General features: G+C 32.3%; 4 protein-coding genes across 12 annotated transcripts in view; 2 read left to right on the top strand and 2 right to left on the bottom strand.

Moving 5' to 3' along the window:
- Positions 1-19,763: 19,763 nt before the first annotated feature.
- Positions 19,764-23,524, bottom strand: LOC118051056 (indole-3-pyruvate monooxygenase YUCCA6). Its single transcript, XM_035061582.2, has 4 exons — positions 22,355-23,524; positions 21,229-21,477; positions 20,587-20,709; positions 19,764-20,429 (listed from the first exon to the last, which is right to left on the bottom strand). Exons 1-4 carry the CDS (start codon positions 23,039-23,041, stop codon positions 20,244-20,246), a joined length of 1,245 nt encoding a protein of 414 aa, XP_034917473.1. The 5' UTR covers positions 23,042-23,524; the 3' UTR covers positions 19,764-20,243.
- Positions 23,525-34,183: 10,659 nt separating this feature from the next.
- Positions 34,184-36,049, top strand: LOC118051058 (BURP domain protein RD22). The gene is made up of 3 exons (XM_035061589.2): positions 34,184-34,394; positions 34,530-34,635; positions 34,788-36,049. Exons 1-3 carry the CDS (start codon positions 34,356-34,358, stop codon positions 35,846-35,848), a joined length of 1,206 nt encoding a protein of 401 aa, XP_034917480.1. The 5' UTR covers positions 34,184-34,355; the 3' UTR covers positions 35,849-36,049.
- Positions 36,050-38,292: 2,243 nt separating this feature from the next.
- Positions 38,293-57,854, bottom strand: LOC118051057 (helicase and polymerase-containing protein TEBICHI). 6 transcript variants are annotated; one of them, XM_035061584.2, is made up of 31 exons: positions 57,645-57,853; positions 56,998-57,425; positions 56,660-56,894; positions 55,744-56,562; positions 54,499-54,563; positions 54,194-54,299; positions 53,876-54,076; positions 53,046-53,243; positions 52,592-52,753; positions 52,267-52,503; positions 51,765-51,977; positions 51,267-51,617; positions 50,901-51,053; positions 50,110-50,334; positions 49,520-49,738; positions 49,266-49,383; positions 46,957-48,158; positions 46,598-46,795; positions 45,902-46,161; positions 44,218-44,407; positions 43,992-44,099; positions 43,351-43,703; positions 42,784-42,892; positions 42,560-42,700; positions 42,235-42,331; positions 41,972-42,147; positions 41,655-41,877; positions 41,455-41,565; positions 39,170-39,314; positions 38,882-38,990; positions 38,293-38,362 (listed from the first exon to the last, which is right to left on the bottom strand). In XM_035061584.2, exons 1-26 carry the CDS (start codon positions 57,678-57,680, stop codon positions 42,047-42,049), a joined length of 6,525 nt encoding a protein of 2,174 aa, XP_034917475.1. In that variant the 5' UTR covers positions 57,681-57,853; the 3' UTR covers positions 38,293-38,362; positions 38,882-38,990; positions 39,170-39,314; positions 41,455-41,565; positions 41,655-41,877; positions 41,972-42,046. The 6 variants fall into 6 exon arrangements, with proteins under 6 accessions (XP_034917475.1, XP_034917479.1, XP_034917476.1 ...); XM_035061588.2 differs by lacking the exon at positions 38,882-38,990 and having other exon boundaries at positions 46,957-48,155; positions 57,645-57,854; XM_035061585.2 differs by lacking the exon at positions 38,882-38,990 and having other exon boundaries at positions 41,655-41,887.
- Positions 57,855-70,106: 12,252 nt separating this feature from the next.
- LOC118051059 (protein ANTI-SILENCING 1) overlaps positions 70,107-72,089 on the top strand; it is a 7,724-nt gene continuing 5,741 nt past the window's right edge. For 3 of the 4 annotated variants that reach the window (XR_012168718.1, XM_073406443.1, XM_073406441.1), the window contains exons 1-2: positions 70,107-70,446; positions 71,320-71,720. Coding sequence is in view for 3 of the 4 variants with exons in the window: in XM_073406443.1 (XP_073262544.1) it covers positions 71,376-71,720 (345 nt within the window). In the remaining variant the exon portion in view is untranslated. Of the gene's footprint in view, positions 70,447-71,013; positions 71,072-71,319; positions 71,721-72,089 lie in introns of all 4 variants that reach the window. The other variant, XM_073406442.1, reaches the window with a different exon arrangement.

The raw sequence follows: 72,089 nt of genomic DNA, 5'->3' as shown, positions 1-72,089 counted from the left end.
ATAGCATCAATCATTCAAAAACTAGAAAGTATCCCTACCCAATACTCACAAAGATTCTAAAAGGAAGGGAAAAAGAGAGAAAAGGTGAGCAAGTGGCTAGGAATATTTTCTCCTTTTACATACAAGATAAAAAACTATCCCACAAACTTGGGCAAAACGTACGTATAATCAATAATCAAATGAAAGAAAGCAAGTTCATAGCTACAAAATATGATAAAGATTGGGAGAAAGAGACATTAAAATTTGATTATCAAGGTGAGAAGGGATTGGACCAGAAATTAACCCCCTTTCCTTTCTTGTGTTTTCATCATGAAAGGAGGAGTATGATCATGGACTTGCAAGAACACATTTCACCTCGGAATCTACATACTCATGTGAGAATGAGAGACTGAATTTGATCAATTGTTAAGTAAAGAAGAACGGTCGTGGTCTTGCGGTCCCAGATTTTAGAAAGAAAGAGGATTGCAATCACATTTGAACGAGGGATTGATGCACTGAGTTAGTGACATGATCTGCTATTGCATCGAGAGCTCAGAGTCAGTACTGTGTCTCTCTCATGTATTTGAACGAAGGATTGATGCACTGAGTTAGTGACACGATCTGCTATTGCATCGAGAGCTCAGAGTCAGCACTGTGTCACTCTCATGTATATGCACGCCTTTGCTTGTCTTGCCCCTTTCAGGCACTTGTACTATTAAAGATCTCCCATCAACTCAGGAGTTCTGTGGGTCTAGGAACCTCCAGGCTTGCTAATGGCTTTGGCGTAGGGCGCCCAATCTGAAAAAGAAGAAGAAGAAAAAGTTAGCATATGTTAAACGAATAGCATATTGCATGTTGATTCTCTGGGTAACACTTTCTCGAGTTTTGTTTTTTTTGTTTTTTCAAGCTCTTTACAGCATCCCTCAAGATAACAAGTAACTTACCATTCTAATTCAACGCGTAGAAGAATAGACCGCACTATAACACTCCATTGAAGGAAAAAACAAAGCTCTTTATCACGTGCTAACGTATCTTGTACATTTAGATGTTCAGTCATTAATTATGATATTTAAAAGCGATAAAAAAAATCCTTCAACAAATTAAAATCTCCTACTTTTATCCATTCATTTTTGTGAGCTTTATATAACCTTTTTTTTTTTGGATTCATGTGGGGTGTTTGAGCTAGCTTCCGTGCGTCACGATTAATCCCTACGGGTCCTGAAAGTAACGACTAGGTAAGCCTCCAGTGACCATCAATATTAGTAATTACATGACTTGAACCTGAAACCACAGGAAAAACAAATCTTTTAGTCTCAAACTCTCACTACTGGGCTACCTATTAGATGGTTGCTTTGTATTAACTTGTATACAACTTAGGTGATTTACTTTTGCTATGGTAATCTACCATATGTATACCCTTGTTCACTTGATATATGCTTTGAACATTTGATTTTTATGATAATCTAACAGGAGGAAATCGATAGTAGAGTTTCCTTTACATTTAAGAACATGATAGTACAATAAATATACAAATCACAGCAGCCCCTCTAGAATAACAGTAAAAATACTTAGAAAAGGATTATTAAGAACATGAGTGTTACGTGTTTTCTCTATGACTTCTAGTTATAAATGACTTAATAGGAAGTCATATTTTCTTCTTGCAGGTGAGGCCAAAAACTAATTTTTATATGATTGTATATTTTAATTTTTGATTTGTTCTCATCGTTTCCTTTTAGGTACCATGTATATAATAAAAAAAGTCCAAATCCAACAAAAACTATACTACTTGATCAAGTAGTAGCTTCTCTTAGAGAATAATATAAATCATATCTTGGGATCTTACCTAAAATCTTAAATTTTTTGGCCGAATTGTTTATTTGAAATGGTATCAAAGTCTTGATGACCAAGCGATCACGAGCTTGAATCTCACTATCTCTATTTATTTAATAAAAATTAAGCACAAGATAGTGTGAGCATGTGCAAGTTTTAAGTCCAAACTTGACGGGGTGTGTTAGAGAATAATATAAATCATATCTTGGGATCTTACCTAAGATTTTAAGTTATTGGGTTAAATTGATTTTTTGACAATTTTAGTGATCGTGTCATACATCTAGGTAATGATTATAAGGATGCATATAATGTAGAAATTATTAACCAAAGCTCAACCATTGGGGATAACATAACAAACATCCCTTCAGCCATCTCTTATTTAATAGAGTAAATTTCAGGCAAATGGATAGTAGAATGGAAGGGCAACCTCTCTATAAAATTAATATTTTATCTCATGATGTTATTTATTTGAATTGAGTTATTTTAAGTTTTAAAATTACATGAAAATAGCTTTCTTAAATTGATTTTCAAGTTTACCAATATTGAAGCTACTTGTTCCATCACCTTTAAGGGGAAACGATCATTCGAAGAGCTAATTATTTCAATGGAATCAACTTCATAACCATCCTAAATGGATGTATATAATAGATGTCTTGGGGGAAAGTTTTAAGGTTAGATAAATAATCTTTAATTTGAGTTACTAGTTTTTTTAAAATTAAAAATTAATTAATGTATACAATTAATTAAGGAAAACATTTTGGTTGGACAAGACCAACAAGGTGCTTGTCACGAGAGAGTGAGAAAAACCACAATGCAACTAGGTAATTTTAAATCAATTATTATTATATTATTGCAAACTTTTACTCTTTTATTTCCTTACCTAATTTATGTTTAACACATATATATACCAGGTTGTGTGATTTTTTATACGATACCTTTAAAATAAGCAATTCATAAGGTTGAGTTAGCTGGTATAAAGAACTAAAAAAGCCATAAACTAAGACATGTCACATAGCATAGTTAGGCTTTACATAAATAATTTGTGGTTTTATAAAGTATTACATATCACTCACGATTCAATATACAAAATAGAAATAAAGAAGGTCATAGTTCGATGAGCAAACACATTAAAGAAACAATTATGTTTATCAACCATGTCAAGAGTCTAATAAGAGCTTGTTGTTATATATTTTGTTATTTCTTGAACTTTTAATTAAATGATTATTTATGAGACTTTTAATAAACTATTTAATTTGTAGTAAAAACAATATGGGCAAGAACTGACTCTAATAAAATTATATAAGAAAACTCATATAAAGTAAGAGGATAAAGGGAAAAAAAAAACATTTTTTTTTGTCAATACAAGAGCGAAAGCATTCTTCGTAAGTGTTTTGATAGTTATCATTTTTTTTTAAAGTTGTTTATTTGTATCAATAATATGAAATGTAATTGAATTTAAGATTTTTTTTTATGAAAGAGATATAACACCAACATGGTTATGAAATTTGGAGAAGACACTTCCTCCTCATAATCCTTAACTGTGGTTGGATGTTTTTGCAAGTGATGAACCTGATAGAAATTAAGTTTATGATTTGCCCACAACATCTGTTTGAGAACTGATAACTGGCTATACTATTTCAATTGTAGGCACACAACATTCCGACCTAAGCTATATTTCCCAAGACATTTATGAGATTACCTAAGAAAGGGCTCAAGAACAAATGGTTGTTGAGAGAAGAATATGAGAGTGAAACTCCTATAAGAAAATATGATGTATCGGGCTCAACAAAGTGCATATATGGTTGTACCTTTTCCTCTTGGACCTTCTAGTTAAATATTTTTTTCTTCTCTTTCACCTCTACCTTCTCCAACACCTCTAATATAATGTATTGAGTATAAATACTTTATAATGTTGATTTGATTGTATTTTAATTAGGATTTTAATTGTTTCCCACTAGAATTTTAATGAGCTGTTCATACCTCCTTTTGTTTTAAAATTGTTTCCATATGGAATTTTGTTTGTGTTATTATTGTGAATTATTTATATGAATTTACTACTTAAATCTTCCGGTTATGAAAACTCATAAGTTTGCGTAATCCATTTAGCATTATTCATTTCAAAATTTATATAAGTCAATTTTTTAAGATGCTTTTCTGTTGTGGTTATGGAATTGTGAGCAAGAAATTTTTTGGATCATAGTAGACAAAACAAAAAAAAAATGAAATCTTTGACTAAATCATTGATGAAAATGCTATTCCATCGACGTTTTCGTTGAGATTTCCACTAGAAATTTTGCACCATTCTAGAAAGTTTTGTAGAACTTACAAAATGTGTAGCAATATACCAATTGAATAACTGATGAAAATTTATGTCGGGACAATAAATGGTGATAAAATTTTCAACAAAATAGAAAGCCTGATGAAATATTTCCAACAATAATATCTTGTCGCCGATTCCTATTTTCATAGCAAGACTTCTATTTCAATCTTTTCCATCATCAATAAGAAAAAAAAAATCAATTTTCACATCACAAGCTTGGAATTCCCTAAGGAATTGCTCAATTAGAGGTTATAAACAAGGGTGAAATCATTTTAGCTATCGTTCACATCTTCATGGATGAATTAATTAGAGATAGCTACATCTCCAAATATTACAATAGGATTAAACATAATACTATTTATCTTCTTATTTTTTTGTTTTATCTTGTAAGCATATACATTTTTGAAAGAAATTTTGTCTAGCTATCACTAAAGAAAAAGACATATATGTATAGGATAGATATAATTACATGTAGGAATAAATAATGATGTATTCATACGTCTATATAATAGAAAAGATGAAGATTATAGGATAAAAAAACATATCTCTCTATATTTTTTATTTCAAAAAAATATATACAAATTGTTTGAATTTTTGTCATTAAATATATTTCTTATTAGCATAAGAACTAAATACAACAAATGGGATGGCACAACTCTCTATCTTATCTTCTCCTCATCTAGAATTGTGGGATTGCAACTACATTGTCGTGATAGACATTCCAAGGAATAACGATGATCATCATTGCATTGAAACCAATCATGGATCTATGCTGTCTGATAGATGACTATTTCATTGACTAAATAACTCCCCACCATCTGATTTGATACTGACCCCTGCCACTCAATCATAAAAGCCTGGAAAATGGTCCAAATCAAATCGTTAGGGCACAATCAATTTTTTTTGTTGGACCACAGGAACAATATTGAAAGGATTTATGATTGGATCAAATTGGATGGTCCAGATCGATCAGTGACCATGTGCACCTTGTGCACGTACCTGGGCTAGGAGAGAAAAAATTGTGAAAATTTATATGCCTAGCATGAGCTTGTGGTTCTCGATGATATAATATGGACAGTACCATGGCTGGACCGCTCCTACCTTAGGGATTTTAATGACTTGGAATGGAAAGTGTAGTTGCTTTAAAATATATTGCTTTTGATTTGATATATATACCAAATATAGTAGGTTGGTTTTCCAAGACCTAACACTAAACTCCTTTCTCCTTCACGAAATTTCTAATGAAGTTATTTAAGACCATCACCCCCCACTTACAAAAAAAAAAGAAAAAGTCCAAGGATAACTCTTGTAATGTTAGAGCTTCTTATACCGTAATTTGTTTTTGTGTTTTAAAAATATATTTAACATGGAATAAAAACATTAAAGTGTTTTTCTTAATGTTTCTTGATGATTTTGATATGTTGATGTCAAAAATAAAATTTTATTATATTTTCAAATAAAAAATACTCTTAAAAGACATCTCGCACCACGTTGCAAAACACACAATAATCTTATAAAGTATTTGTTTATATCTCACTATCAAGCTGCAGCTAGATGTAATTCATTGATTTTTCTTTCATTTAAATTAAGTTTGGCTAGTTTTTCATCCAAACATTAATTACGAATCATAGTGATTCATGTTGGTTGGTCTGAACATTTTTTTAAAAGAATTATAGATACAAACCTGTAGCCCACAATCAGAGATTAAACTATTAGAAGGTTAGTTATTAGCTAGCAGTTATCGAGACATAAAAGCCATCACCATGACCAAATTAATTGACAATCTCTGCCAACTTGAGAGGTATTCTTATTATTGTTTTTGAGATAAATCAATTTTTAAGTTTAAATACTTTAGGAAAAAAAAAAGGGATTTGAATTCAATAAATTAAACTGATCTACTTTTTCTATGAATAACCGAAGGTAACTAGTGACCTCATAGATCCGAAGTAATAGCTAATTAGCTTTTTTTTTTTACTATTCATTAATATAAATTAGCTTACACGTATCTCGATTAATTATACAAATTTTAAAATTAACTACCTTATGTTAATTAGCTTCTTTTACAAACATTGGCACACCCATACATTAGAAAACAATTAATCTACTGATTGAATTAAAAATAGAGATGAAATTTTGCGCAATTACAAAAGTTACAAATGTCTCATAAATTAACATGTAATGTTTATTTTTTTAAAAGATATTTAGGTCCATCATTAACAAAAACTAGTCAAAGAGAGAAAAACATTATTCATTATAAGAGGATTAATTGATCATTGTAATAGTATAATGATCATTTTACATTTAAAAAAAAAAAAATTGATAAACAAACTATTAAGAGTAATACGGTCTTTCCACAAGGTTGATTAGTCATTATCAGATTGATCATAAATAAATAAGTCTTTTTACATTTTAAAAGTACACTGAAATGATCAAATCACCCTTAAAAGCACATTTTTGTTCAACTGGTGTCCATAAGCTTTTTGTATTTTCATTTTAGATTTTAGTTATAATTAAGTTGAATAAAGGAAATTTTGGTATTTTAAAAAATATAAAATATAATTAAAAAACAAAAAAATAGTTGCACAAGCCAATGGGCTCGTTGCTCTACTGTATTCAAGCGACGCTTCCAATGGATTGGCAGCCGAAAATGGCATTCATTGATGTTTTTGAAATCTTCTCAACGGACCCTTCCTCATTAGGTGTGTGCGTGTAGCGTACTGACCTCTTGTTAGGTTCTGATAATTTTTTTCTTCTTCTTCTTTTCTCTCTCCACCTTAATTCTACAATTGGCCCTTCAAATTTTTTAGAGCAGCCTTTCATTTGTTTTTCCTTCAAATTTCTTACATGTTTTTTTTTATTGCTATTTATTTTATTTAAAATATTTTATAAAAAAATAAGGATATTTTTTTCAATATCATCCTCGAATTTTTTCATATCTCAAATTTGATCCCTATTCTTTTGACTGCTATTTATTTTATTTGAGATGATTTTTATTTTTTTAATGATTTTATCCTCCTTTATTTTTTTTTCTTATCAGATTTGATCATCATTCTTTTGATTTCTTAGGGATTTTTTTATTGAATTTTTTTTTCCAGTTTCATCTTTTAACATTAAATTAGTCAGGAATTAAGCCTTTTAATTGAACTTAGACCTAAGATTACACGAGTTGCAAGTTTAAAAAAAATTAGCCCAAGTTTAGAAAATTCACTTGGATTTACTTGGTTTTTTTTTCTTTTTTTGAAGCTCAAGTTTTTTTCAATTTCACCTTTCAACTCTCATTTAAATATTGGATATTGGGGTTTTTTTTATTTGATATTTATAGGATTTGTTTTGCTAGTTTTGAAAAGGACTTGGGTTATCTTGGATTTTTTTATTTGTTTTTCTTTATTAAATTTAACTCTCTTTTTTAAAGAGATTTTGTTTTTGTTTTTGTTTTTGAATTAAATTCACCACTAGAAAATTGATTTACACCGACATAATATTCCATCACTATAAAATCTATGTTTTTATAGGTACAAATATCATCAACAAATTTAATAGAGGAAATGTCTTGTTGGCTAGTGTACTCTTGTTAGGTATTTCAAATCCGAAACAATATATTAGTACCAAAGATAAAAATAGGCAACAACCAATCTCTATTGATCTATCCGTCAGTTACTATAATCGACATATCACTGATAGATAAACTATAATTCATCATATATCATGTCTAACAACTCATTAGTCTAGATAAAAACAAGTTAACAAACTCTATGTAATTTTCCTAGGAAACCAACGAAATCATTGATAATTTTGTTTATGTCTGTCAATGGTTTAGTAACTTGTTTTTTTTTTTTTTTTTTAATGTTATGAAACAATTTGACATTAAATAACATTAAACAAAAAATTAAAATTGAAGAACATATTTAATATTATTAATTTATTTGTAAAAATCAATTATAACTATTTATATACATTAATAAGCAGTTGTAGATGGAGGGGGAGGGCAAGGGGAAGGGGTATAGTATTGAAACTCGGCCGGCCCGGCAGATCAACCCAGGACCTGGCCAAACCGGGGCTGGAACTGGGCCAGGTTGAAGAAAAAATAGGGGAAGGAAAAACCCGGTGAGACCTAACAACCCGGTTGACCTGGCAAGACCCAATCAAGACTCAGTTGCAAACCTTTGACTTTTATTTATTTTTATTTAACTAAAAAAAATGTCGTTTTGATTTTTTTAAAAAAAATATTAACCTGGCCGATCCGATGACCCGGTCAAAACCAAGTGACTTGGTTAAAACCCAGAACACGGGCCTTAGACCGGGCCGAGTTTTAAAACTATGAGAAGGAGAAAGGGGAGGAAAATCTCATGGAGATTCATAAGGGGAAGGATAATGATTGAACAAGTATGCCATCATCTCCTCCCATTGCTCCTTTCTTTGTTCTTTATACTTTCCCTTTATTTTGGCCCCCGAAACACTATTTTGTTGTTTAACCAACTCCTCAACAATTGGTGATGGCTATATTGGGTCAGATTATATGGCGCCTATAGTCAAGACACTACTATTTGATCGTATATCTCTTAGAGATACCATAAACTTTATTCCTATTTGGTGTGACTAGTTGCTCCATCCTCCAACCATAACTGTAGATCGTATTTCGGATAAGTTTAATGGTCATCTTCATGTTTGGAATGAATGTCAGTGTTATATTGTTCCTACATATAAAAAAGCCAAAGATATGGATAAAAAAAATTTAGTCCAAACAATATACAAAAGGTTTCAAAGTTTACTTATAATAAACGCCTTAGCTCGGCTGTCCATGAGTTGTTTCATCCATATTTGCCAATTCTCCCTCCGTATATGTGTTTTCATTTTTAACTTTATTAGAGCTGGCTCTCACTCAAGCTATGTCGTATGCAAAATAAATCATTAGTTAAACATTATCACAAATAATAACTAATATTTTAAGAAAAATACTTAAAAAGAAAACAAGTTTTTACTAAGTGCTTTGCATGGTTAGTAAAAGAAAACAACTCATCATTATGCTTGCTAATGTAATCATGAGTCTCTTTATTTTTGTTCAAGGACCCACTTCATGACCGCTTCTTGAAACCCTTCGACGCCAAGAACACTAGATAATTATCCTTGTATAACTAGATAGTTCTTCTCTTAGCGTACTTGTGTTCATCATACTAGAAGTTGCATAACTTGTTTTAGAAATTTGTTAAACTAAAAATTATATAATGATAAAAAATATTATATTTTTTACAAAAAAAATTATAAACCTTGACATGTTAAAAACTCACCTAGTTGTGCTATGATTTTCCTAGACTCGTCTAGCAACCTCAGAGTTTGCAGCATCCCAATAGAATTTTTCCTTACAATAATTTAAATAAAATAATTAGTTTATAAATTTAAAATAAAATGTGTAATAGCTAAAATTATAGATTCTATAAGTACTAACCTTAAACTTCCCCCTCCAAGCCTCAACCATAGACATTCATTCTGGATAATCTCTAAGTTGGCTCCAATACAACAGAGGCACTTTCATTTATGCTTTCATCATCAATGTTATCGTTCGTGCAACTTCCATATTTGTGAACATGAAAATCAATAAATTAACTCTAAATTATATAAACACGTAATCATTAATTCAATGTCATAGCAACTGTTTTTTGTTGTTTTTTTTATTCAATGAACTATGCTACTACTTAAAAAACTATTTTGATGTAAAAAAAAAACAGAAAAAATCATGAATAAGAAAAAAGAGTTTTGACAAACAAAGTAACACTTATCTTTTCTAATTTTTTTTTTATTGTATATTATGTGAAATGTATTTTTATTATCATATAATTAAGTAAAACATAAATTCTAAAAAACTCCCTCTGACAACGCGTGAACAATATCACTAGTAAGAAATACTAAAAAAAATCATTTTTTACTGTTCATTTCAATGTGACACTTGATTGAGGTGCACCACGGACCAAACTTATGCCCTTGAGTAAACCCTTTATTTTTCTGATCTTAGAAAATTTGTTATGATTCTTGAATTTTTTGTTTTCAATTTTACCTTTTAATGGTTTGTCCACACGGTGTTATGCTAGTAATTGTTTTTGTTCATGTACTACATTAGTTATTAGCAATGTAAAAAAAGAAGTCATAGTATTAAATTAATGCTTAATTTTGCAAAATATGGATTTAGTTTTATGAATTAAAAAATTAAAATAACAGAGATCCAATTTCAATGTATAATAATAAAAAATTCTCTTTTTTTCATTTTTATTGTTCATGGCATGTAGAAAACTAAAGTTAGGTCCCTAAAGTTTTTACTTTTTCATTTTTTGGTCCTTTAATTTGTTTTTGAGGATTTTATGTTTCAATCCCTACACTTGTTTATTTTACATTTCAATTCCTGCAATTTGAGAGGAGATAAAGTCAATGAAAAATGTGAGAAGAGAGAGAAAGTGGTTGATCAACCCTATTTCACCCATCAAAGAAGCCGATCCTAATGTTAATGGATTTGTCTTAAAGAGATGAGTTTAATGGAGGTGATTTTTTTCTTTGAACATGTGGTGAAAAGTATATCAAAACTTGTAAAGTGTTTTTTTATTTGGTTAGACTTTGGATTTTTAGAGTCCTTGTAAGTTTTTTAGGGTTTGATATGGATTTATTGAGAGGTTTTTAGAATTTTGTTTTGGGTTTTACTGGTAAAAACAAGTTGGGAATTCGATTTTTAAGGTCAACAAACTTGGACACCGACTTTTTGACCTCCTTAACTAGAACATTACATGTCATCTAGTACTTAAAAAAATATGAGGCAGACAAAGTGTCACCCATCCATTAAAAAAAAAAAAAAAAACCAACCTAATATGCATGATTAGGGTTAGGCATGATTACCCTTTTTTATAGATATCCCTTTCTTCTTTTAATTATTTTTTTAAAATATATTCAATTCAATTTATTAAAATAATATTGAAGCAATTATGCAATTATGAAATTGTTTTCAAGAGTATGTCTTTCGTACAATTATGTTAATGATTTCTTTATGAATAATAGTGTATTAGCCTAATATGCATGGTTTTTAAACGAATATTCTCATTAATATTCAATGATAATAAAAATATATTCTTTTAATTTTTTTTGTTATAAATTTTTATATAATTTTCTTAAATTTAGTATCCTCATTTTGTTTTTAGCTTTTATAGATGTGTAAACAAGAGCAATTTGTGATATTTTAATTTTTTTTAATTGAAATTTACTTTCATGATCAAAATATATATTTACTTGAAAAAACAATACTTCTCATAAAAAAGTATTTTTTTTCATAAAAAAAAATGAATGAATAAGAAAAATATGGTTTTTAATTAAAAAATATGTTTATTTTTTATTTTTTATTTCAAATCTTTATAGTTTTTGTGAATATTGTTTTATTTAATGAAATATGTTGCTAATTGAAAATACATTTTATTTTCAAAGTAAAAACAATACATGAATAAGAAAAATAATTTTAATGAAAAAAATAATATTTTTACTCAATAATTTTATTTGTTATCTTTAATGTAAATATATATTGTTATTATTACATAATTAAATAAAAAAATAATCTTCAAAAATTTTTCTCGTTGCAATGCGAGAAAATCAAAGTTTTGAGATCAATTAAGGGCTAAATTGAAGAAATTCATAGCCAATGACTAATTTGTAAGAGGTGCTAGGGACCCAATTTATGAGAATCAATGGCTAAATTGAAAAAATTTGAAAGTTTGATGGTTAATTTTCAATTGCATAAATCCAAGACTAGGGACCAAAACAAAAAAAGGCAGCCAACATCAGAGCTGACATTTGAATTCGACAAGAATTCAATTGAATTGATTCTTAAAATTAAAATTACAATAAAGGACTTGATTGAATAAATCATAAATTGAGGACTGATTTGGAGATTGATTTTTTTGGCGCCATTTTCTTTTAAATGAAACATCGTGTTTTGTTCAAACCAACGTCGTTTCATATGCTATTCATCAAAAAGAGGCCAAAACAATGTCATTTTTAATGGCATTGTGGGTCTTCTTCTTCCTCTAAACGCGCACAGACAAGGGAAGAAGAAGATTTTCTCCCTTGTATTTTCCCGCTCCCTCTCTCTCCTTACTTGCCCAAACCCTGACATAACCGACACTCGTCATGGCCTACCACAATGATGGAAGGGGCAGGAGAGTCATGCCTTGCGAGCGGCTCTGGGTGGCTGTACAGAGACCGTCCTAGCCACCTTACCCTGTCCCCATGACTAGACAGGGGTAAGGTAGCTCTTGTTCCCCCTATGCCTTGATTGACAAGGTAGGGTGGCTCCCTCTTCTCCCCCTACACTTACAAACACTAGAAAAATGGGGGAGCAAGGGAGGAAAAAAATGAAAGAGAGGAGAGAGGGATGAGAGAGGGGAAGAAAAACATGAGGAACAAGGAGAGAGGGAGAGAGAGGGAAGAAAAACATGGAAAACAAAAGGGGAGGAAAAAGAACAGAAAGAGAGATAACCAAGGAGGGGAAGAAAATCAGAAAGAGAGTAAAGAAAATAGAGAGGGAAATATATATAGAATAATATATAATATATATAGAGAGAGAGAGAGAGAGTAAAAGAGAGAAGAAAAAGAGAAAAGAAATAAACAAAAAGGGAGAAAGAACAAACAAAACAAATTAGGAAAAGAAAAAACAAAGACTTATGCTTCTGCGTAGGGAAGAAGAAAAAAATGGTAGCAACCACCGCCTGTTGCCACTTAGCACCATCGTGAGCCGCCATCAACAACAACAATGATGTGGTCCTCACTGCCAAGTCAACTTCCTTTGTTTTATTCTTCATCTTCACCACCTCCATTGATCTATAAGTGAACATAGGAGAGTTCTTCACTGTTCACTAGGGCGTACCAGTGAAAAGAAAAAAAATACATTTCAAGTCAAAAGTGGCCCAACACTTGTTAGCCCGATGTTGGCCCAACCCCAACTCATTTGGGCTAACCCTGGCCCAATTTCCTCTGGGCCAATTCCTTGGCCCATTGCTAGGATGGAGAGTTCTCAGCCACTATATTTGAGGCCAACCCATCCCATTATATATTAGTAATATTATATTATATTAAAAAAAAAAAATCCAAAAACATTCTTTTAAAATTTTTTATTTTCCCGTGTATTTTTCTTTCAATTTTGGCTTAATATTTGTTTATATTTTTATACTATAAAAATACAAATTTGGTATTAAAAACCTGATTTTCTTCGAAATATTGCAAAAAAAAAATGTTCTTGTTTTCATGCATACGTTCAAGCCTCTTAAAGATACAAAAATGAAACTATCGTATTTTCATATAATAAAAAATTCAAAAAAATATGTGTATTAGCATGCATTTTTTTTTTACTTTAATAACCTATTCATTAAAGCAATGAGAACTAGGTCAATATTTTAAAAATATCAAAAAAAAATATTATGTTTTCTTTCAGTATTTGGGATTATAAACTTATATGTAAAAGGTATTCCTAATATTTAAAATTTATAATTATACATTAGAATGATTAGATTGTACACGATAAGATAATAATCTTCTTATCGATGATGACTTTTTTTTAAATCTTAAACAAACCACCAATAGAAAACATGACAATGCCTTAGCAGACATCAAACAATTAAATAATCAATTTATATTAGGTAGGGTGTATTTGGAGTGCTAATATATTTCTTTTACGCAATCAATTCATGCTAAATCTTTGAATCAGTTAGGATTTCTAGTGACCAAATACTAGGTGGTGACTCTCATTCCTTCTTTCCACTGAAAAGAAAGGAAATCCTTGTTTCCCACAGAATCCATTTTCCATATACAACCCGAGAGTGGACTCATTCATTCGCAACACGATTCAGTGCACTAGGCATTTTTTTTGAACTAAAAATACAATCTCTTTTCCATGAAGAAATTTCAGGACTGAATAGTCATCAATAAGCAAGCCAAATTACAACAATGTCTACAAGCGAAGGCCATAAAATCAAAGCCATCCAAAAGGCCATGAAAGCCCGACCATATAATTTCCATGCTAAATACATACCCTCTAACCTTCACTTTAGTTTTTCTCTTCATGTATAAATTTTTTTATCTGAAAATACTAATATTAAGAATTAAGAACAGTATGTTCCTTCAAGGACTTATTTTTTATACTTGAATCGAACAATCATCAATCAAATCCATAAACTTAGCCATAAAAATCTTAATTTTCATGTGAAGTTTTTCTCACAACTTGATGGCCAATGCCATATACTGGTTGTTGCCTCTTAACAAAAGAGGCATATAAACATAAATGTTAAAGAAATTTCAAGAAAAATATTCACTTAAATGAATTGGATAAAAATATATATTATTGTTTGAGAGATCTTTCACATATCAAGGCAATTCATCGTGGTTAGTGTGGTTGGCTTTGACCTTTTTACTGTATTAACAGGAATTTATATATCTTTTTTAATGTTAGTCAATTATTTTAGTTATTAGGTTAATTTTATGTTCAAGAATTAAAACTTTGTGTACAAACTTTTTTTTTAATTTTTTTTCAAATTATTTATACTATTATTTATTTTTATTTGAATTGATTTATATTTAATATTTTTTTTTATTAATCTAGTTAACAACTTACCTTGAATTCAGAAAGTTAATGTCATTAATCCGAATAATTAAATCATTAAATTTATTTTTGAGTTTATATGAAGTATAATTCAAGATAATTTATTAAATTATTTACAAGTTTTTGATATTTATATTTGAGTTAATCTTGTTAGGTTAGTTAATTTAATATATATTTAAATTTTCTATTTTTAGCAATATAATTTAATTTGTATTATAAAAAATTATCTTATTAAGTATTTTTCCTTTAATTTTTTTTATTCTGAATATAATTGCGCTTAATTGATTAAGTTCGTATTTAATTGAAAATTATTTTTATTCTATTAGTTAAAGTGTACATAGGTATAGGATGAATCCATGGCTAAAACCATTAAATCCATTTAACTGTAGTGAATATCAAAATTGGAAATGTAACTTTATTAGTATGTTTGTTTTTTCTGTTTTAAAATATTTTTAAAAAAATTAATTTTTTTTATTTTTTTATTTTAAATTAATATTTTTTTAGTTTTTCCTATATTATTTTAATATTAATATTAAAAATAATTTTTAAAAAATAAAAAAATTTATATTAATATATTTATAAAAACGCTTTAAAAAAAATAACAACTTACTTAAAAAAAATATTATATCTCAAATATTTTTTAGTGTCATTCCATCTTTTAAATATCTGCGTAGGAAATCTTGTAAGTAATTTTTTCCAACAAATTTCCGAAGAGAAATAATTAAAGACGACGCTGTCACCGACACATACACATTATTTTCTAGCTATGATTCGTCTTTAGATGCAATAATTACTGCTGGGTGTTATTAAATCAACGAGACATTTGAAAGAAAATTCGTTAGTGATTATTGATTATAGACGGCAATTCTCACGTTCTATCAATCAGATTGATCATCGACTGGGTGCGAGTTCATGCCATTTAAACTACGCACTCCATAACTTCCTTCCTTCCAAAAAGAATATTCTAAAACCTAAAATATTTTAAAGTATAGTTGATTTTTAAATTTTTTTTTAGAAATGTATTAAAATAATTTTTTTTATTTTAAAAAAATAATTTTGATATCAATATATTAAAATATCTGAAAATAGCAAAAAAAAATTAATTTAGAGCAAAAGATAAAAAAAAATAAAAAAAATTTTAATTTTTTTTTTAAATACAAAAACAAACACCCCCAACAAAATCTTTCCCTATACATCCGATATATTTGGTTACCAAAATTGAACAAGAAGACTACAGAAGCTCCAAATGAGTACAGTGGCACAAGTACTCCTTGCTTTAGATCAACGGGTCCCAGAGGCGAAAGCATTTCCTTTGGAATCAAAAGGGAACTAAAAAAGCAATGCAAAAAACCAAATTAACACAAGATATGAGAGGTGGGTGGGCGGTCAAGAAGATTTGTTTTCTTAAACGAAAGTAAATCCAAGAACACAGAACAGAGAAAGGAGAAAGAAACGACAACTGCTGGGGGTAATAAAAGCCCGAGGGGGTCCGACGGAGATAGCCATATGGATCTCAGGGGCCACGCAGCTCCCTGTAACCTCCCGTGCCTGGCTTTAAATGGAATTGGCAGAAGAAAACGATGACCCCCCATTGATGTTGATCCTTCACCCTCTCATGATTGCTGGGAGTGTGGTGTCCTTGAGACTGGATTTAATATTTATGTGTCTCTGTTCATCAACAACACTATGCGGTCGGAACAAACCCTACCACCCACTTTCTTTAAAATCCTAACCACCCTCTAGCTTCCATGTAATTATACACATGTTGTCAAAAGTTCATCCGGGAACTTATCACCGGCGTATTATCCAGCATGCAAATCCAAGACTGTGAAAAAAGAAAACAAAAAGCAATGAAGAACTGGTAAAACTCATCATTCTTGGAACAAGATGCTAGCTTTTCAATATATGATGAACAATCACAGTATAAGATTTATAAAAGCTTTACGATTGTATTTTCTTAGTATTCTATGATAGAGTGAAAGAGACAAATATATTTGATTGATTAAATAGAAAAATACAAAATGAGAATTAATTTTTATATTTTGGAGACAAAAACACAAAAAAAACATATCATTTCTATTTTAATTTTTTTCTTTTTATTTTGAAACAGGAACTAAATGCTTGTTAGATAATAATATAAATCATATCATGAGACTTTAAGTTTTTGGGTTGAATTAGTTTTTTTAATATGATATCAAAGCCTTGATGACTAAGCAGTCACGAGTTCGAATCTTATTATTTCTATTTATTTGATAAAAATTAAATATAAAATAATGTAAATCTGTGTAAATTTTAAGTTAAATGGACTTTCACTTGAAATGATGTATTAAAAAATAATACAAATTATATCCTAAATCTTTTTGGATTGAGTTAAAAATACTGTTTATAATTATAAAAGTAAGATAACACAAAACATTCTATTTTCACTCCAAAATAACAATAAGAGAGCTCTTGGTTCAATTAACGACACGCAAGGCAAGACTTTTCACTCGAAAATACTTCCATGAGAAGGTTTTGGGTGAATGTTACGTGATTAATTTATTAGTTTTGTTTTTGAGAAAGCAATTTGTATAGCCTTATCTAAGATATAAGCAAAATTAGGATCCGTTGACTATATTCAAAAGTCGATATTGCTATTAATTAACCTTTGCATAATGAGAATTAGTCCTCTTACGCGCCTAGCCACTCATAACTCATAATAACAATTTGAGAAAAAAGAAAAAAGGAAGAAGAAAACATGGCACCATATTGACTTTGAATACGACCCTTCTTTAAACAACATTGCCAAAAAAGCATAATAAAGAAATTAGCACGTTAAACATGGAGCTACAGACTAATGAAATATTAGTTTTGCTGTTAGGATACTACTAATTTTTACAAGTATAATTTTTAAAATATATATATATTAGGAGGGATGATCATGAACTCAAATAAAACTAGTCTTATCCTTTAAAAAAAAAAAAATAAAAAAAAAAAAAACTTGAGCTACAGTTAGGGAATGAAACTGTTTCCATTCCTCTTATCTTGGATAATGGGATCAATAACTAGATCCTAAAATTTTAAATTCGGCAAAAACATATGGGGTCGGTGAAATCAACTATTATAGTCGCATAAGTTAGTTAAATTTAATCCCGCCATCAAATCTTTTCTGGATTTCTTCGATTTTTTACAAGCATTTTTTTCCCGATTCATTAGGAGAATCAATGAACTAGTCTTTGACTGCACAGTGATGGACAATCCTTTCTCTTTTCTAAATTTCGTTTTATCCCTTGTATGATAGATTTTTATAGTATAAATCTCAAATGTTTGAAGCCATATATATATATATATATATATATATATAAACAAAGAATCATATTAAGCTTGTTCATCTAGTGGATAGAAATCCAACAAAATAAAGAAAACATACAACAATAGTTATGGTAACATAACAAATTACAAGAACTAATTATTATAATTTTTTTAAGTTCAAAATAATATTATTTTAAAATTGATTTGGGTTAATCTGCTGACTTGTGTGTTGACCTGGCTAAACCTTATACCAAGCCTACTAACTATAATATTTATAACAAATTATAATATTTAAATAAGTTTTAGTAAGTATTCTAATAGAACTCATAAGCCGAACCCCATCTTTAATATGTATTATAAATCCATTTATAAGTGAGTACTTCCATTAATTTCTCATTACTTAATTAGTGTGGTGTTGTTACTCTCAATCTATAGTGATTTTTATTCCAGAAAGTGTCCCTCTTTTACAGAAAACTCTCTGCTTCTTTCAATCTCATTAATTATAGCAACATAACCATAGATCCATATCTAGATCTTCTTCTCTAAACCAAGATTTCACCACAAATAAATTAACAGCCTGCCTAAAGTATTTAGGCACATGAATATTAATAATTAACAAGCACAAGTACAGTTGATTTTTCCAGGCTTATTGTAAGTGGTGAATGCATATGCTTCCAGCTCTAGCTGTCATATTCTGTGAGACTCAGGCATACTACTCACTAATGCCATATTTCATGGCATGTAGCTGAGTCAAAATACCTATGCTTGCAACTTTTTCTTCAGATAGCTTCACCTTTTATCGTCGGTCAGAGATCCTGCAGTATCACAACCATTTTAGCTTTTCAGGTTGATGAAAACTGATGACTGCGATACCTAGCTTGCTTTTTGAGTCGTCCATTTTACTTGTATGGCTCTCAAGAGCAACCATGGCCACAATATTGTTGCTTTCATCATTAGGAAGATTCGAAGAATATCACATCTGCTTGCGTATTTCAAGTTACCCACTAACTTCTCTGAAAAAGAAAGGTCATATCTTTCATGGTGCTTCCATATTTTCTGGAAACATTGATTTGCACAAAGAGCTTAGCATATATAAATGCATTTTCTACTTCTTTGTTAGAAGCATGCATGCGGGTATATGAATATATATAGTCTTTTCCTTTTTCAAATTAAAACAAAATTAATACATGAATTGGCATATGTTAACATATAAATATTTCTTTTTGCAAGCTTCCAACTATTCGTAAGAAAGGCCAGACTATCCACTGATCATTCTTAGTTGGATCCTCAAATTAAGAGTTTTCTCAGTGGGTCAGATTTTTTTTTTTTTTTTTTTTGAGAATACAGATTCAAATTTTAGACAGAGGGCCTCTCATCCACTTTATTATTAGAGAATTAATAATAGTTGGGAGCAAATTTGAGGTTAGTTTGAATGAGGCAACATTAATGGCATGGCATTTCTTTCATTTAATAGTATTCTGAGGACTTGTAAAGTACACATGTAGGTTCTTATGAAAGGTGGTGGTCCTGGCTGCTAATGAGAATCAAGACGACTACAAGTCACTAAAATGGCCGATGATTAGCGCTCAAGAAAGGAAGGAATTCAAAATCCAAACATAGAGAGATGGAGAGTTCATGATATGTAAGGATTTCTTAATTAGAAGTCATCAATCCCTCCTCTCGAAAGTCACCATGACATACATCCAAAGACAAACCCTAGTAGGATTGGAAAAAACAAAAAATGAAGCATACATTAGAGAAAAACTTGAGAATAATGTTAACAAGTCGCATCCCAAACCCACCCATGGACAAGCAAAATAAAGGTTAAGCACAATCAAATCATCGATCTCACCTATGCAAAACAATCTATAGCCCTCTAATTCATTCTTTTCCCTCTCTAGAAGTCATATCTAATTAGAGAAAAATTGTATTGTACAAGCTGTACATGATATAGCTGAGGTCCCCTCAAAAAACAACACCACCAACTTCTCAGATTCCTCCTTCACAGGGGTTAATTTGGTTGGTGTCATCTTGGAAAGATAAGGGTTCTCTTGCAAAACTCTCTCCCTAGCTATGCAACCTTTTTTCTTTTCTCTTCCTCTTTTCCTCAGTTGGAGGATGCATATCAGCTTTGGCACCATCGATCAGTATTGTGTCTGTTGGCATATACTCAGTAGTGGTGGTGATTTCATCAGAACTGACCAATCACACGGTGCAGCTTTCTTCGTTTCTGCATCGTTCAATGTCTTCAGCTATTCTTATAGCATCCACTGAGGCTCCTAATATTCCACGTTTGGTGAACCCCACTGCATATAGCCCACACTCCCCTTTCCATCCATTTGGAAATGGTTTTCTAGGAAATCCATCTTTCTCCGAGAACATATCTCCTTCCTGACAATTAAAAAAAGAAGAAGAAGCCCATGTCCTCTTTTTCTTTAGCATTTTGATCATCAACTTGGTGCAAAAATAACATATCCTTAAGAATAAGAAACTCAGAGAAGAAAGGAAATTATGAAGAACCAAAGATAAAGAAAAAAAAAAAAGTTACCTTTAGCCAAGATGGCACAATACTTTTGTAGCCTGTCGCTAGGATAATAGCATCAAAATTCTCCGTTTTCCCTTCAATAAACTCTACCGTATGACGTTTTAGCTTCTTAATTTCTGGACATATCTAAAACAACAAAGGAAAATTCAGGAATTCTACAGTAAAAATAGAATTTTTAGCTAGGATATACAGTGTATTAAGTTCCACACCGAACACAGCATATATATATATATATATATATATATATATATATATATAGCAAGTTAAAAAAATAGAAAAAGGGAATTAGAATTACACGACACTAGCTATGAAATCAAGAAAACCATCTAGATGGTGACCCAATGGTAACAGCTTGGGACCAAGAGGTTTGCTCCCTCTGTGGTCTCAGATTCAAACCCTAAGTTACTCATATGATGGTCACTGAAGGCTTACATGGTCGTTAACTTTAGAACCTGTGGGATTAGTCGAGGTACGCGTAAACTGGTCCGGACACCCACGTTAATAAAAAAAAAAAAAAGCAAACAGTACGATTGTTTGGCACAGTAGGATCCATTTCAAACATACATATGCTGCCAGGGAGAGCAAAATGAAAAGTAATGATGTGATATGCTCATTATATGATACGTGATATAATTGGGAAAGTACCTTAATGTCTCCACTTTTGATCTTGGCTAGTGTCCCAACATCCAATACTGGGGTCTTCCCGGTCAAGTTTTTGTGTTCAAGGGGACCTAATTCCGGCCGGTCCAATCCAAATCGTGCCGTATCACCGAGCATTAGCCTCGACACTATCAGCAGGAACCGATCGACAAGGCGCACAGGCAGCCACTTGAGCAACCACATGGACAACCCGAAAGTTGATTGGCCCAGTATCTCTCGAGGTAGAACATGCACCTTCAATCAAAACAAATAACATTCCCACAAAAATTATAAAAAAAGAAAAAGACAAGAAGTTGCCACTTCTACAACTTATAGAAAGCTTATAGAATGACTCAAAAAAGAGCTAAAAGTTTGATGATATTGGTGTGACCCGTCTAGTTGCCCGAGTGATGTGTGTGTACATATGGACTAATTCCTTCGAGGTCATGACTGAATATGCCTGGAGGTCTTTACAGAGAAAAATTAATCACAGGAACACAAAAGGGAGATGTATTGTTATGATATACATGCAAAACCTTACGATTCTTACCATTTTATGCGCATGCTTGTGAATCCCAAGAAAGTGAAAGATCAAGGATTTTTATTTTTATGTATAAAATTACATATCCCTGTTTCTTTTCCTTATCATTTAAAAAAAAAAAAAAGGAGAAGAAAGCGTCTGTTGGAACTTGAAGTCACTATGCACACCAGACCACTTTGAAATTGTTGTTAGACTCCCGTGAAAGAAATGAGCCTGAAATACATCATACATGCCAGGACAGAAAAAGTTTTAAATGAGTTTTATTTTATAAATAAATAAAAACAGATCATTTTGCAAACATTCCATTCGTTATTTATATTTGGATTTTTTTATTAAAAAAAGGACTGAAAGGGAGAAAATAATACGAAACCAGGTATTTGAATATTTATATTGTTTTTCAAAAAAAAAAAAAAAACAGTATATCTTATTGTTCTATCATCAAAACGAGTTTTTTTTTCCTCATCAGAACATTTGGATTTGAACTGCCCAAAGGCTTAAGTAACCTTTCAAAGGGTTTTTATTTTTTTGCTATAAAGTTGTAAGAAAAGGAGAGAACAATATGCTTAACTAATTAAGATGAGTAGTACTTACTGTATTTCTAACAACAAGTGAAGGCTTAGCACTATGATTGCATAGATCCAAACAAACTTCCATTCCGGAGTTTCCACACCCCACCACCAAAACCTTTTTCCCTGTAAACTCTTCTCCACTTCTGTAATAACTTGTATGCTTTATATCCCCTCCAAAATCTTCCATTCCATGAATCTCTGGCACCACCGCCTCCGCATTCTCTCCGGTCGCCACCACCAACCAGCGGCACACATACTCGGTCTCCTCTAGCTTCTTCCCTACAGTCTTCACGCGCCAAAACCCAATAACTTTATCATATTCGGCATGTGACACAGTCTCATTGAACCGGGGACCAATCTCAAACATTTGTGCATATGACTCTAAATAATGAAGAAATTGTTGCTTAGTAGGGTAAGTTGGAAATTCAGTAGGGAACCCCATGAGAGGAAGCTCACAGAATTGTTTTGGTAAGTGAAGGCGTAGGCGGTCATAAGTCTTCAGCTGCCACAAAGATGCTATGCAACTAGATCTCTCCAGTACCATACTTAAGACACCTTTGTCCTTGAGACAAGCTGCCACGGCTAGGCCTGAAGGACCAGCACCAACAATAACTGGACCAGGGACAAATACACGTGAAGATTTATTCATAATTTTTTCAAGTAGAGGATCATGAGCATGTTTGCCTTCTAATTCTCTCAAGCAGTCCATGATCTGTTTAAGAACTGAGTATATAAGTGTGGTTTAAAAAAAGGGTTATAAACACACCGATGGACTGTATCAGCTATGACCAATATGAGTCAGAGCTAACTTGGTTGTTGGGTTCAAGAGAAAGAGCAGAACTGAAGAGAACCCATTCGGCCAAACAACGTGCTGTTGATGTTGGGAGAGAGTGAGTGGGGGACTAAGTTGAAAGATTAAGCCAAGATTTAGTGATGGATTTCTCTCTTATCTAAAGAGAGATTAGGCCTTGCGAGGGATTTAATTCCTTCAATATTGGAGTGGATTGAGAGGACTTATCCACTTATGAGAATAACTTTTGTTTTCTTTTTTGAAATCTCTGTGCGTTGTGTTGTTCCATGGAGGTTAAACCGGAAGATGAGCAAAGAACTTCGGGGCAAAATCAACCTTCAACAATGAATGTGAGAGGGAGAGGGAGAGAGTGAGAGAGATGGTGATATGTCTATATATTCTCTTTGCCCATAGAAGAACTTAAATACGAGCAAGGCTTGAGTGGTAAAGATGAGTAATGGTAGTGGGGACATAAGCCAAGGAAAAAATTTAATTAATTATCATTAACCGACACATATAGAATACATATAAATATATATAGGGCTTCAGCCATGCTTCAAGTCAAAAAAAAAAAAAAAAAAAAACAGAGATCGATCTACGTCACTTCACTTGTCACAAGAGAGACTTAGAGAGGCCTCATTGGGCAAGGATTAGTAAAAGAATTGGTTGTGGGATAGCAAAACAAAGTCCTAAATCAGCCACAATTAGGATTAGTTCAGTTAATTAGAGTCATTAATCAAGAAGGTTAGCACTAACTAGGTCTGGTTTCCAAATTGAATCTATGGATGTGATGTAATTATGTGTGTGGGTGGGCGATGGGTTGGACCAAGTACCAACTTGGGCTTTGTGTGGAGTGTGAATTGTAACCGGGATGTCTTCCACCATGGATGTCGAGGCAAAGATGTAATCATGGACTTGTAGGGCAGAGAGTAGCTAAAAGTGAAAAAACCTTTAAAACCCGAGATTTCCATTCATGTGCATTTGATTTGGGTAATTATGACCTGCCTCAATTTTCAATCGGACGTCCTCATACTATCTGAATTTCTCTCGAAATAGTCAATCATGAGAAAATCAACTATCTCTACTCTCAGTTGACTTCCAACATATTATCCGGAGCAACATTTCAGATGATATGCTGGTCAAGATACGTTTATAGTCTAGAATGTAGAAATTATCGGTGTTTGAAAATGTTGTTATAGTTATTTTTAAGAATATTATTAAAATAATATATTTTAAAAAAATTATTTTTGATATTAGTTTATTAAAATAATCTAAAAATATTAAAAAAATATTAATTTAAAAAAATAAAATAAAAATTATTTTAAAAAAAAAACGTTTACTATCACAAGAATAATTATTTAGACGGAGGATTTGGTCAAGGCCATGAACTGGTGGCAGTACGGCACCCAAATAAACTACAAATGATCCGGTTGCTTCGATTTAATTTGAAGAACATGCGAAAGAAATCAGTTGAAAAGTTTCCTTGATTTTTCATACCAATGTCATTAATTCTAAGCTAAAATATGAAGGTTGTGCTCCTTTAAAATTAGTTTTGATCAATAATAATATTTTTCTATTCAATAAAAATTGAAATATTCATTGGTTCCCTCTTAATTATCACATATGCAAATAAAGAAATGAAAATATTAATACCAAGTTAGAAAAAAATATATATAAGAAATAATTTTAACTAAAAACTTTAAATCACAAAGTTCTAGCATAGTTTATTTGTAAAGAAATTAACTAAAAGCTTGATTTAAAATTCATGTTAAATACAAAACGAAATAAATACAAACGAAGGGTTCACCCGATGACATGGTGACTTGGGCTCTGTTCCTAGTCAGACCCTATTAGAGTCCAGTACTGATGAGGAGACTTAGAAGATTTCCTAGCCATTAAAAAAAAAAACACATATTTTCCTTGTTTTATATATTTTTACTACTTCTAGTTTAAGATATATTTTTTTCTATTTTGAATTTCCTAATTGTATCAAGATTAATACATACACACGCACTTATAATGTATTAGAAACACATTAAATTTAATACAAAAACTCAAAACATGGGGTATAATGTTTTTCCATATAATTCTTTTTTTTCTTTCTCTTCTTCTTTTTATTCCCTTGATTTTATAGGGTATCAAAGTCGCAGCCTATTTCTCCCTTCCCAATTGCTCAATAAATATCTACCCTCCTCATTACTAGCCAACAAACTACATTAGCATCCTCATTATTGTCACTTCAGAATGCTCATCAATATATTTCTTTGAAACTAACAAAAGAAAATTGCTTGTTCTAGAAGGCTCAAATCAAGTATTTTCTTCTTAGGCAAGGCGTGTAAGGCTTTATTGATGCATCTGAACCACGTTCATCATCCCTTCTTATCATAGAGAATGCATCCACTATCGTTTCAATCCATTAAGATCTGCTTGTTTTATATATCTTTTATTTATCCAAGTTAATTAGTTGTGTGTTCATGTTCACAATCAACTTGAAGAGGCGTATTAATTAGATCCCAATACTGATAAAGAGATCCATGAGATTCATAACAATACAAACAGATATACTTTTCTTGTTTTTATATTTTGTATTGTTTTAGTTTGAGACATACTAGAATTAACATATATATACACTTGTTATTAATATATATATATATATATATATATATAACACATTAAATCTAATTTTAAAAAAAAATCACAACAAAAAGATATAATATTTTTGTATCAGATTCTCCTTCTTTTTCTCCTTCTCTTTTTATTTATGTTCCCTTGATTTTATAGACCCTGAGCGAAGTATAATAGCTAAGTTATTAACACCAAATGAGAAGCTTAATTGAAGAAGAAAAAAACAAAAGACAGATTGCATATATATATAAACATGAAGTGAGTGTAAGGAAAAAAAATAAAAAACCTAAAAACTAAAATAAATGAAAAATATATATACAATAGACCCCAAAGCATGTCTCGAGAGTATGTTTGGCTAACCACACTCGGTTAAAAGCAAATCTCTTATATGTTAGGAAGGATGAGAAGAAAAGGTAAAAAGAGGTTAACAGAGATATTTAATTGCTTGACAGGTAAAGGAGGACAACGATGAAAGTCATTTTATTCAAATAATAAATAGATCTATGGCTTGCATTATGCCACGGTTCACATTAATTCTTTTTTTATATATATATATATATAAAGCAAATGTGTTGCTAACATATTTTCCAGTAGAAAAACAATTTAATCATGAAATAAGAATTTTATGCATATTAGATGACATTTTCTTTCAAATACTGAAGATTGTGACATATTAGATAACATTTTTTTTTTCTAAATATTAAGATGATGATATATTGGATTGATAAGACCAACCTTAGTTAAGTTAGAAAACTTGCGATCCAATTCATTAGACTATGATAACCTCCATTGAAAGAAAATTAAAAAAAAAAATCATGAAACTCACGTTTCAATCAACCCAATATTATAAGATAAAATAAAAAAAATAATAAATTTTTAAAAAAATGAACAAAAAAAATTGAGTCAACTCGGGTTATCTCATTGAATTCATTATACTAATCATGAAAACAGAATAAACTCATAAAAAAAAAATTGAAAAATATCTACTAAGCTCAATTCCCAATAACCTAATATTGGAGGATGAAATTGAAAGAAAAAACATTAAATTTTAAAAAAATCAATTTAAGAAAAAAAATTATAAAAAATGGTTGAAGTCAACCCGAGTAAACTGGCAAAACCCGCATTATAGATCATGAGAACTGGATAGTCCCTATAAAAATCAAAATTGATAAAAATCTATGAAGTCCCAATTCCCAGCCAACCAAATATTTAATGATGACAATTAAAAAAAAAATAGATATATTATTTTTAAAAAATAGATAAAAAAAGAACTGAGTTCAAACAATTTATCCCAATTTATCTCACTGAACTTGCAACATGGATCATGAGAATGGATAACCCCATCAAAAGAAAAAAAAAATTATAAAAATTATAAAGTTCTAAATCTCAACCAACCTAATATTAGAGGATGAAATTCAAAATAAAAAATCAATTTTAAAAAACCAACAAAAAAAAACCTGAGTCGCCCCAAAATAACCTTAAAGAAAGCAAACTAAAATAATTTATGAAGCCTAATTTTTAACCAGCTCAATGTTAGAGGATGAAATTGTGAAAAACAAGTCTATTTAACAAAAAAAACCAAAAAAAAGATTTGAGACAACTCGAGCTAATCTGTCAAACTCGTAACCCAGGTCATAAGACGGGAACAACCTCATAGAAAGAAAATAAAAAATTCATGAATTTTATTTTCTAATCAACCCAATGTCAAATGATAAAATTAAAAAAAAAATCTAAATAAATGACCCAAAAAACACCCAAATCAACCCTAGAAACCTTTCAAACTCGCGACCTGAGTTATGAGACCGATATTACCTCATAGATAACAAATAAAAAAAACCACGAAGCTCATTTTCATACAAACTCAATGTTAAGGATAAAATAAAATAAATTCTATTTAAAAAAAAAAACCTAAGTAATCTCATGATAACATGAAAACCTTGTAAACTAGGCCATGAGACTAGCATTGCCTCATAGAAGGAAAATTTAAAAAAAAAATCAAAAAGCTAAATTCTTAACAAACTCAATATTATATGATGAAATTGAATAAAACATTATTGATAAAAATAGAAATCACAAGAATGAAAATTAAATTTGACACTTAAAAAATTTTGGAAGCCCACTTTGGTTTTTGAAGAGTTTTGGCATGGAAATCGAGTTGAGAAAAAAAAAAAGAAAGAAAAGAAGAATGGTTTGCTAGAGTCAAACAAAAGCCTTTTCATCGACATGCGTTGCACTTAGAGGTAGATCGTGGTGAGATGATTTGGATGACACCAAGGAAGGGTAAAACTAGACGTCTTAGGCTGCCATATGGGCCTTCAAGTGAGGTGGCCTCTCTAGCAATCTGGCGCATGATATGTATGCATCAACCACTTTTTCTATTTATTTCATTTTTTATTCAAATTAGTCCTTGAATTGGCAATTTTTGATTTCATCCCTAAAGCTTTAATTGTTTTAAATCAATGAAATCAAATTTGTTTTTCCTAAATCGAGCATCAACTAGGTGCTAGATTATTTTGACACAAATCCATGCAACCCAAATCGAACCATAAGATCTGATCATGAATCAAACAAATATGAAGATGATGAAATCAAAAAACAATTAACCAACCAAAAAAAACATTGTGGATTCACTATTGCAATTCATAGTGCTACATGGAAAATTGCTTCAATAATATCACTTTATCTATTAGTTTTTTCTAATATTAAAAATTATAAAAGAGAAGAAAGATTATAGCTAATACATTATGGGGAATTAAAGGTGAAGAAACATTTGAAATATTCTCGAGTCTTTCATATTTTTTACAAAACAAATGAAATATCTAACTTTCTATCATTCATTGAATCCCTCCTAACAAGTACACTCAAGGAGTAGGTAGGATTTGTCATGGTGTTGATGATATTGTTTTGATCAACTAAAGTTTTGGAATAAGAATATAAATAGTGATTATAGTTACAAGAAAATTCTAGGAATGATCATTTTTCTAGGTAAATATTACAATTTTCATTAGATTCTTTTGTACTTGATGGTTTTATTCTCATGCCTAATGGTGGAGGTGCTCGAACGTGTAGAATACCGTAATATGTTTTGATGAATCCATGTGGACTTTCTTTACTTGGAAAGCTTTCGTGGATTCTTCCCTCACCAACATATGATTGCAAACCTCCTATTAAAATAAGTTCAAAGGAGAACTTTTATGAAACAAAATAAGACTTTATATTCCATCGAGTATCATTGAGCACAATGATGTATCTATTTGATTAAGACGTCTTGAAATGAGAGGAGAAGGAAGAAAATAAAAAACCAAACCCAAGAAATCCCTCAAAAGCAAGCTAGCTAGAGGCAAACAATCTACAAGTCCCGGTTTATTTACATACACGGGGGAGGGGAGAAAAACGCAACTTTATGAGAATCATTTCCTCCACTCTCTCGAAAGGGCATCTACTATATATGCATGATTGAATCATTATGGGCACTTCTTCCACTCTCTCTCGAGCTTCTTTTTTTTTTTTTTTTAATTATTTGCATTAGCCCCATAACATAAATTGATTAAATTATTATCATGTTTTAATCACTCAAATCTAAAAGCTTGATTAGACTGTCGAGGGGCCGTAACTTTTCCATGATTTAAAGTGCATTTGTCCCGAGACACTTTTTTTTATTAGAAGATAACAAGAAACCCATAGATTAACACAATTAATTACTATTAAAGCATTCACTCAACAACTTGTAATGTTCCATAGCTCGAAAGATTCTTGATCCCAAAATACAGTGATCAATCGGCAAGAAGATGATATAAACCATATTAGAGAATAATATAAATTATATTTTACAATCTTATCTAACAACTTAAATTATTGGGTTGATATGGCTCTTCGACATGGTAATAAAGCATTTATGACTAAGCGGTCACGAATTCGAATCTCACATTCCTCATTTATTTGATAAAAAATAAGCATAATGTAATGTGGGTCCATGCAAGTTTCAAGTTCAAAAAGTTTTCACTTAAGAGGGTGTGTTAAAAAATAATATAAATCATATCTTGAAACCTCACCTAACAGTTTAAACTATTGAATTGATATTGTTCTTTGACAAACTAATCGTGTATTAAAGCCAAGGTAAGTGCTCCTTTGCATTACCCCTAATGACAAAACATATATCCAATAAGCAACTCATAGATTAACACCATTAATTACTATCAAGGAATTCATACAGCAACTTGTAATGTTCGATGGCTCGAAAGATTCTCGATCCCAAAATACAGTGATCAATCGGCAAGAAGATGATATAAACCAATCGTGTATTAAAGCCAAGGTGGTTGCTAGCTACTTCGCATTACCCCTAATGACAAAGCATAAATCCAATAAAGATTGAGAAATTGGAAGGGAACATCAAATCAATCTCATTTCAAACTTTTTTATTGATATTTTCTCAATCCTTTTCTCCTAATTATAATATATCAAGATTCTTTTTTCCTTTGCAAGAAAACATCGGCCATGATTAATAACAAGCATTTATATATGCATTGCACATAACTTTACACGAGACTTTTTAGGACATTTCTTCGCTTTTTGAAGCGAGACACTGTGTATTTTCCTTTAAAGAGAGCTTGCATGGTCATTTTCATTTTTTTTATGTATTTACAAGGGTTTTAATTTCCATAAACCAATTGGGAAAGCATTTTTCAGTAGTCGGCCAGGTTGATATCAAATAATGCCTTGTACGTAAGTCATCACCTTTCATTCTCAATTGTACTTTAAAAAAAAAATAACTAGTTGTAGCTTTGAGTTTGTCCTTTATTTGTACTCTACCTACCTATATTGACAGATTTAATAAAAAAAAATGTTAAAAATATCTTAACCCAATAATTTAAATTGTTAGTTGAGGTCCCGATATATAAATTATATTATTCCCTTTCAAGTGAAAGCCGTTTAGATTTAAAACTCGTACATGCTTATTTTATCTTGTGTTTAATTTTTATCAAATAAATAAGGATGATGAAATTCGAACTCATGACCACTTAATCATCAAGACTCTGATACGATGTTAAAAAATCATCCCAATCCAATAGCTTAAACTATCAGGTGAGGTCCTATGACATTATTTATATTATTATCTAATAAAGAGTATATTAGAAAAATATGATAAGAACGGGACTATAATTGATAAATTTTTATTTACAAGAATATGAATAAGGAATATCTAGAAAACCAGAAGTGCTTGTTGACAGTTTGCCTTAATTTTTTTAATTGCTGCATGAGCACCAAACTTACTCAATATTTTCTGAAAGCATTATATAGCACAATTTCAAGGGTTAATATATTATTTAAAAAATTTTATTCTCTTGATTGTTTTAGTTTAAATTGTGAGACCATTACTCAAGAGGGTTTTTTTTTTTTTATGTATATCAGGTTGATGTGAATAATAATATATCCTCAAAATCATCTCGTAAAATCTAATGATACCTCTTCATATATGTAATATCACACCTTTTAGCTAGCTAGCTTGCTATGCCACGAAAAGGTATAAGAACAAAACCAAATTAATTTATACAAAATACATATTGGTGACACTAACAATGAACTTCTTTTCAATATATATGGACAGCCGGATAATCAATAGCGAAAGGCTTCAGGCAATCCTCCTGCACGATGAATGCTCTTCACTTTGGTGATGGGCTAGGCCAATAAGATTCTTCATGCGCTACACTTAACCACAACACTTTTGGAATATGAAATCACGTCATACTCCTATAACCAAAAATATTGAGTTTAAAAAAGTTTTTGATTAAAAAAAAATTATTAGTACAATAAAGGGAAGAAACTAATGATCAAAGTCCATTGAGTTCAAAATGCATTATAGCATAGAAAATTCTTGAAAGATGAGATCAAGCATGACAATGGTATTGTTAAAGAATTATATAAATTATATTTTAGGACCTCACATGATAGTTTAAGTTTTTGAATTGAGATTGTTTTTTAACATGGTATTAGAGTTTTGTTGACCAAACGATCACGAATTTAAATTTCACCAATATTTCCATTATATTCAATAAAAATTAAGCGTAAATGTATATAAATTTCAAGTTCAAATGATTTTTACTTGAAGGGGTATGATAGAAAACTATATATATAAATCATATTTTGAAAACTTTCTTAAATGATTAAACTTATGGATTAAAATAATTGTTGGAAAAATATAATGCATGTGAGTTCGTGTGGTTGAGAAATCCAGTGGTGGGGGAAATCATGAGTTCTTGGACGAGAAATGTCCAAAAACCAATGCAAGTGAAGCCATAGCATGCCGATATCATAATGTGGATTCTCTCATTTTTGAATTGCCACACAAACAAAAGCATGTTGGCATTGTAAACCGTCCCACCAATATTTCCATACCAAGCTACCATTACAAAGATTGACTCACTGAGCTATAGTAAGAAAATGAAGTGGAAAAAAATCTCTCTGATGAGTGGAAGACAGTACTGTGCCCACCAAAGATTAGGAAGAGGAACGCTACAAATTGATTAAAGGTGTGCAAAAGAAACAAATTAGTGGACAAAAGGATGTTTTTAGATACACTAGACGAAATGGCTTACATGTGAGAGCAGAAAGATTAAAAAAGATAGTGCCCACCATGAGATAGGATTTAAAAGTATAAATAAATAAATAAATCAAGAAGGCCGAACCCCGCGAGCCTTTGTTGCCATATTGTGTTCTTGGCTTCATTTCTTGAGCCATCTTTGCATGGAAATGTGCCTTCTTTATTTATTTTTTTGGTGTATATTGAAATTAAGCGAAGAACCAAATACCCTGAAGCAAGATCTATTGCAAATGTTGGTGGTAGTAGTTGTTGTAAAGAACCAAATACCTCCTCTTCTTGTTGTCTTTGTTTTTCTCTATTTTTTTTTTTTTTCTTTTCCCCTCTTTGGAAAGCCAATGCTAGCTAATCGAAGACATATTTCTGGAAATTTCTGCATTTGGTCCTACGCAAGGTAACAGGAAATGCGAAAATCCACTGAATTTGAGTGGTTTCATGGAAGCCCAAGTCTCTAGCACACATGATAGTGGTAGTGAAAAGCCCAATATCTTATAAGCAAAAACAGTAGCTCAAAAGGGGCTTGAAACCCAAGAAAGAAAAATGGGGTCCAAAATAGGTGATGGCAGCAGTCATCTGTGATGTGCACTTACGCTTATTAGAGCGTGTTTGACAGTGTGGTGGCGATTGTTTTTCAAATAGCTTTTTGTGCCGAAAAGCATGCAAATGATGTTTTTTCATTTTTTAAAAATCATTTTTGACATCAGCACATCAAAACGATCCAGAAAGTACAACCATCACTCAATTTTAGCAAAAAAAAAAAAAATTTGAATTTTTACAAAACGCCGGTTTGGCAGCAATGCCAAACGGGCTCTTAGTTTCTCATCATACTAGTTTTTTCGTTCAAAAAGCAATTTTGGAATTTTTTGAATTTTAATTTTTTTAAAAATTAATTTTGTATCATTTTGATGTATTAATGTTAAAATTAAATTTTAAAAAATAAAAAAATATATATTATTTTAATGTATTTTTAAACAAAAAATATTTTAAAAAATAATCTCTCACAAGTAAAATAAGACATCACTCTCTTTTTCATCATGTAAAACTGAAATGCAAGTGGGCGAAGCAACTTGAGGTCCAATGCAGCCCTGGTCCTAAGTTCTTTGAATGAACAGGCCACTTTCTTCAGTCTCTTTCTGGCCATAATAGCCTTACATTATGAGTTGGTTTGGCCTTAAAGGTTTTCAATTCAAAAGAAGAGCAAGGTAAAAAAGACTTAGTACTATAAATTATATAGTTTAGTTGTTTAGTCAAAGGAAGCTGGAGCACTGCACAATGGACATGGACCACATCTTATCGAAGCTAAATTCAGTCACATTGATATTAACTATAAAAGTGAAACTAAAACATAAATGAAAGCATCTAGAACATTACTCATACGCCACCACGAATCCCATCTTCCATTCTTCCTACCTGTTCCTAGTCAGAGCAAGTTTAGTTTCCTGTGAGTTCTACATGAGTTGTCTACTTAAATCTTGTTTGGAATCACATAATTATGGAGGACGGGAAGTCTCAACACCCACTAACCTAATAAATATGGCAGTTGTTTGTTCAGAATATAAGCACTTAAGGACTGCTCCACATGTCAATTTTTATGGATGCTATGGTCATTAACTAGTAATGACGTTCAGAGTATGAAGAGCCCTTCTGTTTCCATATTTTACAGAGGTTGACATCTTACCAAAATCAAATTGAAAACCATCGCTTGCTGGTCTGTTTCTTGTAATCTCCACCCTTCACATGAGCCCATCACCTCTTGTTTTTATTGCTCCTGACCCATTTGCATTTAAGTGAGTGAGCAGCCGGGAGGGGGGCAGTTGGAAATTATTGAGCAGGCTGACAAATGTTGGCCGGTGATTTGTAGCTATTCCAACTGAAGCAGCCTCCTCAGAGCAGAACTCCCTTTATAAATCTTGCAAGCCACTTGCTATTTCCTACATTATCAGATTAGGTTTACGTTCTTCTCTCTCATTATAATACCTACCTAGCTTTTTGTTGCATGCGCAGAGGCTAAAAATGGAGTTCCTTGTCCCACGCGTTCTTGCTTTCCTCGCTGTAAGTTTCTGAATCTTCACTTGTTTTGATACACCAGGGATTGGTCTTTCAGGAGATTTTCTGTTCCCAATTCTTCACCTGCATTCCTATTTATGATGAGTGTCTTATGAAAGTTTGTATTTAATCCTGCTGCAGTTTGCACTTGTGGTAAGCCATGCGGCCTTGCCACCTGAACTTTACTGGAAAAATGTGCTGCCCAACACTCCCATGCCAAAATCTGTCAGAGATCTTCTACACCCAGGTGAGATTTCTAAGATCTGACCTCTTAAAGACTAACTCTTCTTTTTTCTTTTTTGGTAACACTCTTTAATAACTTAGATGAAACTTCTGCTAGTTTTTTTCCGTGTCTGAAATCAAGAAAAGCACTTCTAATTGACGTTACTAAAAATGCAGACTTGGTGGAGGACAAGAGCACTTCTGTTGCTGTAGGGAAGGGAGGTGTAAATGTTGATGCAGGAAAAGGAAAGCCTGGAGGAACTGCTGTCAATGTAGGAAAGGGTGGTGTAAATGTTGGTGCAGGAAAAGGAAAGCCTGGAGGAACTGCTGTCAATGTAGGAAAGGGTGGGGTGAATGTAAACTCTGGGAAAGGAAAGCCAGGCGGCGGCACCCATGTCAGCGTGGGAGGCAAAGGTGTTGGTGTTAACACCGGAAAGCCTGGGAAGGGAACCCGAGTTGGTGTTGGCAAAGGCGGAGTGTCGGTGGGCACAGGACACAAGGGCAAGCCCGTAATTGTTGCGGTACACCCCGGGCCAAGCCCATTCCTATACAAATATGCGGCAACCGAGACTCAACTACACCATGACCCAACAGTAGCCCTTTTTTTCTTGGAGAAAGACATGCATCCAGGAAAAATGATGAACTTGCAGTTCACTGAAAACACTAACACAGCAACTTTCTTACCTCGCCAGGTTGCTGATTCAATACCCTTTTCATCTAACAAGTTGCCAGAAATCTACAGTGAGTTTTCAGTGAAACCTGGATCAACAGAAGCTGAGGTAATGAAGGAAACAATCAAGGAATGTGAAAACCCTGGAATTGAAGGAGAGGAGAAAGAGTGCGCAACTTCACTGGAGTCAATGATCGACTTCAGCACTTCCAAACTAGGAAAGAATGTTCAGGCAATCTCCACAGAAGTGGAAAACCAAACCCGGATGCAAAAGTATACAATTAAGACCGGAGTAAAGAAGATGGCAGGAGACAAATCTGTAGTGTGCCACAAGCAGAACTATGCTTACGCCGTCTTTTACTGCCATGCAACACAAACCACGAGAGCTTACACGGTTCCATTGGAGGGTGCTGATGGAACAAATGCTAAAGCTGTAGCAGTGTGCCACACAGATACATCTTCATGGAACCCAAAGCATTTGGCTTTCCAGGTGCTCAATGTTAAGCCAGGAACCGTACCAGTCTGCCATTTCCTTCCTCAGGATCATGTTGTGTGGTTTCCCAACTAGGAGTCTGGATCCCAGTCATTTCGTCTCTCTTCAGTCCACGGTAGCTGAAATTGGAATGTTGTATACTTATATATCTAGTCGGTTTTCACAATAATACATCTAAAACCCACTACATAAGATCGATTATGTATAATATAAAGCTTGCTGTAGATTCAGTGAGTCACGGTGTTTATTATTAGATAACGCCTCCTTCTGTTGCTATTTTCCTATCCACATGAGCATGTAATGTGAAAAGAGAGACCTCCATGAGAAGAGTTAACCAGCACAAAGGGCCTTTTTGGGCATTTTGTTAATCATGTCCCCGTTCCCCTCAAAGAAGATTTCCTCGTTCATAGCCGAACTAAAACTCCAACGACGAATCTTGCCAGCCATTTCCCCAGCAGGAAGTCCATTTCATTACACAGCAAATCTCAAGAAGACTAACTACAGTCCCACTAACTATAGTTATTGACTAAGATGTTCCAAAAACCTCTGGGAATGACAGGTTAGAAGATCCGAGACACCAGGTACCTAGAGAACATATGTGTCCAACCGAAAACCTCATGATGTGTTCCTTGGCACTAAACCATGCCTGCAGTTGTTATTTTTCGAAGACGAGTTTTACTCTTCTAATGTCTCCTAACGTAACTAGCATGTAGAAGATGGGTAGGAACAACAATGAAAGCGTAAATTTATATGGGGATGTTTTTTCATTATATTGGCACGCAAAACCCTAAAAGAACCCGGCTTAAAATAGGGGGGAAGCCCTAAAAAACAATAACTAAATAGCAAGAAATAAACTATTATCCTAAACAACATGACATATTACTAAATACCCTTCTAAATAATAGCATTATATATTTATTTATTTATTTTAAAAAGGACATTATTATTCAAATTGAAATAACTTGAAAATAGTTCTCCGAGCCACAGCTTTAATCTCATCCACCACTAAACTCATCAATAAAACTATCCTTCCCGGACTACACCCCAAAATTCTTATGGTGTTGTTAGCATAGCTCTGGGCCAAGGCATTCCGAGCATGTCATATTCATCTACTCTCTCGCCATCAATTATCATTCCATTATTATCACCATTTGTTGCTTCTAAGAACTCCTTTTTAATTCATTCTCTTCATCCAAGCCTTACATCCTACAATGTCTAGGGATGAATTTTTCACCACTTAGAACATTGACCTAGTCTTCTTCTTTGTCCAGCAATGTTTCGGGTTGTTTAGTATTGGCCATTATTTCATTCTTTGACTGAATAAAAGGTTTAGCATAGGAGTTGCCTGTTGTCTTTCCAAAGTTGTAAACTGGATTGCTCTTCTGCAAGAATCTTATTCTCTTAGCTACGGCATTAATGGACTCCTATTGCCATTTGGCTTGTTCAAATACTTGTACCGGCATTGCAGGTTTGAGGATCTTCAACATTTGTCTGATATCATCCTTTACAAAGCTTGAAATATAGCATGATTCTTAGAGGGAAAGGTTCAGAGCATTTATTAAAGATATGAGTTCTTCAAATCTTTCCACATACTCATCTACACTCGTCTTGTGCTAACTTATTGAATTCTTCCACCACATCCTCTCTATTGCAAAATCTTATACACAAAGCTTTTGTAAACTCCTCCTAGCTTGCTAAATTTTCTCCTACATATAAGAACCCTTTGTACCAAATTTCTGCCTTAACATCCAAGTATAGTGATGCTAGCTTTAACCCATTGTTGCACTGGTATGTAGTTTAACTTGAAGAATTTCTTGCACTTATGTATCCAGCTCGTAGGATTCTCTCCATGGATATTTGACAGATCAATCTTGGAATTGCAATATGACGTCCCACTCTTGCTGCTTCTTGGTTACCAAAACAATCTCCTCTTTAATTCATAAGTCCATCTCCTCGCAGATTCACCCTTTGAATAATACCTCCAGTTATGGTGTTAACTCTTTCAGATTCCTGACTTCCTCAGTTAGCCTTCAACATAGTCATTATGACTTCCAATTGTGAGTTGATCTGATCAATCTTCTTGCCATGCTCTTCTGTAATTTCTTGTAGGTGTTGAATATGCTCATCAACCTTCCTGTCATGCTCCTCTAAAGCCTTGATCTTGTTGTTTTCCACCATTGTTGATATCTCAGGAACAAAAACAACCTTCCTTTACCCTTGGAAAGTGGCCTTGATACCAATTGTAAGAAGATTCCTAACAAGTTACTAGAAAAGGGTGGAAAATAAAGGAGAGAAAGATCTCGCAATTTCTGCAAATTTTTCATCAATGACTACCTGGACTAGTGGCCATTCAGTCATAACTAACTTGGCCGTTATTATCTTCTAAACTAACAAACTGCAACTGATTACTTCAACTAACATATGAATCACATGTTTATAATTCCATCACATGCTTAGTGCATGTTTGGGCGTGTTTGGCACTGCGTTTCAAAAGCGTTTTTGAAAAAATTTGAAAACACTGCTGCTCAATTTTGTTGCCTCAGCCTGCAGTTCACTCTTCTCCTCTAATGTCCCAGCTTACCATGCTAACTGTAACACAGATTTTCTCTCTATCAGAAGGAATAACTAAACAAAGAAACACTATAATAATTAGACGACACAATTATGTCAACTGCAAGACTGAAAGAGAACTTGGCCATCACACGTGCATAGCATGCCTATGTGTTTATTTTCAGGAAAACAGAAAATGTGTTGGCTGACCAAACCACCTTCATACCCATTTGCACGTTTGTGTCCCCAGAAAAATCTAAACAAGGCAAGTTTTTAGAAGGATTTCAAAATAATTATGGTTGACACAGCCCCTTAGAAATCATGTTAAGTTACTACAGTCACAATCTAATTGTATCAAAGATAAAATAAATGATTAAACACTAAGAAAATGGATTACAAACAAGAGAAAAACTAAAGCAGAATCATGGAGAGAGAGGCTTTATCCCATATTAATTTCTTTTTCAATTGGTGAAGAGAATTTATGAGAATAAAAGAATGCAATAAGGAGAATAAGGAAATCTCCATGAAATTAAAAAAAAAAAAATCAACAGGTCATACATGCTTGAAGAAGTTTAGCATAATGTTGCTAGATAATATTTACTCCAAGAAAGCATCTGAAGACCCCAACTGGATATCTACTAATATTGGCATTCACCATGATAAACTCCTGTGAATAGACAGTAATATCCGATTATTCTTGTTATTTTATTCAAATCCCAATAGCTGATGAAAAATGATCACTTTAATGTTAATAATTACCCAGTTACTCATGGCATTTATTTATTATACCAGCAAAATATGCTAAGCCAACAAACAAGCTGCAAAAGAGATTTAAGGCCTTCATACCTGATAGCTAGTCCAACAACTTGAGTGATCACCATATCAATCAAAGTTGGTTGACTTCGTAAATCATATGATGAATCTAGTTTAGAGATTTAAGGCCTTCATTTATTCCAAACATGATGTCTTTTGAAAGAAGACATCAACCAAACTGCAACACAAAAATTTAAGACAAATTTCAGGTAAAAAAAAATGAAGGGTTGATTAGCCACACATGCTCTAAAGCCTATTGCCACAGGCCTCTCTTCATCCAGCTGGAAAGCAAGTTATTTGTTCCTATTTTAAATATTTCTAGTGAATGTTATTGAAGAAGAATTCTTCAGCTTAAAATATCTTATTATTTAAGCAATAAGCATAGCCTATGGTTTCTGCTCAGTTGGCATTTTCGTTAATTCTAAAACTACAATCATACACTGAAGGTAGATGAATATTATGTATGGACAGAATATAGTAAAACTCAGCAAATATTTTTCCATCTGAAGAAAAGACAGCAGGAAGGAGAAGTGCTTATAGATAAAAACCAGTTCGTATACCTGTACAATACTACAGGGAACCCAAATTTCTTTAAATGTAAAAAAAAAAAATCTGAGTCTTAAAAAATCATTTGATATTATCATTAAACCAAAAAATAGTTGTTTTGAAAAAAAAAATATAATGATAAATTTTCCTACTGTTTATATTAGACAGCATAATGTTTATAACTAGAAGCAATGTTTCTTTTTTTTTAAAAAAAAAATTATGATTGTTAAAGCAAGTTAACAAAAAATATCAAAATAGTATGTCCATATTTTGTATGATTGAAAGCTAAAAAAATCATAAATATAATAAAATCATGTTCAAAATCTATTTAAACATTATAATAATAAACAACCGATTTCAATCGAATTTTCATAAACAATTCATTATTATTATTTTCATATCAAAAACATAATAATTGAAGAACAATTATTAAAAATCAAATAAAAAAATATTTAAAAAACATGTCATAACTGAATAGTTAGTGAATCCGGTAAATGTTTTTTGGAAAGTCAAAAAAACCTAAGAGAAAAAAAGCCAGCAAAGAGCCTAGCCCGCGAACACATGGTAGGCTAGGCTCGCACACCCGGCCCTGCTCTATTTTTTTTATCAGGGGGGCAGATGATTTTAACAAAAAAAAGTGAGAAAGTAGAAGCACTCCCAACACCCAAACCCGCAACTTGTGCCCTCCCCACAAGTGCCTCAACTGATTGAGCCATGACACAAAATTGTTATTAAACAAGTATTTCATTGTTTATATAATCAGTAAAGCACTACAAGAATCAATACAAGAAAGAAGAGAAAGAGAAATGTGTGTGCAATTAAAGAGATAGGATAGAAGAGGAAAAATTTGAGAAAACTGGTACAAATAATTTGAAAGAGAGGCTGAGGGGAGAGTTAAATAATTGGAGTAATAGAAAATGTTAGTGCTCCAGAAATTCAAGGAAAAAAGAACATCATGGTATGTTCATGTTTGTTTCTTCAACTAGCTGTCCATCAGTTTCCATCCGTTCAGTTATGATTTCCATTGTTGCAGTACAAATAATTCTTTCACCTCCGCTTGTTCTTTTCTGAATGCGTATCATAGGCATCCAAAATCAGCTGTGTGTGGTCACTGCACACTACATACTTGCAAGAAATAGGTGGAGAAAACTATTGGGTTTGATATCCTGTCCACTGTTGGAATTCATCAACAGGAAGTGCAGACACAATTGAAGTACAGAATTGATGTGGGTTCCTGTTTCCTCGTGCAAGTTGTCTTAGAGATTCATAGCTATTTTGCAAGTTGTGCACCATGAGTTAAATTCTTCAGCTACAAAACAATATTGAAGGTCCTTTAAGGCAGAAATATAATTCCTGCAGCATACATTACTCTGTAGAAGGACCAGTAGACATTTTTTCACAAGCCATTATGATGGAAACTGGAAAAATATAAAACTTCCAGGTAATGTTTGGACGACATATCCCATCCATGCCTCAGGTCACTGAGGCCTGCATCATTTAAGCCCTGATAAACCTAGGACAACCACTAGTTTGCATGTTATTGCCAATTAAGCTAACCGATGGTGTAGTCAAAAACATAGATGGTGACCCACAACAGCTCCTATAAATTGGTTTGTTACGTGGTATGGAAATAAAGAGTGCCCAGAGCTCAATCATATATCCAATGAGCATGGTGACAGAGATACAATACAACCAGAACACAAACAAAATGCATCTCATCTGCCATATGTGCTTATTTCAACTAATTCGGCTTCCTTGTTACCAATACATACCTTCTTTTCAAACACTGAGTACGTTAGCAATTGCTTGGCAGGTGACCTTGTAGGAATTTGGAATAGCTATGTGCTCATGATTTCCTAGCACCGGCAGGATCAGCAGCCAAGCTGTGAAAACAAATAATCATTTGCACTTGTATGTAAAAGGCAAGCTCAATGAAGGACACTGTAAGTCTTTGTTCCAAGAGAACTCATACATGATCCTCTGGTGAAACACATAGGCAATATATCTAGTGATCTCATTAGCTTGTCCACCTTGGAGAAGCGGTTCCTTTGCACCTCTGTGATTTCTTCTTTCAACCTTCCAGATAACATCAGGTCAAGGCTTGTATTTCAAAACCACAATTCAAGTGGAGCTCATAAAATTTTCCAGCTCCTTGGGGAACAGTTTGCTCAGCATAAATATAGAAGCTGGAATCTCTGCATAAAACTATACTTAAATCAGAAGATCTGAAATTACGTCTTCCATCTTATAAAATAAAATATTGTTAACCAATTGAATCACATAACATACAGTGGTCCAAATTGCCAACAATCTTCGCCTCTAACACCATGCAACTGTTTACTTCTTTATCAAACAACTCGTTCCTCATGATTCAGGCACAAGAACTTCATTTATGTGTTGATCAGCAAGAAAAGGCTTTAAAGAGCCCCAGGTTCTTCCAACTTTTAGTTTGACATGCAAAGGAACTGAAATGAATGTTGTACAATTATGGTTAATTACATTATCAAGATATCAAGATTTTTTTGGGGAAAAAAAAAGTATTGAACACATACCAAGAAGAGAAGCAGCATCTTCCATGCTCATTTGTAACAGCAATGCAGCTTCATTGATCAAGGATGGATCAACTTCCAGCACTAGCTCGTCATGTACCTGAATAGTAGTCACCAAGATTCTTATCAACTTTCTCCAATGACACTACAACTCAAAGTTCAGATTTAAATGGGAACCTTGCTGGATTGACAGATCATAGACCAACAAATGCACAGATCAGAGTTCCAGTGTCCAAGCAATTACTATATATACTTCTCAAAGACATTGGAAATGAAGGAATATTTAAAAAAAAAAACTGAAGAAATTGAAGCAGTTTTCCAAAGTAACCTGTAATAGAATTCGGCATTGGCCCTTCAGCATGTGAAACTTGTTTGCATGTAAAGAGCTAGACTCTGGCCTATCAACTCCATCAACAATCAGAGAATGTATATTTATCATTGCAATCTTGATTAAGTCAGCAGCAGATCCCTGTAAGAAGCAGCTATCAGGACAAAACTATTATTAACCCATGCTGTCCTAATGTCTTTGACCATCCCAAAAAATCACTATACCTGACAGATAGAATTAACTGCTTGTCTCTGAGCTTTTGATTTTTCTTCACTATTTCCGAATTTTATTTTCGACAAGAACCGTTTTCTTCCCCTAATGGTCTCCACATATCTGAATTAACAGTAAATAGATACTTATACTGATAATTAAATCTTAAGGAACAAGAAAACTTGAATGCCATGCTTAATATCAAGTAACTTTAAATACAGAGCTACAGGCCTCTTGATTTAAAAAGGATTGTCTTCGCATGCCATCAAATAGAAAATACAAGAGACAACTTTTGATACCAGTGATGATATGCATTAGAAGAGCATGTACAGCTAAACATTTGCAAATAAAAAAGATGACAATACATGCATCCAAAAAGACTTCAAAATTATGATGATATGCATTAGAAAAACATATACAGCAAAACATTTACTTATAAAAAAGATGAAATATATGCATCCAAAATGACTTCAAAATTATGCAATACCTTTACCACTTGAACTAAATAAAAATAGAATAAGATGACAATAGAACTAAAATAAGTCAAGTGAAGACTCACTGCAATAAGATAACACCCTTACCCTTTTTCACGGCAAGATGCAACTGCTTCATGGAGCCAGGAAGCAACCCCAGGAAAAGAACTTTTGAAGCTTTTAATTTTTTCTGCAGCTTCATCAGAGCTACAATCCAGTTGTTCAGCAAGAGTGTTAGCACCCATTCCATAAAGAATTCCATAGACCATCCTTTTGGTCTGATCTCGCTCAACTGAGCTGAGAGAAGCTTCAGGCTTCCCAGTCCATCGTGCGGCTATTAGGTTGAAAACATCGCCATGTGGCTTGGTAAGGAGTTTAATTAATGCAGTGTCTTTAGAGAAATGTGCCATCAGTCGCAATTCTATCTGAGAATAATCAGCTGTTAACAGTAGCCAGTTATCCTGCAATAAGAATTTGAGCTTTAGATCCTTTGGGAATTAGGATTGATGCATAGAAAGCATAATCTACAGGCCCCACAGGACTTTTATCATTCTCCAGTTTGCATTACCGAAAGCAAGGAGCTAAATTAGCTCAAGAATTTTTAATACCCTAGACTGTTTTTCTTTTCCAGGCTATCCTTTCAAGTTCTAAGAAGATATTTGATATATACTGGATAATAACTACAAATACATATAAATTCATTACGTGAGAAGCATGAGACAAGGTTACAAGCTAAATGACCATATTACCTGAGTAGGAACAAAGAAGTCACGGGCATTTATTTTATAATGCTCAGGTTCAGCATCATCCCCCTCTTTATCTGAACTCATTTCGAAATCAACTGCGTGTTCAACGCACTGCATAACTCAAAAGCAAGAATGGTTACCAACACTAAAATTAAATTCAGATTACCAAAAAACAGAAAAGAAAAGAATCACTGTAACAAAAGAAAGGGTGAATATAAATAATTATAACCTGAAGATTAGGTTCTTCAATTGAAAGCCGGCCAGTAGCTGTTGATGTTTGGAGCCAATGGCCATGTAGTGTGTACTTCTGAGTCTCCATAGATAGCCTTGCCAGTGAACAGATTGATCCCAGTGTTGAGTTTAAAAGCTTTGCTAATGTCCTGTGCTCTCTGATGACTGGAACAATAGGATGCTCATGCCTGAAAGGAAACAAATCCTTTTAATGTACTTCTTTTCACAAACCTAATAAATGCAGCGAGTAAGCCACCATGAATCATCTGGATACCCAGAGCATGACAGGATAAACTGCTTTGTTTGTAATCAAAATGTACAAGGGCCAGTACTCAATAAACTGTAAAAGCCAGGTAAATTTGAAAGCAATGCCTTCAATTAGGGATGGTCATTTCTGGTAATTCAGGCTGGATGAAGGGAATTCAGGATGAATAACATTTCCCCAATTTTCTTTTTCATTAAACCACCTAAACCAATTTTATGTTGCCAAACTTACCCAACCCAAACGTGTAGTTCAAGTTAACTGAGCGCATTTTGAATTTTTTGGGCCCTTTATAATAAAAATATAATTTTATTAGTTAAAATATAATAACTTAAAAAACAAGAGACAACATGACAAGAACTAACAGGGACTTATGTGAACTAATTATCTTTTATTCAATTGTCTATTTAATAATAATATATATGAATATTGGTTTTACCAATGTCAGATAAACTGCTTTGTTTGTAATCAAAATCATTCTGGGAAACAAATACCCTTTATTTACAATCCATTTGTGAATTGAAAAAAAAAACACCCTAAATCGACATATAAAAAGTTAAGATGAAAATCTTTGTAAGATGTAAAAAGGGTAATGAACAAAGGGATGATTCTCATCTCAACAACTTTTGTTAGAACACAAGCATAGAAGAAAAATAACGCAAATTGAAATTTAAACAAGAGATAAAAATTTTATTTCCATTGTAGGATATAGGATATACTTGCATCTTTGGAGACCCGAAGTTAAGGAATGAAAAATTATATACGACAAAATTAAAAAAGAAATTATAGTCCAGGTAACTTGGGTACCCAAACTTTCTCTTACTAGAAATTGCCTCAAAAATATTCAAGTTGTAACCTAACCCAACTCTAAAACCGATCTAAAGGAATTAGTTAACCCAAAATGAATCGTGTAGTTCAGATAAATCCAAATAATTCAGACCCATAAATCAACTGACACATATATATTGTCAATGGGGTATTCCATCATGCAATTAAAACTTTCACATTGAAAAACTATAAGGTCAACAATTATAATCCATCCTATTTATTAAATATTTAGATTTTATCATAGGCATTGCGCCCAAAACATTAAGAGTAAAGGTAGAATTGGGCTGCTCTAAATGACCACAAGAGCAATTCTATTACTCCATTCAGGGCATTGTACAGCTCAACAAAGACTTAATCCAAATTACTTGATCTTGTAAGCAAATAAGAAAGAGTTGTGTACTTATGACAAAAGCCATAGCCATGACATTCTCCAGGAGCAAGAATAACACTTGATTATCCACAAAACAAAAGGAAACACAGATCTATATAGATAACTTGGACATTCATTTTGCATATACAAATATTGCAAGATGTGCTTAGCATATTTTTCACTTAAAGGTATTGGGTACTAAAAAGTAAGACCATCTCATACCTTAACAAATCCAAACAATGCTTGTCAGTGCTAGGATGTTTTTTCCCCTTATCGTGTCCTTCTGGAATGGGAAGCTTCAAGTGTCTGTATAGAATATTTGCAATGTCTGCTGCTGTGTACAGTGAAAATGTCATGCCAGCCAGCTTATAAGCCTTCTTCTCAAGATACCTTAGCCTTTTCCCCAGCACAGTGCGTGCATTTAGGCACCCCTCCATGTCAACACCAATCCCCCAAAGCTCCATGTCAGCAAGAACATTCACCTGATACAAATTTGCAAGCAATAGATTAGTAATGTGAACATCAAGTTACAGAGTGAAATTACTGACGATACTGGCTCAGTGATTCCAAAACCAAAAATATCTCGCATCACATGACCATTTGTGGATGTGCATGACCAGCCATACGAGAGGCCAAGATTCTATGAAGATACTAACACTAGATGATAGCAGCTTCCAATTAAACAGTTTGATAGCAACTTTTCTTCTACAAAACAAATAAAGGAATTTAATATAGAACAGAATCTCTACCAAACGACCATGTGTTACCATCCCAACAATTTCCATGAAAATAAGTAAGGTGAAGCTCAAGATATTAAGCTCCGATTTTATTGAAATCTCGTATAAAAGTTCAAACTTTCAATGCCTAGAAACAAATTTACATTTAAGGAAGTATAGCTGAAAGCAAAAGAATATTTACCAGCGGGATTTCAATGTTCTTGAGTGCTTCAAAGAGTCCCTCAGAAGTCAGTAACTTCCAAAGACCAGAGCATAGGGCTCTTGTTTGCGCAACGCGGCGACAACAGCCGTTATGAGCAACTCTTCGCATCTGATTCTTCCACCTGCCATTCTGATTAGCAGCTGCCACAGCCTCGCTTGATAACCTTTTCTTGACTTCCTGCATCATCAATTCATCATCATGACAATCAGTGGAACTGGAAAGAAAAAAATAAAAAAAAGGTGCCTATCATGAAAAGGAAAGGAAACTTCCCCTTCCAAAGACAGACTGCACAAGCTATTCTTCGGATTCACATTTTAAATGCAGCTAGTTAATATTACCTTCTCCAAGTTCGGATTGGAGCTTCTCTCCTCATCAGGCCAAAGAATCCATGCCACAATGCACATGTCGATTGCTTCTTTAATGTTAATAGGGGATAATGTTAAGTGCGAACTGTCTATGAGTTCAGGACCAAATATTTTCCTTGGAAAACTCGGGCAGCCAAATCTCTGAATGGAAACTACAGCACCCTTGAGCACCTGAAGTTGAACTTTCAAATTCCAAGTAAATTTTAGGACACCTCTCTTTCCCATTATTTCTCCAATCTTGTTCCATCTCTTCCGAACTATCTCCAACCAATTCTCAGGTGGTTGAACATTATTTTTGTCACCAGATTGACTGGGAGTTGAATCATTCCTTTGCTTATGAGACCACAGTAGGTCCTTAGGAAGATTGATGAAGTACACAGGAGAGTTTTCCCAGCAGATGGCAATACCATGTATTTCAAATAGGCTGACAGAATTTACTTCTGATCGCTTGTTATAATGGATATCAAAATAGAATTCTTGGGTAGCATCCCAGAGATCCAAGAAAGAATCAAATCCACCAGAAATATTACTTGCATTAGTAGGACCCTTCTTGCAAGCACTGTCCTTTTTATCACTACTTAAATTCTCTCCACTACACTGCCCCTGAACTCTGGTATCAGTGATCCGGTCATTGGTCCCAGTTCCATCACCACTATGTCCAAATTGTACAGAGAGGATTGTTTCTGCACTATTCTTATTATCACCAGTAGTACAAAGCTCGGTGCCAAGATTTGAAGATTTCTTAGCTGGTACTGTAGAATTTTCAGCACCAATATAGCACTGAATGGGACCATTTGAGTTTCCTTCTGCAGCAACTACCAATCCAACACTGACTGGTTTCATTAGTTTGTCTTCTCTGGTTCCCATTGTAACTTTACCAGAATTCTTGCTACCTTCTATGAACAGCATAGATGAAGCATGATCTCTTTGGTCCACATGCAAAATGATATTAGATTTATCTCCAAACAAGGTACCTGCATTTCCTTGCTCAACAAGATTTTCGGGGGCATTGGATAACAAAGGCGGAGAAAACTGTGGAACATTGAATCCAAGTGATTTGAAAGCTGCAAAAGCAATAACCCTTGCCTCTTCTGCTTTGTCAAGTACAATTTTACGTGCACCATTCTTGATTTTCTTTGCAATTCCCAATTGCACGCGTCTTTGTGCTGAACCTTCTGCATCAATTTTCTCAACTTGTGTGAATCATAATAAATCCAAATATTTAATACATGCATCTATAAATGCATGCTACACAACAGTTACAACAAGGGTACACAAAGTCTCTATTAGAAGGCATGTAGTAGGAACATCATTGCAAATATTAGAAAAGTTCCATTACAAGTATGATATTAAATATGAGATACTTAGATTTAGATCAGAAATCCATAGATGCATGTTTAGAAAACAGAAATAACAACCAAGAATGAAACCTCACCCCAAAATTCTACACACTAAAACCTAAAAAAGAACTATATGCCCTATGATCCTAACCTGCAAACCTATACTGAATATACAACCCTAAACTCTTAGGCACATTTTCCCTAAGACTCCCAAAACTAAACCTGTCATTAATGAGAACAAACTCGGTTAGAAACCCTTACAGCTGTAACTCAATTACATCTAAGTGTTAAATCCTGAAAATCTCAACCTCAATGATAAACATGAAACCTAAATCCATATACCAGTACCTAAATTGCTGAGCACAAAAGGAAAAATAAAGGATCACAAAGAATACGACAGGACAAAACTAAAATATAGGCATGTGCATCTACACACACAACTTCAATGCGAAATATAACTATTATAATTGAATGTAAATAGATCCTTTATACACAGATACAATGTGCAGGTGCAGATGTAGTCTTACAGACAGGGTGCATGTTTGGGTGTGCCACAAAATCCGAACCAAGAATTTGTTTCTCATACACCACAAGAAAGACTCGTTTTCCTATCTAAGAAACTCATCCATTACAAATTGCCAAACCTAAAGCATGCAACAACATTCTAGAATCTGTTGCCACTTGGCATGATGTTCATATATCTGTGATTTCTTTCTTCCAAAATATAAAAGGTACAAACCTCTCAAAGTGGGGAAAGAATTCTGTGATAAATAAATTCCATAAGAATCACAAAATAATCTCCCATAAAAGAAGAAATCACATGTAAGTTACACCATGGGAAGTCTTCAGTTAGGACATTTTAGCTAGAATAAAGATAGCATGCATTTTCTACACAAAATCATCATATATGAGGTCATGTGCTGAAAACTCTATCAAGTTCACCTTGTGCAGACCATGATGAAGATTCAAAAAGTGCTTTGCCTATTTCAGGAATAGATGCTTCAGCAATAGCTTGAGGTGTACGCAACCCTGCTTTATAGAGTGCCCTTGCTCTAGAACCCTGCAAATGAAGCAATGAAAATAATCGCCATCTCTGAATCATTAACTAGAAACTTTGAAGCATCAACAGGATGACAAATAACTATTACAACTATGTGTTAGCAATCTTGCAGAAAAAAATAGAAGCAATTGATTACCTTAACATATGGAATATTAGTGAGCTCCACAATCTCTGCTCGCACTCCAAATGAAACACGATTTTGGAACTTCGCAACCAGACCTTCAAGATCATGCCATCCAAGTCTTTCACAAAACACAGAAACCATAGATGCAAATCTTCCAGCATTCTCTTGTAAGGATTGGACCATGCCTCTAGCAACTTTAAAAGCTTCACACACCTCAGGTACAGGTGCTTCCTTTATGCCAGAATTTAAACAACATTTATTCAGCAAAGCAATGAACTAAAAAATAAATATAAAAATCAGCATTTATTAGCAAGCAGAAGCAAACACAGCCCATGATAAACAAATATTAGGTATCATATCCAGGTAACCATGTGAATAAATAAGCAGAATACTTGATAAATATACTTTTTCTGGATAAAGAAATAACCAAGAATGTATATTCATAGTATATGCAATTTACACATGGTATTATATGCCAATGCGCACAAAATAAACACAAAAAATAGATGTACTCAAAAGGATGTGAATCGCACAGGAAAATATTTGGTTCCGAGTCAATATTATTGATCAGATTGGAGGAAAGATGAAAAGGGATGAAAAACCTGCACAAGTCTTGACAAGATGAGAGCAACAAAAAATCTTTTGCACACCCTAAGTGTCTGATCATCTGAAATGGCACTTTTGTTTGTAACCCCAGATTGGTTTTCATACTTGCTGGCATGCAAGGCTTTTGTATTATCTATTGATCTGTTCAAGCTGCGCATAGGTGCTCCATGTGCCATCCGCATCAAAAATGGCTCTGAAACTCCAACTCGATTTCCAACAGACTTCATTCCATGAAATTGGAAAAGAAAAGGGTAAGATATTTAAAGCATTATTGAAAATTCAGAGAGCCGATCAATCAAATGTGAAACAATAACTCAAAGATTGGGAAAATAATGAGCAGAGGAAAGACATCACCTCTATTTCTACTGTTTAGTAATTTAATCATGCATAATAGTACCAATATCTGTTAGTTTACATGAACTAATTACATGACTTGGTTCAATTCTACTGTTTTTTTCTTTCCTATCACTCTTTGAATTTTAAAGAACTTGGTGCTCTGATCATATGTTCTGTGCTAAGTGGCATCTACATAGAGAGGTCAAAAGATTTGAACTCTATGTGGCTTTAATATCACCAAACAGGTTACATCTGAAAAGACCATTGGCCAGGATTAAAGAATGCTATTCAGAAATCACATGTCACACACCAAACATATAGATTCAACATACAGAAGTCCATCTCTCACAAAAATTGGAAAGCGGCCACAAGGTATCAATTGTCTCCAACTTGCAACGAAAAGAATGCCCAATATCAACTAACACAAGGTGATCAAAACCAGCAACATTACCTGATCAAGGATAGACAATTCCATAAACCTTTCATAATACAATTCCCAGTTCGGCTCAACATCAACATTGATTGGTGTGACTAAGAACACTAAATGCAAATCAGACGCAAGCACAAATCCTTCTCGTGCTCTGGAAAGATCATCTAGCACAATCTAGGAAACCAGACAAAAAACCACAATAAATGAAAGCACAGGCACTTGTCAAATAGTTAGCTACAGCAATTAAGAGAGAGAAAATTGAAAAGCAAGCAAACTCACTAAGAGAATGCTTAGGAAAACATGTTAAACAAAAGGGATGCAACCAACAGAACAATGGTCTGGAAATGGAGCAAAAAAAGCAGAAAAAATAAGGCTGCAGATCTTTACAAGTGATTCTTCTGGACAAAGAGAACTGCCAAAAGCTGCACGTCCGAGAGGTGTTGTGCCATATAGCTTAGTATCTTCATTCCATTCAAGAAATTTTCTGTGGCACAACCACCTAAGTGAATCCTGTGCTGATTTCACAACATCCCTGAACGGTTTTGTAGAATTGAGAAGAGTACATCTAACATAACGATGAATATCATTAGCAGTTTGAACAATCCCACCAGCCACAACTTCTAAAATTGCATGTGTCATTCCATTTTTATCTTCAGATAGACACGACTGCAATGGTGGACAGCTTTCATTAAGAAGTCCCATAATTCTTTTTAACTCTTCTGGTTTGCAAATCAGTACCTGATCAGGTAAAGCTATACAATTGTTAAATGGAAAAGGATAATTGCATTCAAAATAAATCTATGCCCTCTTCAGCAAAATTGAAGGTAAGGTGATAAAACACGGATTATTCAAATACTACTAGCAAGTTCCTAGGGATAAGCTTACACTTTCCCCTTTAGTATCTATTCCAGTTCGACCAGCTCGACCAGCCATCTGTTTGTACCTTGTCCCGTCAATGAAATCACGACCAATTCTGGGTTGTCGAAAAATGACCCTCCTAGCGGGCAGGTTAACCCCGGCAGCTAAGGTAGATGTAGCAGTTAAGATGCGCAAAAGACCTTTACGATAGCAGGTCTCAATAATTTCTCTTTCCTCTACCTGTAAGAAAGAGAACATTATAATCCTTTGATGACACATCTAATAGAAAGGAAGTATATACTTAAAAACAACAACCAAGCCTCAAACTACTTGGGGTTGGCTGCATAGATCCTTTTGCTCCATTCCACACAATTAAGTGTATAATTTTTAAAAAAAAAAAAAGTACATGAATGATTATACAGCACACATTATCCACCAAATAAACCACATCATGAAAAATAGATAATAAAAGTTGCAAGAAATTAGATTACCAGAACATAAATAAAAAAAGAGAGCCAGGAAATCATACCGTCAAGCCAGCATGATGATAGGCAACCCCAGAAGGTAGAGTTTCTTCCAACGTTGAATCCAATCCTGCGGGACATCTTCGCAGTGCATCAATGGCCGAAGTAATATCACCAAACTCGCTCTCATTCTGAATGTTAATAGAAAACTTCTTCACAAATTTTGAAACATGCCTCGCAGTTGATTCACATCCTTTTCGACTAGAGCAGAATATTAACACTGAATGTCCATCTTGAACAACCTGAAAAACATAACAGCCATCCAAAATTATTCAGCTTTCTAATAATTAGATACAGCTTGATTCACATTAGAAAAAGAAGGGTCCCTGCCTCATTGCATAGTTCCACAATATGATCTGGATCTTTACCACCCAGGTCAGCTGCTCTTGAAAGTGTTCTAACAATATCCATTTTCTTGTCATAAATTGTGTTGCCAACTTTAATGTATTCTTCTAGTGGAACCGGTCGGAAATTTGTCTGGTATAGTGCTGCCTGCACAAAAGATTGGTTGCAAAAACAATTTGATGAAACTATAAAATGCACAATAATATTGAGAAAAACATATAATACAGTCAGAGTGGCAGAGAAACAAGTTCTTGAAAAGGTAAGAGCAAACAAACATCCTGTACAGTATAGAAGTACAATTAAAAGCTGTTGTACCTAGATTAATCTGGTCCTATATGTTTATTAAAAGACTCTCACCTATGGCTGACCAGTAAGTTGAAGAAACAGAAACAAAAATTAAAAAAACCTTAGTCGGACAATCTTTTGTAAACCCACTTACTTGAAGCCAGTCAGCAACTGCTGCCACATTGGGCATGGTAGCACTCATCCCAACAATTTGCAGACCATGAGCAGCATCACCCTTACTGCTTGTACCTGAGCTTTCTCCGCTGCTGGATTCTGTATTGCCTTCACCAGCAGCATAACGAAGCTTTGTCAGCAGAAGTTCCAAAAGGTAACCCCTGCTCTGATCACCAACCTGTCCACAAAAAAAAAAAAAAAAGACCACAATACTTAAATTATACAGATAAATAAACCTAATGAATAATTTATGAAAACTGTATGAGTCATACTTAATCACATGTCTAAATAAAGGGAAATCATAGAAAACATCCGGTTTAAGTTTTTCTCTACATAAAATTTTCTTCCTATATTGTTGATCAAATGTCATTTCACTAGAAAGGAAAAAAAACATCCATATCTAGAGATTATTTGAATGAACAAAAATGCTTGTACCTGAAACATACAAAGTTTTAGATGAAGATTTTGAACAGTGATTAGGCTCCTCTGTGGGTGACAGGATTTTTTCACATTGCACACTCCCATTAAAGCACCTCTTCACAGTCGTAGTGAAGATCGAGGAAGAGGGAGGGACGGAGTTATTAAGAGAGAATGAAAAGAAGGGTCTGGAGGGTGAAACTTAAAGAGCATATTTGTAATTTTACTCCATATTAATGAAACTTCAAAATGCCACCAGCTAAGGACACAAAGTGTTACCTCATGCATCATGGGGGTTGTTTCAATGTTCTCACTTAAATAACAAACAGCCATATAGATATATACAAGCAGAGACATGGTTTTACAATCATGGGAACCTATGATTCAAATTACCATGTGTAGTTCATCTATCACCATGATTCCAACTTCTGATAGACGACCCTCTTCCAGTAATCTGTTTATTAGGGAGTTTGCTTTCTCTATTGTGCAGACAGCTACGGAAGTATCTTTAGGAAGTGTTCCTCCACCCTGGTTGCCATAATAACTCCGGACATGCTTACCAAGAGGTTCCAGAAGGCCCTCCAGATGTTCTGCCTGGGAAAATTAAGACACAGATAAAATATACATGGTATACAGTATATCACAAACAGGCCATGCACTAAGAAAAGAGTAAGAACATTTCGTAATTCCAGGACAAAATTATCAAGAGACCTTTTCTGCACAAATTGATACATAGGGAAGTACAAGAAGCGCAATCTTTCCAGTTGATATAACCCGCCGCAACATCAAAATTTCCGCAACAAAACTTTTACCAGCACTGTGGCAGGGAAACATGTTTAAGGAATGAATACCGCATCATAAGACACAACCAAAACGGGAAAGGAGAAGGAAAACATTGATTAGAATTTGTTCTCCTTCTAAACAACAAGCTTGCTGGCACAAAATAGAAATAAGTGATAGAAAAATGTATAAATCTGTTACAGAATATAATCTGAAATCAAATTAACAAAAAGTACCTTGTAGACGCGCAATATACAAGATTTCGTCTCTGCAAAACACCATCCACCTGAAGGCAATCAACCTGGAAAACAGAACAGCCGAATACATCAGAGTCAGACAGACATATTGAAATATATGAGCACCAACACAGAAATCTCAATAAATAAATAAATACAAAAAGAGTTCTGCAACCCCACTGGAAGCATAATTGTGCTTGAACACTGGAGAAAAATATTCTATAGATGACCCTGGCAAATCAAAAGCCAAAATTGAGAAATTGTATATGAGAGTTTGAATAGTTCATAAGTACACGCCCTGTGCAGAAAAGCATTAAAACAAAAGGAAAAGAAAAGAGTATATAATGAAGCCCAAACAACATATAGATAAAATCAGAAAAATAATATGGAGAGAATACAAACAAAAAGCACAACACTTGAAAATCAAAAGTAAATCAAGTTTTACACCAAGTTATACAATAAAACCAAAACATTGGCAACAAGTAGATAGGTTGGAACTCAGATGAGCGATCTTGAAATAAAATAAATGTGCACTGGAAAAGGGATTACAAAACATGCTTTAATACTCCCAAGCTAAGAAAGGTTTTTTCTATCAGATAAAGACTGCAAGAAAGCAATTTAAAGATTCAGAGGGTAAATTTGAACCTCGATTAAAGATGCTCCTCTTCACTTTTTGAGTAACAAAAATAATAAAGGAATTGGCACTACTGCCTGATATAACAAAAAAACACCCCAAACTTTGGCTCTAATGATCCATCTCTGTCCAGGTTAAAATTGGACTACATATCCGAACATCAAGTTGGTAAGGATGGAGTGTGACAAGCCATTGAATTAAACCAATGAAGTAGCCGGTTACTTATCTGAGCTTTACTAAATGTGATTGAGTCCAATACAAACAAATTCCACAAGAAATACACTAGTGGCAACCCAAAACTACCCTGAACATTTGTACAAGTTACACCAGTCTGTGGAAGTCTTCTTATTTCATGATGGTGAAAACCAACCTCATAAGAATTATATCTGGGGCCAGTACAAGTGGACCCTAGTCTACATCTGTGTCCCAAAAATGAAAGAGATAGGAGAGACTCTCCATAGTGGGCCCAAAAACCCAAAACTGTAACATGAGGTGGGTAACTTATGTACAAGCAGGAGAGATAACAAAATAAACCTTGTCATTTCCATCCTGATCACTTAGCAAAATATAAAGGCAACCTCAAGCATTGTGATTGGAAAGTTTGAAGATACCTGCCAAGGATACAGTTTTGAAATTCCTTTCCTCTTATATATGCTGCATACTTCTAGAGGAAGCCAGTTGCTAAGATCTAACCGGTCCTTGAGCGGCCCAAAACTTGAAGGAGTTCCAGCTTCAACACACTCATTATTATCAATTACATTCCTGGAGTCTTTAACTGGCAAATGATATATAATGCTATCGGCATCTTGATTTGGCAAATCCACTTTCTTTGTGGTCTCTGTATCCACAGTTGTTTTTTCCTCTTCTTTATGCATCTCTTCTCTTGGCTCATCTTTGAGATGATATGTTACAATATTCGCATTTTGTAAGCTTTTGAGATTAATAGAACCGTGCTCAGATTTTTCACTGCTTCTGTCCACATTTGAATCATCTTTAGCAGAAGGTGGGGTGCTAACTTCCAAGTTCCTGTCCTCAAATAGCAAGTCAAGTTGTTTGACAGGCAGTGGAGATACTTTTTCCATATGCTTCCTTATAAACTCCAATGAACAACCTCTGCTGCCGGCTTCGTTTAACAATTCCCGTGACAGGTTGCCAGACTTCCCATTAATGATATTTCCAACTGCCTGGATAAAAGGATTGTCAGCTTCAGAAAATAAACTATCAGCAACTTGAATTGCTTCATTCCAAAATGCATCTCCTGGTGAAAAGATAGAGCTTCCACGTGTAGATTTGGGACCATCACTACCACGTCCTCTACAAATTGATGATCCTGGTGTACAGCATTCAGCCATATTTACCGTTGAGTTAGCCATTTTGTTGCATTTTCTCAAGCTTGTTTGAAGCTGAACAGGATCATTACCAACAGCTACCTGCCATGAAAGTGCAGGAGTAGGAAGAAAAGAATGGTCATAAACCAAAGACCTCACATAACAGTCATAAGACTGCTTCATAATACACCAATTTTACCTCTCCAAAAGAATTGAAAACAGATGCTCCATTTTTAACAACAAAAGCAGATTGCTTGTCTTCTGGCTTCTTCTCGATTGGACAAGGGGTTTCAACTTCAGAATATAACTGATTGGACATGCATAACCTCTTTTTGGATGTTTTATAATCAACATCCACTAGCAATGGACCACCATTTCGCTTATGGTCATTCAACTTTGTCTTTGAAGGTGAAGTTGCAGTTGATTGAAGTTCACTGCAATAAAATGATTAGCAATGACATTTGCAAAGTGAAAACAGACACAAACACACTACATAACATAATTTCAATGGACATACAGAAATTTAAACTACATTACCCACAATACAGAGACAAAAAATCAGTAGCAAACTGTTTTAGTTCCGAATTCTCAACCCCATTCCCCACATCCAAGCAACCCTTCACAACCCTTTCAACCGCAATATTCCCCACATTTCCTGCATTGGACGAACCTTGAGACATTTCCTTCTGTACCACTTTGCCGCCTTCACAACTTCCCACGCACAATCGACCAGACACAAGAGATTCCTCCTCTTCTTCATTTGAAACTTCATCAATCCCCAATGCCAAGCTTCTTTTAACCAAGAAACCACCCCCACGGTTATCATCCTTCGAGTTCACCAAGTAATTATCCAAAGTTCCTTTGGCACTGGGTGACCCTTCAACTACTTTGCTTCTTGCATCTTTTTCGATCCTTCCCGACTTCAAATTCGGCGACGAAGATTTCCTCTTCCTCGACGCAAAAAACTGTAAATTAAATCACAGACACAAGCAAAGCACGTGTTGGAATAATTAAATCCGCACTAAAATATAGTAAATTAGTTCAAATCTTCTATGATCTGAATTCAAATTTGACTAATTTCGAACAAACCCAGTTTTCAAAAGTCAGATTCAGATTTTCTTTATCTTTGAAGAAAGATCGATTTTTTTTACCGTTGGGAAGTTTCTAGGGTTTAGGGGACCCACCTGATCGATGCGAGTCCGAGGAGAATCAGACGCCATGGGAGAAGGAGATGGGAGATTTCGACGGTGATCTGCAAAACCCTGGGATTTTTATTCACGCGGTGGTGTTTTCTTGGAAGGGAGCTATTACGACGTCGTGAAAGATTTAAAACTTCAAACTGGTGAGGGCAAGAGCGCCAAGTACTCGCTGGATCCGAGCACTGTGGGTCTTTATCACGTGGGCTCCGTCTAGACTCTACAGGGCGAGAGTGGCATGGTAGTAAATTATGGGAAACTTGATGGGAGGTGGCTCCTAGCGTCATTTGATTTTATTAAATTTTGGGCATATTTGATATTTCAGCGTGTCTGTGCTTTTTAAAAGATTTGAAGAAAAAACAAAATTATTTTAAATTGGTTCTTTTATTTTTAAATTATTATATTATAATGATATATCAAGAAAAAAATTCAAAAAAAGTTATTTTAATATATTTTTAAATAAAAAATATCTTAAAAAACAATCACCACAATTATAACAATAAACACTACTTATATTTTTATATAGGTCTATACTCACATTATGTGACGGAGTGTTTATGAATTTTATTAGAATAAAACTAAGCCTGGTTAAGTTGAAGCAAATGAAGGTCTCATTTGTTTGGTGAAAGTTGATTTCTAGAAACCATTTTACAAACTTTTATGTTTTTGTTTATCATTAGAAAAATTGATCAATAAAAAATATTTTTCAGTCAAAGAAAAATTTGGCTTTATTTACAGAAAAGTGTTTTCTTTTCTTTTAGGAGGAACACACTTTCTAAAAATTATGAAATTTTTAAAAATATCATATTATTTGCTGATTATAACAAATTTGGTTCTCAAACTTTTAATTGCTATATATTTTATTTTGAATCTTTTTTTTTCAATTTCACCCTTAGAATTTAATTTAATTTGATTTTTATATTAACTTTGGTCCTCATTTTTATTATTGTTATTTGTTTTTCTCTTATTATTTTTTTAATTAAAATTTTTAATCTATCAAATTTGGTCCTCATTCTTTTAATTATTACTTATTTTATTTGAAATAATTTATGAAATTATAATTATAATTATTTTAATTTCATCATCTTTTAATTTTTTTCATCTATTGGATTTAATCTCCATTATTTTGATTGTTATTTATTTTATTTGAGGTAATTTATGAAATTAGATTTTTTTTCAATTTCATTCACATTTAACTTTTTTTATTTGTAAGATTTGTTCCTCTTTATTTTAATAAATTTTAAAAAATATATATTAATAAGTTATTTTCCATGGCATAACCAAACACTAAAAAAAATATTGGTTATTACAAGTATTTAGATCTTTTTATAATATCTATTAGTCATTATTAAATTGATTAAAGATAAATAAATATTTTTATATTTTAAATACACGGTAAAATAACCAAAATATCATTAGAAGTATAAATAAATTAATTAAAATCAAAGGGCAATTTTGTATTTTCATAATGATTTTTTCATAGTTACCAATTCAGTAGAGGGACAATTTAGTATGTGTGTGTGTGTGTGTGTGTGACCAAAACGTCCTTAAAAGCAAAAAAAATTAAAACTAGTATTAAGAGGTTTTTTTTTTTGTTATTGTCAAATTAGTTTAAAGGCAATTTAATATTTAACCAAATATAAAAAAAAAAAGGTTGGGATACATGTGGTACACTCTCCAATGTGTAGGAGAAGTCAACGCCCTTTCAATAAGCACGTATGACACCTCCCGACATCAAAAAATATCCTTCCATTATGTCAATGAAAGCGTTAGCACATCATTTTCTTGGTGGTGCAGTGCATGTTGACGATGGTGGTCAGGTTTGTCGCTGGTGGGCCTTTCTTTTTTCTTTTCTTTTCTTTCTTCACTCTAAAAATTACAACTTAGCTCTCTTTGTTATTGATATTTGAACTTCTATCCTTATTCTTTTTATTTCTAATTTTTGTCTTGGCTTATTTGTAGAAGTATTATTTATTTTTAATTTCATCACTCAATCTTGATTTTCTGTAAATTAATTTTTCCAATTTAATCCTTATTTTTTTATTATTTTTTTGGTCTTTTTTTAATTAATTTTTCTTTCAACTTCACCTTTTAATCATAAATATGTTGTTATTTTATATTTCAATTTTAATATTTATTCTTTTAATTGTTATTTTTGTTTTGGATCCTTTTGTGTAATTGATATTCTTATTCCATCCAAGTTAAGCCTTCAACATTTAATTGGTTGGGAATTGGACTTCGTGGTTTTTATGAATATGGTGTTTTTGGTCCAATGCCATGAGCCACGGGTTTGAAAAGTTAACGCGAGTTGACATTATTTTTTATTTAGTTTTTTAACTTAATTTCTTTTTAGTTTTGTTATTTTTTATATTTTTTTTTCTACTAAGTTATCCAGGTCTCATGACCTAGGTCGCAAGTTTGGCGGGTTAACCTAGGTTGGCTTACCTATTATTCCTGGAGCTATAAGTTTGTCATGTTAATTCAGATGTGTTGCGAGGTGCGTGTGCCAATGCGACGTCGTCTGGTGATGGCGGAAGCTCTTGTAATGCCTCTTGTTTGAGGTATTGTGTGTTAGGAATGTTTTTGGATTTAATCATAAAATTATGATTCATGTTTAGGAGTCGCCATCTAATATTATGGTCACTAGGAACCTATGGTTTGCAAGAGTCTGGGTAAGGGACTGGTTGTGTAAAGAGAAGACGCATCACCCCAGTGCACCCTACCTAAGGTAAGATGTATTGTTGTTTAATTGTTTTTTTCTAAGTCGGGTTTCTATTTATTGGTCTTTTCTAAGGTTCAATGTAAATCTCTCTTCATGAAAAATTATGTACCTTATTTGGTTAAATCATAATCGTTCTAAAGTTTAAATTTTAGCATCGCATTTATTTACACTTTATATCTTTAATACCTGAGGGTGTACTTTATCGTGTAATTTTACACTCCACAAATATTAAAGTCTATATTTGGACCTTAAAAAAAGATTGGAAAAAGGTTTTTGATATTTGGGCCAAACCCTAATGGATGATCATAAAACTAGTTATGATATCCATTTTTTGGATTTTCAAAACATGAGAAAGATGTAATCTTTCAATGAAAATATGCTTGGAAAATTTATAGGATTTGGCCATATGCATGAAAATAAAATATTTTTTTTGTTTTTGAAAAGGGAAATTGATTTAAAAGTTTTTGAGATATTTTTTGAAAATATTTTGAATTTTTTTTTTTGAAATATTTCGAAGAAAACCCAGTATTTTAATACCAGATTTGTATTTTACAGTATAAATATATAACCTAATATTATGCAAAATTGGTAGAAAAATATTTGAGAAAATCACAATTTTTTTTGAAATGATTTTTTCATTTTATGAATTTTTTTGTTTTTTAATATTATAACACACACACACGGGCTGGGCTGGACTCAGCCTAAGAAAGGTTAGGTGGGCCGAGATTGGACCAAATTGGTCGGCCTACTCTCGGCCCAGCAAAACCTTTTATTCTCCTTTTTAGGCTAAGCCAGGCTAGAACGGGTCCGACCCATTCCAAATGTTAATTATTTTGCAGAGCGTGAACTTATTGTTCACGTTCTGCATGCAACTACATAGTTGCACACGATGCCGAGAAAAATGAAAGGCAACCTGGCGGAGGAGAAGGAGTCGTTGTCTAGGTGGTTGACAAGAGATTGGTGATGGCATTGATGGGGAGCTTTGCCGCCAAAGTTACTAATATACAGGAAGAAGAAGTTTGCATAAGAGAAAGAAAAGTGGTGCAACCACCACGTGAGATGGTTTGATGGCTACTTGAGGTAGAGATGATGGTGATGGTAGCTAAAGGTCACGGTAGAGAGAGAAAGAAGAGAAATGACCAGTTATAGGAAAATTGAGTGGGGAAGGCTACTTTTTGACCACCTTTGCGTTCGATTTTCTCCTCCATCAAGCCATGAAATCCACCTCTATTTATAGGCGGTGGAAGATGACAATCTTGTCTACACTGGTAAAAATTTCAACTCTTGATTCAGTTGGGGAAGATCTCAGCCGTTGTTAAAAGTAAGCATGGTGCACTGTCAAATTTGCAGCTGTAGGCTGCCCGAGTTGGCCTCTTTGGGGTGGTGCCACGTCCGTTTCTTTGCTAGTGTGCCAGTGATGACCATACCCAAACGTAGAAGGATATCTTATGATTTATTCCGTGCAAGTTTTGTCAAATTTGGTAGACGTTGGGTACATTAAATGCAACTGCAAAGTAGGTAACCAGATCAGCTTTTCGGGAAAAAATGAAGAAGATAATGAACATTACTAAACGACACGTTGTCTAACCTTTTTTTTTAGGAAACGGCATCATTTTAGGTTTGAATTAGGGATATTTCCGATCTTTAATTTAGTCCTCCAGCTTTCAATAGAACCCCTATTTGACCCTATATTTTTTATTTAATGCAATTAAGCCCCTGATAAATTATTGTTTGAACCCCCAGATTTACACGCCTTTAACAATATGGTCCTTGGTCTCGAATTTGTTCAATTGAACTCCTAATTGACCATTAAACTTTTAATTTTTTCAATTCCCCCTATTTTTGTCAATTGAGCCCCTATAATTTGGTGTCTTTTGCAGATTGGTCCTTGGCTACGAATTTTATTAATTTAACCCCTAATTGACCCCAAAACTTCAATTTTCTTGCAATTTTGCCCCTGATTTCAATCAATTAACTTGGAAAAAAAAATTAAATTTGGTCTCTTAAAATTCTAATTTTCTCAAGTAAGCCTAAATTAGGCTCTCAAACTTAAGTTTTCACCAATTAATCCCAAAATAAAATTAATTTGACACATTTAAAGTATAATTAAGTCCTTGCATTTAATTATATCCTTCAATTGGACCTAAATTAATTTTTAAATATAATTAAAAATTAATTTAGCCCATGATTAAATCAAATTGGCCTTCTAAAAATTTAATTATGTCATTGAACTTAATTTTTATGCAAATTCATCCAATAATAATTTAATTTAACCTTGAATTTGCATTTTTTTCTCTTTTTTGGGGTACAATTAGGCCTTAAAATTTCCTTCAAAATTGTTGTTTAATTACCCGACCTGCTTTCTCCACGTTGCCAGCCTTTATTTTATTTTTTGATTGTTATTTTGAAAAAAAATATGATTTTTAGGGAATAACCTAGAATTGGGTTATGATAGGATGAATTCGATCCTTTTTTTGTCCTATTTTTATCTAATCTCGCTCTTTCATATTTACTAGTCTAAGAATTAAGTTATGTTGTTTGTTCTCTTTTACATAAATATTTTCACAAGTTATTGTTATCTTTTTTTTTTTTTAATTTGGTCCATATACTATCATTACTTATTTGTTATCATCTAATTAAAATAAAACCAACTTATTTGACATGTTCTAGTCTATAACTCAAGTAGTAGATTTGTTTTTCCTTCTTTAAAGCTCATTTGCATACCTAAACATCATTTTTAATATAAACAAAGCCTTATGATGTAATATGGGTACATGACTAGTCAAACCTAAAACATATTGACATTACAACAAAAGCATAGGGACATAATCCTTTGAGAAGGATGTTCAATGGTGCAAAAGCAACAATAATGATTGTTAATTTATATATTTTATGTTTAGCAAGCAAAGAAAGTTTTGCCAGTTGCAAACAAAATTATGCAAGTCTCTGGGTTTTCATAGAAGACATTTTTTATATTGTAATAGTTATCCCTAGCCAACAAGAAAAAGTGAATGAATCTACTATAATAAAGCTATCTGGACCTCAAAAGGCATGCCTTAAATGTTTTTAACCCTCATGCACCGAAAACAAAACCAACTACAATTAAAATTGACATTTAAGTAAAAGGCAATGAGATAAAAGGAAGTTTCATCATCAATATGCATTAGAAAAGAAATAAGAAAAAAAATGGATTATAGTTATAGGTTGCATCGATGAAGGTGAGGATTGATGTTTATAAAGCGAGTATTTTATGAGCTTGGAACTAAAAATAATGCAAAAATTGACTCCAAAAAACAAAAACAAAGCCAAACTTTATATAGAGTTTCCATAAGCTTGTGAGAAATGCCAAAACATCAGCTTTGGTGTTTATATAAATAAAGTTCTTAAAAAGCATGAATTCTTTGAGCACATTTCATAGATTAAGCTTGTTTAAACATACATTTAAAAATATAACAAAGATTTGGTCATTCAGTAAGAGTATTGTGTCGCCACTTGATAATAGATGGTACAAGAGACATCTCGTGATTATATTGAGCCATAGTTGAGTGGTGAGAGTTACAGTTCTTAAACATGTGGTATAGTAACTTTAGCATAGGTTGCATGGGACCATTGATAGAAATTTTTTGTTTTGTTTTGTTTAGGACCATCAACAAAAATCATGTGAGCAAGATTGATGTAAACATGTTTTGTGTCAGTGGGAATAAGAATTACAACGGGTCTTATCGTAAAGATATTTTTATTATATCATGCATGAAATATTGTAAGTTGTCTGTGTTAGCTATCTATATAGGTAAAATATTCATTGAGTTTACGGTTAAAAAAGAAAAAGAAAAATAGTATGCAAAAAGTAACAACAGAAGCAAACTCTAAATAGAGCTTCCATGAGCATATGAGAAATGCTAGATATTTGCTCTAGCATTAATATAAATAGAGTTCCCATAATCCCATTTTTTAAATACATTTCATAAGTCATGCATACTGAAATAGAAATTCAAATATGTAAAATATAATTGATTGTAATGTCAAAGATCAAGGTGGGAATTTTAATAGACCACAACGACGAACTTGTTAATGGGTAAGAAAGAGCTAGCTATCTGGATGAAAGCTATAAAATTTAAATAAGATGAGCTAGTTGTTTGGATGAGGGTTATAAAATTTAAATTAAATAAGCCAATCATTTAGACGAGGGATATAAATTCAAAATATTTAATTGAACGTATGAGCAGGGGCTATAAATTTTAAACAAATAGAGTTGGTGATTATTTTAAACTAAAGGGTGGTGTAATGAATCAAGAATAGGCATATGAATAATTGAGATTTCAAAAATTTATGAATGAGCCAAGAATGGGTATAATAAATATTTGAGGTTTAAAAATATAGAAACGAGTATGAATGGGCAAAATGAATATTTTAAACTAGAAAAAAAACAAGAATCAACCATGAAATGGCTATTTGACAAAAATAAAAAAAAATGTATACATGGAAGCTGAAATAGTGTAAAATGTGTTAGGATGAAATAAATGTCATGGGCTAAAGTGAAATAAATTTAAGGGAAACTTGAAGGGCATAATTTATGAAATGTCAAAATTAATGTTTTGATCAAATGAATAAATTAGTGGCTAGAAAAAGAGGCATGATGAATATGTAAATTAATGAAAGAATGAGTTAAAAAGCCTATATGAGACATAATGAATGTTCAAAATAAATTAATTAAATTTAGTTGATCAAAAGGTAGAAAAAATATTGAGATGAACTAAAGAAAATAATTAGCTGAAAAAAGCATAACAAACATTTGAATTGAAAGAACATGGTTGCTAAATCAAGGTAGCTTCTATGATGTTGAAATGGGATTAAACAATTAATGAATCCAAAATTTAACTAAATCATAAATTAAATGTATGACATGATATTAAAGAATCCCTAAATGAAGCCAAGTATAGTTTACAAATAGTGAAATGGAAAGTGATGTGAAATATATTACATTGTGAATTGAGAAATAATATGGATTTGATATACTTGTGTATAGAAATGTATTATATATGAAAAAATGGCAAAACACATGTAATTTAAGGAAGGGAGGCTCATTAAATAATGAATCGAGTGAAACAAGTGAGGATTATGGTATAGGTAAAAAAAGTTAATGAAATGATACTTAATGTTTATTAATTCTAGAATTTGATTAATCGATTAGCTGGAAGGGATTTTAGTATACAAAAAATCTTATTTTTTGTTCTATGTGTTTTATAGGTGTATCCATCTAGGGTATCTTGAGTTCATGCTCCAAATCTTTATTGGTTATTTTATTTTGGGAGAGATTTTATAAAACTAGTTAAATTTATAAAGTAAATTATTATATGTAATTAAGCCATAAATAATATAAGGATTGAAATAATAATGAAAAAAAGGAGGAACACCTTGTTATGAAAATAATGTATCTAAAAGGATATCATAATTTTATTTTCTTGTATTTAAAATTATGTATCTTTATTATAAATTGATGAAAATGTGAAATTATGAGACTGGGGCTACCAATATGATATTGTGAGTGTGTGTATAAATTTACACATTTCTTATGCATATTATAGTTGAGATTTACAAGGCATTACAATTGCAATTCTGTATGCATCTAAGTTATAGTATAGTATGTAAATGTAAGGATACTTACATGTGTTTAATCATTATCTACTCTATTAAGTATTTCAGGTCCATTTTATCCACCACCATCTTCTCCAACTCTATTTTTTTTTTTCAACCATAAGGATTGTAAAGTGATGAAAATAAAGTTTTGGTTCAATAAACAAAAGTTTTAAACTAAAAAAACCAAAAATAAAAATGAAAAAAATCATGTTGGGAAAGATTTGTAAAATGGCACCTCATGAGTAGCATTAAAAGAAATTGCATTTTTTTATCACAATCAAAATTAGTCTAAGCAGTTTTTATTTTTTGCAAGCAATAAAACTGACTTTTATCTTACAAGATAGAACATCAATAAATTATTGAGAAGTTTTTTTAACATCATGATAACACATAACATGCAAATTTAAACAATATACCAAGCCAAAACGCTTGTCAAGACACCATACAATGATGAAATTTAAAAAATAGTAATTAAATCATAAAATTATAAAAAATAAGAGACACTATTGAAATCCACATTAATTTCACTCATAACACACAATATATTGTTAGAGAATATGTTCTTTAGCTAATAGTTGGTTACATGTACCACTTATTTTATTAATGTAAAACATATTTATTATTAATAAATATTTTATTTATCTTTAATATCTATTTATATTTGATTAATAAATCTAATGTATAATTAATGAATATAGAGTAAAAATAAAACTAATGGGACAAAAATACTTTACAAAAAAAACTATAAAGTTATTATAATTATGAGATTATTGTTGCATCAAAGCATTGTTCGGAATAATTAGTTCCTAAAAGTTCATGATCAATATTCTATTAATATTTGACATTAATTAGAGTTGTTGAGACTAATGCATATTATGTTCCTTCCTTTATAAAAGAAAGCAATTGCTCTCATAAACTGAGGTATAAGGGATACCTGAAATTAACATGCAAGTATTTGTTAGATGACATAGACACTGAATTGACTTGCAAGGAATTCCATGTGGAGATCACATTGTCTATGGAAATGTTCTCGTGATAGTCGTATAAGTTATTCTTAGACTTGAGATAACTGAATTATCTTATATAGAGAGTGTTATGCTTTAATCCTGACCACACATTGTTATAATCAAGAGTAACAAACTGACAAATATTGAGTATAACATAAACTATATAAATATATTTAAGTAATTAAAAGATAATTCACCACCCTAGGTGAATTAGGAAAAATGTTTCATTTGTTTTCAAATAATATTGATTGTGAAATCCTGGCCAATGTGAAATGAGTTTCAAAACCGTATTCAAAGAATCAATGCCTATAATGTTGAGAACTAAAATGATTTAACAAAGCAGACATACTTCAGTCTATGCTGTAATGTTTAAATTGAAACATTCATGATGAAGAGATAATAATTACACTTAAAAACTAGTCACTAAAAAATTAAGTCAAATTACTTATGACTTTCCTAATATTTGAAGGATCATGACATGTTGCTAGACATTGTACTTGATCTTCAAATATAAATTAATTAAATATTAAATTGATAATAAATTAAATTGTTTAATTTATTTAATTTTATTTCATTTAGGATTATAATTTATATTGAGGCTAATTTATTAGGAAACCTAATGGGTTACACACATAAAAATCATTAGTCATGAATTTAAATTGAATGATTAATCAAATGTGACTTGATTGTAAATAAATTTTAAAAATTAAGGATTATAATGTAATTAATACAAGAGATTACAATTATATACCTAGAAATAATCAAGTAAAGACTTGATTTGATAAATTTCTAAAATTAACCTAAAATAATATATGTGATATTATTTAAGGGATAAATTGATATTTTATCATTTATATTATTTTTTAGGTTTTCTTATAAATAAAAAATTATACCTCTTATTTCCACCATGTAGAGAAGAGTGAAAAAAGTACAATATGCAAACACTTAAAATACAAAAAGAGAAAAACTTGTACTCTAAGTTATAGTAATTTCTCTCTTCTAAAAGGGTTTATGAGTTTTCGCTAGTGGTTCATGTGGATTATCGTTAGTAGCTAGACATTTGAATGACTTGTGGTTTTCAATAACTCAACCTTTAAGCAAATATTCACTATCCAAAGAACACCTGATCTCTAGGTAATTTTTGCATAAATATCAAAAAACTCTAGATATATCTAACACAATCATTTGGAGTCTTAAAAAAACTTTAAATTTATTATTTCTGCTGCATATATGTGTTTTAAGAAACCCAACATATACTCCAGAATAAACTCACCACAACAATTTGTTTTCTTCTTAATATTAGTGTGTTTAGTATTGCGATAGCTTTTGTGATTGTGGTATGAAAAAAAAAATTTAGAAAAATTACTTTTAGTTATGGTTGTTTTGATTAAAATATATGTTTAGTTAAAATTGTGGTTGAAGTTATTGTTTGGTAAAAAGTATGTCCAAAATGTTTGGTTAAAACAATAGTTGAAATTGATGGCGGTAATAAAATGATCTAAAAGTATAAATATTAATTTTTTATTTTACAATTACATTAATGTGTATTTTATTATTAATATATTTTAAAAAACAATTATGTTAATTACAATATCGATTTTATTAAACTTACTGCAATACTATCACGAACATGATCTATATAGGAAGACCTCTCGCTTTAATGAGATTGTGAACATAAAACCACATCAATTAAAAAAATTCTTAGGAACAAAATCAAGATGCGGATCAAATTATATAAATAATTGGTGAGAATTCATATATATATATATATATATATATATATATATATATATATATATTACACATATACAAACTTGGATCTTGAAATTTTTTTAACTTGTACAGAAACTATCCTGCATTATTTTTTTATTTATTTTTTGGTTTGGGTAGCAAATTTAACAATAATAAAACACAACTTCATGAAAATTAGAGGAAAAATATAGTGAAAACATGTAGAAATATCTTCTCAAAAAGCGAGTTCAAAACTCATTTAATAGTAAGGCCCTTTAAAAAACTAAATTTAAAAAAAATAAAAAAATAATATTTTTAAAAAATAAAGAAATAGCTTTTTAGATAATTTTGATATATTAATATTAAAAATAATTTTTAAATATATTTTTAAATAAAAAATATTTTAAAGAACAATAAAAAAAATGAAATATCAAATAGACTTTTTATGCAAAAACTTTTTTAAATCCCATAGGAATCTAAGTGGGTGTTTGTTTGCATGGAATATTGTTTTCTGAAAACCATTTTTCAAACTTTTCTATGTTTATTTGTCATTAAAAAAGTTGGTCAACAAAAAACACTTTATAATCAAACGAAAATTTGGCTTGATTTCCAGGAAAAATATTTTCTTTTTATTTTGGACGGAAAACACTTTCCAGAAGTTGTGAAAAATTTAAAAATTTCATATTATTTGCTGTTTGTATTAAATTTGATTCCCCAACTTTTGATTGATATATATTTTGTTCGAATTTTTTTTAATTTTATCCCTTAAAATTTGATTTAATTTGATTTTTCTATTAACTTTGATCTTTATTTTTATAATTTTTATTTGCTTTTCTCTTACTAATGTTTTAATTAAAAATTTTTATCAATCAAATTTAGTGTTCATTCTTTTGATTATTACTTATTTTATTTGAAATAATTTATGAAATTATAATTATTATTATTATTTTAATTTCATTATTTTTTAATTTATTAGATTTGATCTCTATTATTTTGATTAGTATTTATTTTATTTTAGATAATTTATAAAATTAATTTTTTTTTAATTTCATTCTCATTTAACTTTTTAATTTGTAAGATTTGTTACTTGTTGTTTTAATAAATTTTTTTTAAAATGAAATATCAATAAGATATTTTTCAGTTTATTTTTCATAAAATAATCAAACACTAAAAAATATTTTTCAACTTATTTTTCATGATACTATTAAATATAGAAAAATAATTGATTTTATAGAGAAATCACTTAAAAAAAAAATACTTTCAGGGTCTAAGTGAAATATTACTAAAATGCAGTGAGAAAAACATAAATTATGTAAAAGTTTCAATTACCCGGATGTCCCGAGCCACATTCAAATCAAATCAAATCAAATCAACAAATTAGAATTTAAAAAAAAGAGAAAGAAAGATGAAAAAAACGCAGATAAATTGAGCGGGCTTTCGTTAGGGTTCTCACAGAACAAAAACCCACTCGCCATCTCTTCTTCTTCTTCGATTTTTTCCCCGGCGATTTACTATTCTCATTTGTCACCACCATTGCGGTTTTGAGCGAGCAGACGCATTACTCCGTGCACTAAACGGCACCGTTTTCTTTCCCTAGAACCTATAATACACAACTGGACTCAGGTTCTGTTTCCTTTTGAAATTCTTTTGATGATCACGAAATCCGAAATCCGAAATCCGAGAAAAGTACACAGTATGTTTTTGAACTGTTTTTTTATATTATATTATTTGAATTTAATTTAGTAGACAATTTTTATTTTTATTTTTTCATGAAAGGAGTTGCTGTTTACTTTATTTTCGGGTGACATGCATGAATGCAGTGTTATTGTGCATATCTTTTTTTCGCGGTGTCAATTTTGATTAATTATGCGTAAATACAGATAATTACTGTGGCATCGGTATGCCATTATGGAATTAGTTTTTGTCTCTAATAATTTGAAACATATCAGCTCTTGAGGTTTTTTCTTGCGATGTTGTTATTATACCACAGCAGCATTTCATTTCACCAAAAAGAGGGGGGAAACCTAAAAATTGATTTTGGTAAATCAGGGAGGGGTTGTTTTACCCTCCAAAATTGCCGCACTGTGGCGATATTCATGAATGGAATTTAATAGTTAAGGGACTAACGGCGTACAGTTCAAACTGTAATGTTGTGCCCCTGCACTGTCGGATTATGTGGTGTAATGTTTGTCCAAGGGTTTTTTTTTTGTCAGAATGCTTAGAGTTTAAGTTAGACCGGCAAATTAATGCGTGATTGCAGGGAAAACTAATTATGCATGGTGAATCTTGATGAATAAGTTACCTGTGGATTGGAAATGGTAATGTGTTTCCAACAGAAAGTGTTACATTTAGATGTCCTCTTAGAGCTTGAACTTTCTCGAAGAACATGTATGTTTATTGATGTCGTTAATTGGTGTTTACACACTGTTGAGAAATGATTGAAGTGTTCTTACGTATGGCTGTCCTCATGAGTCTGTTTTAAAATACTGTAGCTATCTTCTGATATGGCTCTAGCTTCCTTGCTTATTTTTGAAATGTTTTTCCTCTTTTCTGTTTTTTTTTCCAGCTTGATTCTACATGTTTTACTGAACACAACAATTTGGAATAGCCTGTTATCTGAGTATGGTAGAAGCAGAAAAAGCCGACTGCATTGAATTCAAGTGGGGTAAAAAGAGAGGAGTTGGTGGGAAAAAGAAAGATGTACAGTTTTATGAATCTTTCTTTTATGATGGTGTGGACTATACTCTTTACGATTCTGTTTATATGTACAAGGAAGGTGAGCCAGAGCCTTATATTGGTAAGCTCATAAAGATATGGGAGAATGCTGACAAGACAAAGAAAGTGAAGGTTCTATGGTTTTTCCGTCCTCATGAGATTTCAAATTATCTTGGAGATGAGAAGACTCCCAAGAATGAATTGTTTTTGGCCTCTGGTGAAGGTGTAGGCAACACAAATGTTAATCCTTTGGTAATCATTTTAGATTATACCTTTTTTTAATATAATTTTGGCTTGTCTTCGGTAGTGACTTGTTATATGACTGTAATGACATATGGTTTGGATGGTTTATAAATTTCAATGGGGGAGTGGAGAAGCTTAGTATAAATTTTGTTACACAATTGATATTGGAATAATGTCCATGTTTGGCCAAACGTACATAAATATATGCTGCATGTTGAAGTTCTACATGGGGCACTTTCATAACATCATACTCATCTAGTTACCTCGTAAGTGCTAAAAGGCGAATAGGTTTCATGGAGAAAACAAGAGAAAACTAGAGGGTTCTATATTTGCAAAGACATGTTCAATTTTTGTTTTAATGTTTGGGCTCCATGTTCC

This window comes from Populus alba, chromosome 18 (genome assembly GCF_005239225.2).
Source record: "Populus alba chromosome 18, ASM523922v2, whole genome shotgun sequence".
In the NCBI taxonomy this organism is placed as follows: domain Eukaryota; kingdom Viridiplantae; phylum Streptophyta; class Magnoliopsida; order Malpighiales; family Salicaceae; genus Populus; species Populus alba.
The sequence above is the reverse complement of the archived record's forward strand: the minus strand, read 5'-3'. Positions and strand labels throughout refer to the sequence as shown.

Coding starts and splice junctions, on each gene's coding strand:
- LOC118051056 (XM_035061582.2), bottom strand. CDS start 23,041: ATGGACTGCTTGAGAGAATTAGAAGGCAAACATGCTCATGATCCTCTA. Junction 21,478..22,354: donor CACTTGTTGTTAGAAATACA/GTAAGTACTACT, acceptor TTTTGATTGAAG/GTGCATGTTCTACCTCGAGA. Junction 20,430..20,586: donor TTGTGCCATCTTGGCTAAAG/GTAACTTTTTTT, acceptor TTTAATTGTCAG/GAAGGAGATATGTTCTCGGA.
- LOC118051058 (XM_035061589.2), top strand. CDS start 34,356: ATGGAGTTCCTTGTCCCACGCGTTCTTGCTTTCCTCGCT. Junction 34,395..34,529: donor GCGTTCTTGCTTTCCTCGCT/GTAAGTTTCTGA, acceptor ATCCTGCTGCAG/TTTGCACTTGTGGTAAGCCA. Junction 34,636..34,787: donor CAGAGATCTTCTACACCCAG/GTGAGATTTCTA, acceptor CTAAAAATGCAG/ACTTGGTGGAGGACAAGAGC.
- LOC118051057 (XM_035061585.2), bottom strand. CDS start 57,680: ATGGCGTCTGATTCTCCTCGGACTCGCATCGATCAG. Junction 52,754..53,045: donor CAGTTGCTGACTGGCTTCAA/GTAAGTGGGTTT, acceptor TCTTTTGTGCAG/GCAGCACTATACCAGACAAA. Junction 51,978..52,266: donor ATCATCATGCTGGCTTGACG/GTATGATTTCCT, acceptor TCTTTCTTACAG/GTAGAGGAAAGAGAAATTAT.